General features: G+C 40.8%; 8 protein-coding genes and 1 long non-coding RNA gene across 10 annotated transcripts; 7 read left to right on the top strand and 2 right to left on the bottom strand.

The window, feature by feature from the left end:
- Positions 1-14,138: 14,138 nt before the first annotated feature.
- Positions 14,139-18,623, top strand: LOC130745871 (receptor-like protein EIX2). The gene is made up of 4 exons (XM_057598279.1): positions 14,139-14,522; positions 15,145-15,730; positions 17,017-17,625; positions 17,695-18,623. The coding sequence occupies exons 1-4, from the start codon at positions 14,139-14,141 to the stop codon at positions 18,621-18,623; spliced, it is 2,508 nt and encodes an 835-aa protein (XP_057454262.1).
- Positions 18,624-20,631: 2,008 nt separating this feature from the next.
- LOC130745841 (uncharacterized) lies at positions 20,632-21,507 on the bottom strand. Its single transcript, XM_057598250.1, has one exon. The coding sequence runs from the start codon at positions 21,505-21,507 to the stop codon at positions 20,632-20,634; it is 876 nt and encodes a 291-aa protein (XP_057454233.1).
- A 4,420-nt stretch (positions 21,508-25,927) lies between these two features.
- LOC130749361 (receptor-like protein EIX2) lies at positions 25,928-33,091 on the top strand. Of its 2 annotated transcripts, XM_057602712.1 has the most exons (4): positions 25,928-28,973; positions 29,105-29,160; positions 30,020-30,080; positions 32,608-33,091. In XM_057602712.1, exon 1 carries the CDS (start codon positions 25,997-25,999, stop codon positions 28,955-28,957), a length of 2,961 nt encoding a protein of 986 aa, XP_057458695.1. In that variant the 5' UTR covers positions 25,928-25,996; the 3' UTR covers positions 28,958-28,973; positions 29,105-29,160; positions 30,020-30,080; positions 32,608-33,091. The 2 variants fall into 2 exon arrangements, with proteins under 2 accessions (XP_057458695.1, XP_057458688.1); XM_057602705.1 differs by lacking the exon at positions 30,020-30,080.
- Positions 33,092-34,385: 1,294 nt separating this feature from the next.
- LOC130749315 (uncharacterized) lies at positions 34,386-42,277 on the top strand. The gene is made up of 8 exons (XM_057602655.1): positions 34,386-35,469; positions 36,519-36,595; positions 36,727-36,895; positions 38,283-38,371; positions 38,466-38,630; positions 38,716-38,793; positions 40,813-40,916; positions 41,982-42,277. The coding sequence occupies exons 1-8, from the start codon at positions 34,881-34,883 to the stop codon at positions 42,085-42,087; spliced, it is 1,377 nt and encodes a 458-aa protein (XP_057458638.1). The 5' UTR covers positions 34,386-34,880; the 3' UTR covers positions 42,088-42,277.
- Positions 42,278-46,667: 4,390 nt separating this feature from the next.
- Positions 46,668-48,722, top strand: LOC130749347 (uncharacterized). Its single transcript, XR_009022896.1, has 2 exons — positions 46,668-48,371; positions 48,472-48,722. It is a non-coding gene; the product is annotated as an uncharacterized LOC130749347 (long non-coding RNA).
- A 1,383-nt stretch (positions 48,723-50,105) lies between these two features.
- On the top strand, positions 50,106-51,757 carry LOC130749342 (uncharacterized). Its single transcript, XM_057602686.1, has 2 exons — positions 50,106-50,419; positions 50,952-51,757. Exon 2 carries the CDS (start codon positions 50,957-50,959, stop codon positions 51,407-51,409), a length of 453 nt encoding a protein of 150 aa, XP_057458669.1. The 5' UTR covers positions 50,106-50,419; positions 50,952-50,956; the 3' UTR covers positions 51,410-51,757.
- A 26-nt stretch (positions 51,758-51,783) lies between these two features.
- On the top strand, positions 51,784-53,338 carry LOC130749334 (protein MAINTENANCE OF MERISTEMS-like). The gene is made up of 3 exons (XM_057602674.1): positions 51,784-51,961; positions 52,047-52,807; positions 52,896-53,338. The coding sequence occupies exons 1-3, from the start codon at positions 51,859-51,861 to the stop codon at positions 53,235-53,237; spliced, it is 1,206 nt and encodes a 401-aa protein (XP_057458657.1). The 5' UTR covers positions 51,784-51,858; the 3' UTR covers positions 53,238-53,338.
- Positions 53,339-53,757: 419 nt separating this feature from the next.
- On the bottom strand, positions 53,758-56,049 carry LOC130745836 (protein FAR-RED IMPAIRED RESPONSE 1-like). Its single transcript, XM_057598242.1, has 4 exons — positions 55,104-56,049; positions 54,710-55,017; positions 54,080-54,637; positions 53,758-53,768 (listed from the first exon to the last, which is right to left on the bottom strand). Exons 1-4 carry the CDS (start codon positions 56,015-56,017, stop codon positions 53,758-53,760), a joined length of 1,791 nt encoding a protein of 596 aa, XP_057454225.1. The 5' UTR covers positions 56,018-56,049.
- A 1,109-nt stretch (positions 56,050-57,158) lies between these two features.
- On the top strand, positions 57,159-61,891 carry LOC130749324 (autophagy-related protein 18d). The gene is made up of 6 exons (XM_057602664.1): positions 57,159-57,317; positions 57,561-57,657; positions 58,402-59,248; positions 59,792-60,050; positions 60,726-60,849; positions 61,527-61,891. The coding sequence occupies exons 3-6, from the start codon at positions 58,454-58,456 to the stop codon at positions 61,615-61,617; spliced, it is 1,269 nt and encodes a 422-aa protein (XP_057458647.1). The 5' UTR covers positions 57,159-57,317; positions 57,561-57,657; positions 58,402-58,453; the 3' UTR covers positions 61,618-61,891.
- Positions 61,892-69,865: the final 7,974 nt, after the last annotated feature.

The raw sequence follows: 69,865 nt of genomic DNA, 5'->3' as shown, positions 1-69,865 counted from the left end.
ATATGAAATTTCTAACCTGCCTAATTTAAATCTCATTGGTCCACTTAGAATTAAAGTTATTAAACCCAAAGTTTATCTACTCGTTTAAACAATTAAAAAATTGCTAGTCTAGAGATCCAAAATGCTATATGCATGCTGTTCATTAATTCCTTTTTCCAGTAATATTATACTTTTATTAATAAACAAGTACATAATGTGCTTTATTGTCGCAACCGGGGGTCGCAGCGGGACGGGGCGCAAAAACTTAATCGAGTATCAAAAGAGTCGCCACTAATGTTTTTAGGGAGAACATCAGAGAACCCAAATAATAAAAGAAACCAAATCTAGATTCGGAAGTCGGTTACGCATAGGGAGGTGTTAGCGCCCTACAACGTCCGTCATAAAACAGTTACCTATGATTAATTATGCAAAATTTCTTAGCTTTCTAAATCATTTATTTCGTCCTTGAAAATATGTCTTGTATTTTATTTAAAAAAAGGAATATTTACAAGTTGCTAGTGTGATGAAAAGATTATTCTACAAAGAAGAACAAAATTTAGATTTTTGTGTTTGGAGTGCCTGGCGGGAGTGACCCCGGACCTACGTATTCTCTATCAACAGAGAAAATCAAGGCTACGTAGTTCTTGGGTAGAAAAACATGAGTTGGTTGTGATGTTTTTTAGTTTTCAAAAGATTAATTCATTTGAGAAAAGATAATGGTTTGTTTTATTTATTTATTTTTATTTGCAAAAGGGGTTTCATTCTATCATTTTATGACAGATTTATAATAACATTGAAGAAAGATACATTTTTTAATTTTCTTTAGAAAAACAATTAGTTAGGACAAATAATAATTTTAACTCTAAGTATTCACATACTACTAGCAATTAGATCACACTATGGTACCAAAAGGATTAATTAGAAAAAACGGCCCATCAGATATGGTTCATGGTGCTATGAAGGAACCAACAAAACAAATGGCAGATCCAACAAAAAAGATTTATAAAAAAAAATAAGGGAGAAAAGAAGTTAGAAACAAACTAGAGAAAGAAAAGAACGGGCCTTTGGCCAATGATGCAATCAGATGGGTTCTGTTTGGTAAAAAAAAAACAAAAGAAAGTAAGAAAACCGATTGAGAGATAAAAGGGAATAAATCCCATGCCTTTCCAAACGGTTCCTTTTTCATCCTTTTTTTAGTTTTTACGTTATCTCTCTCTTTCTCTGCTACTGTCTCTTTTTTACTTCTTCCTCTGTTTCTGGTTCCTCAAACCCTAGCCACCTCCTTTCCATGCGCGTGGCTGTGATGGTACAGGACCAGGACGACGCCACAACGCCAAACCCGCTGCCGTGGCCGCGGTTTAACGGGGGCTCGTCGGAATCGTGGAGAGAGCAGCCACAACACCAAATAAACGCCGCCTTTCGGCGGCGGTCCGGTGGGGGCGACTCGGATCTAACAAGGGAGGGACCACCATGCTTGAGTCTGTTATATGTTGAAGGAGATTCCGGTGGGAAAGAAGTGGATTGGAGCAACGACACAACCACAACGTCGAAGCCACCACCTTTCGGCGATGCTCCGGCGAGGGTTAGTGAGGGTGGCCCGAAAACATGCTGCCACGACACCAAGCCACCATTCTCGGCGGTGACTCGACGAGGGCGTCATCCTCTTTCTGCAGTCATCACTGTTATTGTTGTTTTAGTTGTTTTTAGCTTAACTTAGTTTCTCAGAGTCTTCTTGAGATAATTGATTTTTTTACTCTACTGTACATATGTAATCTTTCCTTTCTTTTTATTATTCTAAGAATGGAAAATGATAGCAAATAGGCGTGAAAAGGAAAGAACAAAACATGTACAGAAAGGAAAATTTACATGTTTATGTGGAGCAGATTAATAGCCTGGTAGAGTGATGAGTGAAAGGAAAATACCTTGACAAAAGCCACAAACACTACCCACAGTTCTAGACCAATCACGCTCCTCTCTCTCTTTTTCTTTTATTAGACCAAGCTTATATTTTTTAACAATGTTTTGTGTATTTCATCTTAGGTCCCCTGGAAAGTAAAAAAAAAACTTTCTATTTATAGGGGATGGCTATACTTACTTCAGAAGGATCTGGAACCCACTTGCGGTGCTGATCATCTTTATCCCATTATTTTTCTTTTCTTTTTGTTTTTATATCAATTTTATCATTTTCTTCTTATGAGCATTTTTTGGTCGAAAATGGGCCAAAGGCCCACTAACCACACACTCTTTTTTTAATTGGCAAAGCATTTCTGGTAAAAAAAAATATGGGTCAAAGACCCACTAACCAGACATTCTCTTTTTTTTTAATTATTGCTACATGGTTAAGAAATCAAAAATAAATTAACTCACTTGATCACTAATACTAAAGAGTTCACTCTAACTTTATATCCCTAATTAAGTTATTAATAATTTTTAAATTCAAACTATTAACCCGGACAAAAATGGGTATCCACAGCTGCCCCTCTTTACTTGTCTCTTACCATGGTAAGAACTAAGTAAAGACGTGGATACAAGGCGCGAGGACTTTACTTACACTGATATAAAGTCGGGTAACCCGCAGTAGGTTAGAGAGCAAACCTAGAGCGCGCAAACAACCTCGAGCGTCGGACTAAGCACCAACTCGAGTTAAACAAAGACAACATAGGCATCGACATTCATATACCCGCCTATGTCAAACAAAATTTAAACAGGCATCGGCAAATAACACACCCGCCTGAGGCTAACAGAAACTAAACAGGCATTGACAATAATGTACCCGCCTGAGGCCAACAGATATTGACAAGAACATACCCACCTGAAGCCAACGAAAAGAATAAACAGGCATCGACAAAAACATACCCGCCTGGGACCAACATAAACTAAACAGGCCTTGACAATAATGTACCCGCCTGAGGCCAACAGATATCGACAAAAGCATACCCATCTGAAGCCAACGAAAAGATTAAACAGGCATCGACAAAAACATACCAGCCTGGGACCAACAGGTATCGACAAAAACATACCCACCTGAGGCCAACGAAAAAATTAAACAGGCATCGACAAAAACATACCCGCCTGGGACCAGCATAAACTAAACAGGTCTTGACAATAATGTACCCGCCTGAGGCCAACAGATATCGACAAAAGCATACCCATCTGAAGCCAACGAAAAGATTAAACAGGCATCGACAAAAACATACCAGCTTGGGACCAACAGGTATCGACAAAAACATACCCACCTGAGGCCAATGATAAAATTAAACAGGCATTGACAAAAACATACCAGCCTGGGGCCAACAGGTGTCGACAGAAACATACCAGCCTGGGGACATTTCATTTTGTTTTATTTCACCAAAGTCTTGCCACTAACTCACGTTTTGGGGAATTCAAATTAGCTATCACACTCACACCACTGTATTTTTTCACAAAGTCTTGCTCCTTGCGCAAGTTCACTTAACTTGAACTATTGAGCACTATTGATTAGAAGACATCTCATCACAAAGAACGATCATCAATTAAACTTCAAGTCAACCGAGTTTTTATTTTCAATATTGAGCAATGGATAATTTTCCATGGACTTGGTCAAGGACTTGGCTTCTATTACTGTCCATTTATAAATGGCCCCGGCTAGATATAACTTCATCATTCTGCTCACACATTCTTCACTTTCAATATCAAAACACATATTTTCTGAGGGATTTGAGGGTATCACCATGTTCCAGTACTGCAGGTTCAGTCTACTTTAGGTGGTGGGCATTCTATCCATCTCTTTCTTTGCTGGAAGTTCTCATTCAAAGAAATGCGTGGAGACAGAGAGGCGAGCTCTTCTCAGGTTAAAAACTGGTTTCCTTCATGGAAGGGAAGTTCTTTCCTCTTGGAAAGGTGAAAATTGTTGCAAATGGCAAGGAATTTCATGTGACAATTTAACTGGGCATATAACCACGCTGGATCTCAAAGGTTCAGATTTTGTTGATCCATTGGAAGGTAAGTTAGATTCTTCTATATGTGAACTGCAATATCTGACTTCCTTAAATCTCACTAATAATCAATTAGAAGGAAAGATCCCAAAGTGCATTGGTTCACTTGGTCAGTTGATAGAGTTGCAACTCGGATATAATCATTTTGTTGGTGTCATTCCTCCCAATCTGGGGAACCTTTCCCATTTGCAAACTCTAGTACTTCAACAAAATTACAATCATGATTTGAATGTGTTCCGGGAACCCTGACCGGGGACGGTCAGGGGACCTAGGACAGGGCCGGACCCACCCAAAAGACCCATATAAGGGGCCGTTTGGGGGAAGCCAAGAGCCCCCTACTCCCGAGCCTCACCACTAAGGGTGAGGACAAGGAACCCGGGGCCCACTACATAGGAGTTGACCTAGGCCAACTACCCTAGGGGTAGGTTGGCTGGTGCAGGTCCGTAGGGCCCCCTAGACCGTTGGATCACTGTTCCTCTGCAGGGGATCCAACGGTGATCCATGCCCCCATGTACGAGCCATGCATGACGTTACATGGCTCCAACCCTAATCCTGCCTCTCCTATATAAAGGGAACATTCCTTCCATCTAAAGGTAACGTATTCTCTGCAACTTCACCATTCTTACAACTCCCTTCACTGACTTTAGCATCGGAGTGTCTTGCAGGAGCCCCTCCCGGGACCTTGCCTACTTGGAGCGTCTTCAACACGTCCAGATCCCTCTTCTCCTACCCCTTGCCAACGGGTAGCTTGGTCTCTCCCAGATCAATTGGCGCCGTCTTTGGGGATCTGGTAAAACTCTTCCCAGCGTCGCGTGCCGTCGCCTCAAGTCATCACCCAGCAAGCTATGGTAGAGACACGTCAGACTTCACGCCGTCCTGTTCCAACTCCTGAAGGCCATGTGGAGACTGTCAACGAAACTACGGATCGCAGAACCCCTCCTCCTCCACTACACCCTCCTCCCCCGACTCCTCAACCACAACCCCCTCGCTCGCCGGAACCCGCGGCCATTACCCTACATGCGGCCCATGAGGCACTCTGCCGCTTGGAAGCACGCATCCGGGCAATGGAAGAGGACAATGGGGCGGGGCGAGAGCAGGCCCATAGTATGAGGATTCGTGACGCTCAAGAGGAGATTCACATGCTCCGAGCGCGCCTGCGACAACTTGAAGAGCAGAAAACTCAATCGCGCCCCCCGCCCGCGTTTTCCCAGGAAGAGGAGACGAACGGGGGCCCGATCCCACCCCCTTACTACCGGGAAGCACGCCACCGGGCGCCCGCGGCCGAGCGGGTGGCCAGCCATACACCACGGAGACGCTACTCCCCCCGCCGGAGCCCATCCAGGCGCCGGAGCCCAACTCCGACTCGGGATAGGACGTACAACCGCCCCAGGTCCAACAACGCGCTTGTCACCTACCCAGCGACGATCGGAGGTCCTCTTTCCCCGGAGATCATGGCGTTTCCTTTCCCTCAGGGGTGGGCACGACCCAAAGTGAAACTCTACGAGGGAGACTCCGACCCGCAGGAACACGTGAACTTCTTCGTGGGCGCGATGCAGTATGCTGGGGCCAGCGACCCTTTATACTGTCGATGCTTCCCCATGAGCCTGGGAAAAGGACCCATGAACTGGTTCCAGAATTTACCGAGCAACTCCTTGCACGACTGGAACGGGGTCGTGACCTGCTTTTTAGCCCAGTACTCCTCAGTGCGCAGCATACCGAAGACCGCGCAGACTCTAGCTTTGGTTAAGCAAAAAGAGAAAGAATCTCTGAAAGCATTTCTCAATCGGTTCAACAAAGAGGCCGGCGATATCACCGGTCTCCTCCCCGACACTAGATTGGTCCTGGCTACTGCAACCCTTGCACCAGGACCGTTCCTGACCTCGCTGGACGGCAAGCCAGCCAACACTCTAGAGGAATTTCTAGCTCAAGCAGAGAAATTCATAAATATGGAAGATGCCGCGACCCTAAGAGCCGCGAGTCAGACACTAGCGATCAAAGGACCGCAGAAGATGAAGGAACATATGGACCAACCTTCGACCCGGGAGTCCCGACGGAAGGGTAAGGACGAACGGAAGCCGAAACGGTAGAAATATGATAGTTATACCCCACTGAACTCCTCCCTCTCACGTATCCTGAGGGAGAAAGCCTCCACCGACCTCAGAGACCGCCCACCCCCACTCCTGACGAGGGGGGACAAGCTAGATTCCAAGAGATTCTGTGAGTTCCACGACAGCCCGGGCCACAACACTGACGAGTGCCTAAACCTCAAGGACAAGGTGGAGGAACTGATCAGAGCAGGAAGGCTGTCCAGGTATGTAGCTGTGTCAACGGGGGCCCTCCCGCGCCCGCGCTCGCCACCCCCGAGGCGGACCCCGACCCCCCGAGGCATCGAGACCGGACTCCTCCCAAGCGCCGATCGGCAGAACGACGAGATAGAACTCCACCGCGTCGCCGGAGTCCCGAGCGTCGCGGACGAAGCCGAGAACGGAGAAGAAGCCCCGACCGCCACGACCGGGATGAAGTCAGAAGACAACATGGAAGCAATTTGGTCGACGTCGGTTCAATAGCAGGAGGATGGGCCGCAGGCGGGCCCACCAACAACAGCCGGAAGAGGAGTACCCGCGTCATCATGTCCGCGGCTGGACGGCCTCGACCAGGGTCCCTCCACCCCCCAAGGCAGAAGGTGGCCATAACCTTCACGGAGGACGATTACGGCGAGGACACCGGCGAAGAAGATGACCCTATCGTCATTGAAGCCCTGATCGGCAACGGTAAGATCCGAAGGACACTCATCGATACAGGTAGTTCTGCTGACATTATGTTTTATGATGCTTACAAGAGCTTAGGACTATCTGTGAAGGATCTACTCCCCTACGACCATGATTTGGTCGGGTTCACAGGGGACAGAGTCCTACCCTTAGGATATTTTGATACTTGTCTTTCCTTGGGAGATCACAGAATTTGCAGGACTATAAAGGCCCGCTTTCTGGTGGTGGAGTGTCCAACAGCGTACAACGCCATTCTTGGCCGTCCAAGCCTCAACACCTTCAGGGCTATCATATCCACCCACCACGTGATGCCTAAGTACCCCTGGGCAGGAAGGGCGGTACCCGTACGCGGCAACCTGGAAATGGCGAGGAGCTGCTACAACTCCAGCTGCAGACTGGCCAGGGAGGAAAGAAAGAGAAAGAAGTCCAAGGCGCACGACCAGCACGGCAACTATCACGTTCAGCACACCAATCTCCTGACCGACCTCGACCCCCGCGTGGACCCGTCCAGAGACGATCATCGCCTCAAACCCGACGGGGAGTCCCACCCCATCCAGGTCGGTCCCCTTCCAGAGAACACCACCAACCTCGCTCGGGGTCTTCCCAGAGACCTCTCCAAACGGATGGAAAAATTACTACTTTCCAATGGGAAGCTGTTTGCCTGGTCGTCAGCAGATATGCCTGGCATCGACCCCGCGTTCTGCAGCCACAGGCTTTCGGTCGACCGGAAGTACAAACCAGTCGCTCAGAAGAAAAGGCAAATGAGCGCCGAGAAGCAGTAGGTTATCCAACAACAGACCACAGAATTGCTTCGGGCCGGGATCATTCGGGAGGTCAAGTATACAACCTGGCTCTCCAATGTGGTCTTGGTCAAGAAGGCAAACGGGAAGTGGCGCATGTGCGTCGACTACACTGACCTCAACAAGGCTTGCCCCAAGGACCCGTTTCCCCTACCGAGCATTGATGCGCTGGTCGACAACTCCTCGGGGTACGAATACCTCTCTCTTATGGATGCCTATTCAGGCTACAACCAGATTCCCATGCATAGGGACGACGAAGAGAAAACCGCCTTCATCACCGACCGGGGCACCTACTGTTACACTATGCTGCCGTTCGGCCTCAAGAACGCAGTGGCAACCTACCAAAGGATGATGACCCGAATCTTCGGGGACCTAATGGGAAAATCGGTCGAAGTCTACATCGATGATATCATTGTCAAGACCCCAAAGGGAGGAGACCACGCAGCTGACCTCGCAGTCGTTTTCGAACAGCTAAAGAAGCACAACATGCGCCTGAACCCTGACAAGTGCACTTTTGGCGTTCGAAGCGGGAAGTTTCTGGGGTATATGCTCACCAACCGCGGCATTGAGTTGAACCCTGATAAATGTCAGGCGATCATGAATATGAAGAGCCCGCGCACGGTCAAAGAAGTCCAGCAACTGGCTGGTCGAATGGCTGCGATCGGCCGATTTTTGCCAAAGGCTGCTCTCCGGGCCCTACCTCTTTACACCCTCCTGAAAAAAGGAGCAACTTTTGAGTGGTCGGCAGAGGCCGACGCAGCATTCACTCAGCTGAAAGAGATCCTCTCTTCCCCCCTATTCTGGCTAGCCCTAAACCAGGGGAGACTCTGTACCTATACCTAGCCGTGCGAGAAAAAGCAGTAAGCTCTGTCCTGGTCAGAGAAGAAGAGGGAATCCAACTACCGGTCTATTTTGTTAGTCGTTCATTGAAGGGTGCGGAGCTCAGATATAAGATGCTGGAGAAGGTGGCGCTGACCCTACTGACCACGGCGCGACGACTAAGGAGGTACTTTCAAGCTCTTCGCATCGTGGTACGAACCGACCAGCCGGTCCGTCAGGTCCTTCATAAGCCCGACCTAGCCGGTCGGATGGTTAGCTGGTCCATCGAGCTCTCCGAGCATGACATCCGCTACGAACCCAGAAGAGCCATTAAAGCACAAGTCCTAGCAGACTTCTTGGTCGAACTCACCGATGAGGAAGAGCCCCCTGCTGAGATCACCTGGGTGGTCAACGTCGATGGCTCGAGCAACAAGGAAGGTGGCGGGGCTGGGATCGTATTACAGAGTAGCACCGGGATGGTGGTCGAGCAATCCCTCCGCTTTAACTTCCCAACTACGAACAACCAGGCCGAGTATGAGGCCTGCATTGCGGGACTGGTCACAGCTCGAGACCTGGGGGCTAAAGAGATACTGGTCTGCTGCGATTCTCTTCTAGTCGTCTCACAAGCGAACGGAGAAGCCCAAGCAAAAGACCCCGTCCTAGAGCAGTACTTGGCCCATTTGAAGCGACTGGCTTCAACCTTCTCCAAAGTGGAGTTCCGCCACGTCCCCAGAGCCCAGAATGATCGTGCAGATACCCTGGCCAAACTGGCCAGCACTGGAAAACCTGGCCTAAATGGAACCGTCATTCAGGGGACCTTAGCCCTCCCTTATGTGGCTGACCCCGAACGACCGGTGGGACAAGCTATGATGCCGATCGGTACCGAAGAAGATTGGAGGACCCCGATCATCAAGTATCTCAGATCCGACTGGCTACCCGAAGAGAGGGCTGAAGCCAAAAAGTTGGTAAGGCGCGCCTCCTGGTACACTATCGTTAACGATGACCTCTTCAAGCGGGGGTTCTCCACCCCCCTTCTGAAGTGCCTGGCTAAAGACAGAGCAGCCTATGTCTTAGCAGAAGTCCACGAAGGCAGCTGCGGCCACCATCTAGGTGGACGTTCCCTGGCCTGGAAAGTGCTCCGAGCCGGCTATTACTGGCCAACCCTAGAGAAAGACGCGACAGATCATGTTAAGCAATGTGACCCCTGCCAGAGGCATGCTGATCTGCACAACGCTCCCCCTGCCCGTCTTTCATCTCTGGTCAGTCCTTGGCCTTTCCATCAGTGGGGTATGGATCTACTGGGCCCGTTCGACACCGCACCCGGCCAACTCAAGTACCTGGTGGTCGCGTTGGATTACTACACCAAGTGGATTGAGGCCGAGCCACTAGCAACGATTACCTCTGCTCGAATACAACGCTTCTTCTACAAGAACGTCATCAGCAGGTTCGGAGTCCCCGGAGTCCTGATCACAGACAATGGGACCCAGTTTACCTCTAAGGGGTTCAGAGACCTCTTGGATGGGCTGCACATCAAACAGCGTTTCACCTCCGTCGAGCACCCCCAGACGAACGGACAGGCAGAGTCAGCCAACCGGGTCATTCTCAGGGGCCTCCGGAAAAGATTGGGGAGCGCCAAGGGCGACTGGGCCGAACAGCTCGATCACGTCCTCTGGGCATACCGCACCACTCCGCACTCGACTACGGGGGAGAGCCCTTACCGCCTCACCTTTGGCACAGAAGCTGTGATTCCGGCTGAAATAGGAGAACCGAGCGCTCGAACAGCGGGTTTCGACCCCAACCAGAACGATCAACTCATAGGGGAAGACCTCGACCTCCTGGCAGAAAGGAGAGCGGTAGCCAACTGCAGAGAGCTAATCGCAAAGCAGCAGGCAGCCATTCGCTACAACAAGAAAGCAGTTCTCCGCTCCTTTACCGCAGGGGACTTGGTTCTCCGGAAGGCCAGCGTCGGAGCACGATCAACCGAACGGGGAAAGCTAGCGGCCAACTGGGAAGGCCCTTACAGGGTAGTCGAAGCAACCGGCACGGGAGCTTATAAACTGGAAACTCTAGCAGGAAAGGAAGTCCCTCGTACATGGAACGCAGCCAACCTGAGAAGATACTATAGCTAAGCCACGACCGACCAGGCACCCGCTATCTGTTCCAGCTTTTTCTTTTAATCTAGTCTTTTGTAATCAAGGGTACACACCCACCTCGTCCAAGTTTGTAGACGACTAGAGCCACGAGCTCCAAGCGCAGAAATGAAGCAGTTTCTTATGTTGAATTTGAATTAATTGAACTAGCAATATAGTCGACCGCATCAACAAACTATTAAAGACCCATAGGGCACTAAGACCCACCGGGCACGAAATTATTTAAGACCCTCAGGGCACCAAGACCCATAGGGCACTAAGACCCACCGGGCACGAAATTATTTAAGACCCTCAGGGCACCAAGACCCATAGGGCACTAAGACCCACCGGGCACAAAATTATTAAAGACCCCTAGGGCACCCGGACCCATCGGACACAAAGACATTAAAGACCGTTCAGGCACTAAATATCTCTAAGACGAGTAAAGAAAGAAGAATACAACCCAAAAAGAAAATATAATAATAAGTTCTTACAAACACCGGAACAACGAGTCTTTACAAAGACGGAACAATAATTAAAAAACAACAAGTTTAAACAAGCACAGGACGACCATTAAACACATCAAAATATAATAAAGAGACAAGAACTTCAAGGAGCTGGCTCGGCTGGGAAGGTCGGGGTAAACTGCTTCTGGTCGTCCAGGGTCCCGATCTTTCCCCCCAACACAACCTTCCGGTAGTGAAGAGGGCCCACATCCAGTCCCGGATGGACCACCTCAAGCTGAGCCAAAGCATTGTCGAAAGAAGCCTTGTGAATCTCCTTCAGATTCGACCTCAGCTTCTTTCTCTCAGCCCCCAGATCGGCGACTTTCTTCTTGAGCTCAACATTACTCGCTTTCAAGGCTTCCATCTCCTTGACTTCACTCTCTCGAGCAGCCTTCTCGTCTTTCAGGGCCTGCTCGGCTTTCTCTGCCCGGGAGCGCAACCACTCGTTATCTTTCTCGCTCAGCTCCTGCTTCTCCGCAAACTTCTTGGCCGCAGCCGTCACCTCGTGCACCTCCCCTTGTAACTTCGCCTTAGCAGCGGTCAGCTCTTGAACGGATTTCTTGGAATCAGCCAACTCTTTGTCCGCCTTAGCGAACTTACCCTCGGCGGCGTTCAACTGCTCCTTGACCTCTTCCACGTCGAGCACCGGCCCCTGCTACACATGCCGAATGACGGAGGCAGTCTGAAGCAGTGCTTTCAGAGCAAAGTTCAAGAGATTGTAAGGTTCCTTTGTGCTCAGGAACGACTGGTCAAGCTCATTGTACACCAGATCATCGATTTGGTTGTTGTGCTCGTCCGTGTCCACCGCATCTCGACCCCACACAGAAATTGGCTCCGAGGGACCCACTTGAGCAATCGGAGTCGCTCGTTCAGGGGAACGGACCCCCTCGCCTGAGGAGCGGCGTGTCCTCTTGGCCAGGCGCTCTGAGTCGGCCCTATTCCCGTCAAGGGAACCCTCCTGCCGACGCTCAGGATTCCCTGAGCCCGACCCAGGGTCAACGTTTTCTTCGCCACCGACTGGGCCACCATGACCGGCCCCTACGGGGTTAGCCTCGGCTAAAGGCTGCTCCTGGTTGCCAAGTCCATCACCCTCGTCTCGCGGCACCTCCTGCTCCCCCTCACTGTCAGTCTCGACCTCGTCAACTGGAACCTGTAGAGCAGCGACCAAAGCAGCGTTGACCTCCATCTTAGCTCCTGCATGAACATCACAAGAAGAAAGTTAGTCAGACAAAGAAACATGCATCGCTTTAGACATAGTAATAAAAAAAAAACCCTACCCCTCTCGCGCAACAAGCAAGCGTTCCTACGAACGCTATAAGTACAAAGGTCGTAACAGCGCAACGGCCGAATGCAGAATTCTTTGGGTGGATTACCCCTCATTTCCTTCCGTATGGCAGCCACCAAGAGGTTTTTGAAGGCCAGGTCCACTTCCGACAAGGCCCCGGCCTCGTAACCAAAAGCACTGATCTTCACGTCGTAGTGCTTGGCGTTCCAAGTCAGCGGGAACCGGGCGCGACTGCCACCGTTCGGGGCCCTCTCGAACCACCAGTGAGGGGGCGGAGTAGTAGGCGCCACCCGAAAGAATTGATCTTTAAAGTCCCGGTAAGACTCTGCGAACGGGTGAAAGATCTGGAGATCTTTACCCGACCTCAGGGTCACGATACCGTGCCCGTCATATCCTTGAGTGTGGGTCACCTCGAATAAATGGAAAAAGAGCGGAATCGACGGCTTCTGGCCGAACAAGACGCAAGCCACCTCGTACGCTCGTACGAAACCCCAAGCGCCGGGATGGAGCTGCGACGGCGCGACCCCCATATGGCGAAGAACGTCACATTGAAAGTCCGTGAGCGGCATCCTCACCCTCACCTTCTTCATGGTGTAGATATGCATATACACCCCGAATGGCGGGGTGTGAGGTAGCCGCTCCTCCTTGCCCGGCGAATACACCATGTGACCGGGGCCGATCTGAGTCTGCGACATAAAACGCTGACTCCAGAAATAATCCTCCTTCTCGTTCGCGTACTCCGACGGGAGAGCGAGAATGGTGCGGCACCACTTGTCATACACGGCCAAGTCCCCCTTCAGATGCGGGTACTTCTCCCGGTCGATCTTCTTATTCTTGGGGGCCCCCGACCGGGGCCTAGAAGTCAAGGCCCCGCCCGAAGCCTCGTCTACGGTCTTGCCTTTCTTCTTCTGGGTAGGCTTCCCCATAATGACACCTGCACAAGGGAAAACGCCGTATCAACACCTAGGTCGTTGGAATCGGCTCAAAGAAGGACCCACCCGGAGTCCATCTTTGCCCTAGGCAGGAAAACGCGACCGTGCGGCGGCGCAGATCCTCAGAGAGAATCTCCCCCGCCGCAAGAGGGGGCCACCGGGGGAGGGGAAACTCCCAACTCCCCCAGGAGCAAGCTACCCTCTATGCTAGAAGAAAGAAAAAATTAAAACCTTAAGAAGGAGAGTCAAGTGAAGCGAGGACTTACAAGAAGAAACTGGGAAAACTTCCAAACGACCACCGTGCGAAAGAAGACGCCGCCGTGAAACGCCGGAACTTTGAAGAAGAAAAGGGAGAGGGCTTAGAGAATTCAGAGATGCAAAAGTGCAAATGAATCCCCCCCCCTCTCTTTTATAGAAGATGAGGAGGGGGACGTGACGTGTCGACAGCCCTAGGTTCCCTAATCATGACGCTTGGGGAAACCAAGGGGCATCGTCCAATCAAACCCTGCCACGTCAGAAAGGGAGCAGTGACGGCGAAGCGACACACGCCTCCAAAAGCACGTGGGAGAGGACTAGCGAAGCGACGCGACCCACCCGGAAACGACACGTACCATCCCAAGAGTCAGGTGCATTAAATGCAGTGGGCCCGAAACCTCACACCGTTCCATCCTCCCGCGTCTTTTTGACTTCTCAGATTCAAACCATGCAACAACCCACTCGGTACTAGACCCGGTCGTCCTAACACCGAGCCCCACCCGGTCGGTCGAGGCTGTGTATACAACCTAAGGGGGGCACGCCTTGACCACCGACCTCAGCATTTAATGCCCCTCTCATTTCCCAAGAGAAACGCATGGGAAAACGCTAAGGGGCGTTACCTCCCACGAACGTTTCGTTTATAAATAGTAACCACCCTCCTTGCAGGCTTCACACTCACCCCAAAGACAAAATGGTCTCCACGGAGACTTACCTGAAGGCACTCAGGGCCGAGGCTCTGGATTGCGACCTATACTACTCCTACCAAACGCAGGTCACCACCCCTGATAGGATCAGATCCCTGGTCAGCAGGCTTCTGACAGGAGATCTGGACCCCCAACTGAAGGCGAGTTTGCTGACCTTCTTGGAGCGGACAGAGGAGATGTGGGAATTGCACCGACGCCGCCTGGAGGTTAACATGCTAATTTGGGGCCTCGAGGTGTCCGCCGCAGAACACAGGGACGCAGAGACGGGAACGATGGACGAGATCGAAGCCGAGCTGGCCTCCCTTCTGGCCATACGAGAAGGTCTCGACAGGGACCTAAGGGCCGTCCACCTCCGCTACAACGCCATGCGAGTAACACCCCCTTTCTAGGGGCACTAAATGTAATGGCCAAACGGCCCCACCATTAATGAATAAATTAATGAATAAAAGTTTAAATGTTTGACCTCTACGTAACGACCCCGAGCACCTCCAGGACACCACCAGCCCAGGACACGATTAGCCCACGCTCCGCTGGAACAGCCGACCAGGGCTAGGGGGCTACTGTTCCGGGAACCCTGACCGGGGACGGTCAGGGGACCTAGGACAGGGCCGGACCACCCAAAAGACCCATATAAGGGGCCGTTTGGGGGAAGCCAAGAGCCCCATACTCCCGAGCCTCACCACTAAGGGTGAGGACAAGGAACCCGGGGCCCACTACATAGGAGTTGACCTAGGCCAACTACCCTAGGGGTAGGTTGGCTGGTGCAGGTCCGTAGGGCCCCCCAGACCGTTGGATCACTGTTCCTCTGCAGGGGATCCAACGGTGATCCATGCCCCCATGTACGAGCCATGCATGACGTTGCATGGCTCCAACCCTAATCCTGCCTCTCCTATATAAAGGGAACATTCCTTCCATCTAAAGGTAACGTATTCTCTGCAACTTCACCATTCTTACAACTCCTTTCACTGACTTTAGCATCGGAGTGTCTTGCAGGAGCCCCTCCCGGGACCTTGCCTACTTGGAGCGTCTTCAACACGTCCAGATCCCTCTTCTCCTACCCCTTGCCAACGGGTAGCTTGGTCTCTCCCAGATCAGAATGCAAATGATCTTGAATGGGTTTCTCACCTTTCTAATTTGAGATTCCTTGATATGTCATTTGTGAATCTTAGTCAAGTTGTTGATTGGCTATCATCAATAAACAAAATCTCTTCTCTATCAGAGCTTTATTTATATGATTGTGGGCTTCCTCAAGTCAATCCTAAAACTATCCCCAACCTGAATTCTTCCACTTCTCTCAAGAAGCTCGATCTTTCAGGAAATAATTTAAACACTTTGACTCTATCATTAGTACTTAATGTCAGCAAAGTCCTCACACATCTTAATCTCTGGGGTAATGAACTTGAGGGTAGCTTACCAGAATCATTTCAGAGTTTGTGTCAACTTAAAGAGTTACGACTAGCTGGCAACAACTTGTCTGGCCAGTTAAATGACAACATACAACAACTGCGTTGTGCACAAAATGGTTTAGAGTTGTTGCTCCTCGACAATAACCCATTTAGGAAGGTGTCATCTACCGTGGGTCAGTTAGAAACTGACCCACGGTGCCTCAGTTCACTAACATCCGTTGATTTAATTGTTTTTATGTTTTAACGGTTCATATTAATTAGATTTTTAAAAAATCATTTATTAAATATATATTACTTTACTAAAAAACCCTTCTCCTTTCTCATGCTTCCTCCACCCCACCACCGTGCCCTCCCTTTGCAGCCTCCACCCAAAGCCAACCCTCCACCCAAAGCCAACCCTCCAAAAACCCAGATCCAATATAGCATCTCTTCAATAGCAAAACCCAGACCCAAAATTGCATGGCTTCAACAACAAAACTCAGATCCATAACAAATCTCTGGTACCAAACACTCATCCCCTGTGATTACAATTTGCGGAAAAAACAGATGTGGTGAAGAAAGGCAGTGGTGTGGGAGAGAAGAGGGGCTGTAGAGGGTGGCGGTGGCGGTTGTGGTTGGGAATGAACGGTCGCAGATGCTATCGGCGCCATGGTGGTCGAGAGGCAAGGGTGGTGGAGCGGTGGCTCAAACCGACGGTGTGCGATCTTGAGTGGTGAAGGCGGAGGAGGGTGGCAGCACTGGCGGGTGGAGGTTGCGGCGGCGGAGGAGCTGGGGTGGAAAGGGAGGAACAGCAATAACTGTGTGTGAGACAGGGAGGAAGAAAGTGAGTGAAGGGGATGATGTTGTTGGTTTGTTGAAATCCAGCTTCAACTTTGGTGGCCACCGACAGTGAGAGATACAAAACTGGAAAAGTGCTAGAACACAGTGAAGGAGAAGTATGGAATTGTTTTAGTAATGGAGGGTATTTGTGTCTACTCACACAAAAATAAAAACTGAAGTACCGTGTGTCAGTTTGAAACTGACACACGGTAGATGCAGCCCCCATTTAGTATCGGGTCACTCCCTGATTTTTCATGGCTTTCATCTTTGAGGACATTATCTCTTCGAAATACCAATATTATTGGGCCATTTCCGCAATTATTAGGCCACATGCCATATCTTGAATTTTTGGATCTATCCTCTAATCGATTGAGTGGCGTGGATGTCATTAATGAAGCACATCTACCAAATCTCTCAATTCTGTATGTCAGAAAAAATGAATTGAGCGGATCACATCCATTATTTGAGGTTACTAAACTTGCATCATTAGAAGTTTTGGATTTCTCATACAATCAGTTGAACGGATCACTTCCATTTGATTTTGGACAACTCTCCAATCTCGATGTAGTGCATCTCTCTTCAAATAAGTTGAATGGTTCTATCACTGCAGCACATTTATCAAACCTATCTTGATTGACAGGACTGGATGTCTCTAAAAATTCACTTTCATTCAACTTGAGTTCAAATTGGGTTCCACCTTTCCAACTACAAACTTTATATGCATCATCGTGCATTTTGGGTCCAAAATTTCCAACATGGATCAAACATCAAAGGGAACTCATGGCCTTGGACATCTCTAATGCTAGTATTTCAGATTCGCTTCCTAAATGGTTTTGGGACCAAATTTCAAGTTTTTATCATTTGAATGTTTCACATAACAAGCTTAGTGGAACCTTACCACCAAAACCAAGGCAAAGGATGAAATTAGAATACTATGGAATGTGGGATTTTAGTTTCAACAACTTGTATGGTCCATTACCTCCTTTTCCAGGATTGCGAAATCTAGTACTCTCAAATAATAGGTTCTCAGGGTCTCTATCTTCTTTTTGTGCATCATATCCTTTGGAACTTACTTATCTTGATCTGTCAAGTAACTTGTTAGAAGGACCACTTTCGAACTGTTGGGGAAAATTTCAAAATATTGAATATCTGAATTTGGCCAAAAATAAATTATCAGGAAGAATATCCAAGTCATTTGGCACTTTACAACAAATGATGTCACTACATTTAAACAACAACAACTTTTCTGGTGAAATCCCATCTCTGGCCCTTTGTACCAACTTGACTGTCTTGGATCTAGGGCATAACAATCTCCAAGGAACATTACCTGAATGGTTAGGCCATCACATGCATCATTTGATTGTTTTGAGTCTACGAGCAAACAAATTCCAAGGAAAATTACCTATAAATTTGTGTAATTTACCATTTGTTCAAGTTTTAGATCTTTCTCAAAACAACATTACAGGAGAAATCTCTCCATGCCTCAACCAAATAAATACTTTCTCAGATATTCAATTTTTAAGAAAACGAATTTCCCAAAATTCACCTATATTGGAAGAAATAGTTGATTATGGCTTATTTTTTGAGAAAGCAACATTGGCATGGAAAGGAGAAGATATGGAATATGGCAAAAATCTCGGGCTCATGACAACCATTGATCTTTCTTGCAACCACTTAACAGGAGATATACCACAAAGTATAACGAAACTTGTGGCACTAGCTGGCTTAAATCTTTCAAGGAATAAGCTCACAGGATTCATTCCAAGCAAGATTGGTCAAATGGAAAGATTGGAATCACTACACTTGTCAAGAAACTATCTTTATGGTAGAATGCCGGAAAGCTTTCCAAATTTGAGTTTTCTTAGCTACATGGATTTGTCTTTCAACAACTTATCAGGGAAAATTCCACTTGGCACTCAACTACAATCCTTTGATGCCTCTACATATATAGGGAATAATGGGCTTTGTGGCCCACCACTCACAAACCATTGTCCAGGGGATGCGACTTCATCAGCTAAAATACCTGACAAACATGCTACTGATGAAGACAAAGATAAAGATGAACTCCTAACCTTTGGATTCTACGTCAGCCTAGGGCTTGGATTTTGTGTTGGATTTTGGGGAGTTTTTGGAACTTTAGTTATGAAAGCTTCTTGGAGACATGCCTATTTCCAGTTCTTCAACAACATGAAAGATCAGATACATGTGAAAATAGTGGTTTTTACAGCTAGAATGAAAGGGGGTTAAAAGTCAAGCCTATAAGGTAAGGTATTTGATACCTCCTATTTTTCCATCACATGGAATGATTAACTGCTTATAATGCACCGATTATTATGATTGCACACATTCAATACTAATTGAGATGATGTCTTTTATTCCCAATGTTTTTGCAGATCAAGCTTCATTTGAGATATGATATGTTGGGATGTCTTCATTTAATATGATAGAGGCATCTTTCTTTTGTGGGTGATTTTTAGGTTATATTTTTTTTTTGAATTTTCCACTTAATATATTGCAGACTACAATAGTAGTCAATCTTGGTGTAATTTTCAAGCTTCTTTTAAACTACTTAGTTTTGTATCGTTGTTTAGTCAAGTATGTGTGATAAAAATAAGGATGTGTAAGACCATATGTATGTACGATTTTTGAAGTATTGAATAAGAAATCCTTTACAGTATACCCTTGTGAACAACAACTAAAGTTGTAGAAGGCAGTTAATGAAATAAATAGCAAAAGAAAGTGAAAAGGAGAACCAAGAAGAAAGGCTGTTGCACACATACCATGGGACCTCTCCAGACTTTGGGGCATCAAGGGAATTAATTGGCATACACTTGATGCCGTAGTTTTCAATGGGAATCTTTTTCTCATGTTTATCAATAGTGTCTTCCTTAAAGCAACACCAACATTTTCAATTGAGTAAGGAAATGTAACTAACAATGGGCAAAACAAGCATCAAAATAGATCAATTAAATTTTCCCAAGAGCAGATCAAAGAAATTCGCTAACAAATAAACCAAAGTTGTTAACAAACTGTCGTTGACTTGGTCTCGCTGTGATGTGGAAGAAGGAACCAATCAGTCAATGAGTGAATTAGATAAATAGAGAGACGAAGATGGGAATACGGTTACCAGAAAGTCGAGGGTGCAGCAGCCAACACCAACGGTGAGCGGTGGAGGAACGACAAAGCTTCGCGCCTTGGGGTACAGGAACGGTTGGCGACTGTGAGCGCACAGGAGAGTTTTACTAGTCATATATTTTGGGATAAATATGAAAATGGTCCCTGAACTATGACCGTGGGCTGGTTTTGGTCCATCGCCTGCACAAGTCTTGGAAATGATCCTCCGGTTAGGGAAATCGTCGTGCTTGGTCCTCGCAGGAGAGTTGCTCCGGCCATCATGCATATAGGGCTATGTCACGTCAATTAATGAGCTGATGTGAATTTTTTTTAATTCAAATCCTAAAACAAAAAATTAATAAACAAAATGTTTTTTTGTAATAAATAAACAAAAAATTATTAATTACACCTAAATCCTAAAACACTAACTGTTAATTATCCATCTTTAGATCAAATCAACATCCATTTTCAGATCAAACAATAATCCCTTCTTATTCTTCTTCTACTACTTCCATCAACCAAAACCTCATAGAGAAGGACTCATCAAGAGCTGCCATGGATGTAAATCAGAGAAGAACACGAAATTTCAATCAGAGAAGAACCATGCAATTTGATCGATCAATTGCTTGTTCTTCGATTAAGGTCTCGATTGGAAAAACAACTTAATTAAGTGTTTATGGTCATAAGCACTTATTATAAGCTATTTTAAAAAATTTATTGAAATAAATTAAAAATAAGCTATTATGAGTAGCTTAAGAAAATAAGCGCAAAACAGCTTATGGAATGCATAAGTTGTTTGCATAAGCTCTCCCAAACACTAACATAAGCTCTTATGCTATCAGATAAGCTCTTCCAAGCATGGCATAAAGGCATCATGTCATGTTCTTAATCTCCTCTTCTTCTTCTTCTTTGGGGATTCTTGCTTGTCTACTCTGATGCAGGTTTGGGGTTTTTTTTTTTGAAAAAGCAAATTTGTATTAGAATAGAGTACTAGGGGTACTCTAACCCAAAAAGATACAAGAAAATATATACAAAGGAGAGACAGGGAAAACCAACACCAGTTGACAAAAACCAGTGTTGGTATAGCAGTCCAAACCCAGTGTCATTTACAGAACAAAGCAACCCTCACAAAGGTCCCTAATCAGCCAGCACCCTCAAGACACACCTTTGGATTTGTTGACCACTCATAGAATGAGTAAGAGAAGCCTTTTAGCTTGCCTCTCAACCAGATCCAAGATTTCAATTTAATCACCTCTGTTAGTCTTTCTTTATCAGCAACATTAACAGCATGTTTAAACACCATTTGGTTCCTAGCTAACCATATTGCCCAGATACATGAACACCATACCACTAACCAGCCAATTCCCACGCTCCTCCTACCTACAGACACGTGCTGTTCGAAGTGCCCTTTACAGTCATGTGGTAGTGCTGTTTGAATCCCCCACCAATTGTAGCACCACATCCAAACTTCCCAAGATCGTTTACATGAAAATAACACATGACCTGTACTCTCTTCATCCTCTTGACATAATAAGCACAAGCTAACCTGGCCCACAGCAATTATATTTCGCTTCCTCAAGTTTTCGCGGGACTGAATTCTATCAAGTAACGCTTTCCAGGCAAACGCCAAAACGTTCGATGGAGCTGGAATTTTCCACAATGCCTCAAATGCCTTGCTTACCTCGACCAGCCCTTGATCTTGCAAATATTTATAGGCCGATGCAACCGAAAAACCTCCACCCTCAGAAACCACCCAAACCCATTTATCCTCTTCCGACACTACAGGTTTAAAGTTCTGTAAGGAAGTAGTCAGCTCATCCAGAAGCTTCACCTCCCAAACAAACAAAGCTCGTCTCCAATTAAACCGCCACACCCAGCCTCCATCCACCCATAGTCCCATATCAGATATGGGATTCTGTTGTTGGTTAGAAACGTCAAACATTCTCTTGTACTTCAGGTTCAGCTTAGTCCCTTCTCCCCCCCTAAGGATCATTCCAGAAAGAGGTATTCCTACCATTCCCCACTTTTCTAACCACACATTCTTCAAACTAGTTATCCTCCTCCGCACAACTCCTCCACATGTCCCTCCACCACCCTGAAATTGCAGCTGGTCTTTGTACTGACCATTCAGATTGGGAAGCACTGTACTTTGCTCTCACAACCTTACACCAGAAATTGTCCTCGTTATTCAGTAAACGCCACCTCCATTTGGCCAGTAGGGACCTATTGAACGTTCTCAAATCCTTTATCCCCAACCCCCCTTCCTCCTTAGGCTTGCACACAACCTCCCACTTTACCCAAGCAACTTTACTCGCACCTTCCTCACCACCCCACAAAAACTGCCTCATGATTTTATTACACCTAGACAACACACCTGCTGGAATTTTAAAGAATGACATATAGAACAAGGGTAGAAAGGAAAGAACACTTCGGATAAGACATATTCGCCCACCAAGCGAGAGAGCTTTATGTTTCCAAGTTGATAGCCTCCTCTTCAATTTCTTGATCACCGGCTCCCACGTTACCACCTTCTTCGAATTTCTTGATGCAGGTTTGGGGTTGAGAGATTGGTTGAGATTTTTTGGTTTGGATGGGGTTGCGAGTGGTGGGAGTGGGGTGGGGGTTGCAGTGGAGTGGTGTGAAGCATGCCAGCTTGCCGAGAGGCCATGAAGATGTTGCCTCCTTCACGATTTGGGTTCTGAGGGTGGGGGTTCTTGGTTCGATCTGTGTTCTGGATTTTTGGAAGTTGTTGTTGCTCTTCTTCTTCGTCCATGGTTGGTTGGCGGAGGGGAACGAGTAAACAAACGATGGGAGACGACGGGACATGATTGTGAAGTACTTAGTTCCCTTGTCTAAATGCATGTAGTGTAGACTAGTTCCTTTATTGGTTGACGATGATGGGATTGTGATGAGTGAGGATGATGAGGAAGAGGAGAGTATTTTTTTCAACATCCAAGAAAATAAAAAGGCAGATGATCTATCTGGGTTTGAGATATTGTTTTGGGTTTGCAAATTTTTTTCTGGGTTTAAGATTTTTATGCTTTTGGCTTGAAGAGTTTTAAATTTTGGGAGTGAGATGATGAAGTTGAAGGAGTTAGATTAAAAGAGTTCTTTTGTTCTTTTTTTATGTTATATTTTAATTAATAATTTTTATTTTATTTTAAATGATGTGGAATGGTTTATAATAAATGAAAAAATAAAATAAAATTACATATCACTTAATTAAATGACGTGGTAGTGCCAAATAGGCACGGTGGTGACAAATAAGCATGTTGGGCGGAGCCACCACTTTAGAGGGATCATTTTCGAAAGTTACGACAGTGAGGGGCCAAAACCAACCCTCACACTCATAGTTCAGGGACAATTTTCATATTTATCCCTTATTTTAAACTAAAGTAACTGCTGAAAAGCTAGCTTTTTTGTTACAAATGGAAGATAAAAAAGAACATAACAACTAAGCTAAAACATCCTGGCAAAGCAGAGGTACCACACTAGTTGGCGACGGTTTCCATACACCCTAGTTCTAGTTGCAAATTCCGCTCATGTGGGATGTGACACACCGAGATTTGTCAATCTTGATTAAGCATGTTCCGAACCTACAAAATTACATCTCTATGCCCGAACTGACAGAATTTATGCACACTTGTTACCACATCAACTAACTCGACACAATCGGAGAAGAAAACCACCTTGCGGTAGCCCAAACATGCTGAAAAGCTAGCTGATTAGTATTTGGTAAAATTAGTAGTTGAACAAGTTGAAATTATAAAATGACATAAAAGTACATCTTGTACAATTCTTTATATTTATTTACACATTAGAATGATATTAAAATAATTACCACTTTAAAAAGTTTAATTTAATTCAAATTATTTATTTATTTTCATATTATTCTTAATTTAAATAGAATAAAACAAATATATTTATATTTATAATTTAATTTAATAAAGTAAGTTTATATTTCCCTAAATTAACAAAATATTTTTTAAATTTTAATATTAACAATTGAATAGTAATTATTTCAAAATAAAAATAATTTAAGATTAGTACGTATTTTTATAAATATAAAAACGAGGATATAATTTTATTAAAATGATAAGGATAAAAAAGGGAACAAATTGAATAAGTTTTAAGCTACCTCAAGTAGCCTATTGAAAAAGCATTAAGCTACTAAAATAAGCCCATTTGCCTAACACTTTTAAAGAGCTTTTAAGTTAGTCAAAATAAGCTTAAAGCTAACTGAAATGACATATTAACCATAGCCGATCGATGTGAGAAAAGTATTATGTTAATATAATAATATTATTATTGTTTTATGAAGCACAAAAAACAATATAATAATAATAGTCTACAAGTTTGTTAAAAGAAAAGTATATATTTAAATAATAGTAATTAAAATGTAAAAAAAACTTATTTAATATATATAAATTCTTAGATTTATGTAAATATTTTAGCAACGGGAAGTTCCCTCTCTATTAGAGATGGGTCCGTGGAAATGTTTTCCCTCACTAGGTAGCCACGGAAAAGTCAGTGACAAATTTTGCAAGAGTACCGGAGAGGGATATAATCTGTCACTAATCCGTCGCCGGGTTTGTTCCGTGTCTGAGGTTCGTCACTGGATGATGTTTTTTTAAGTATTTGGATGTGTTTTTCTCCACTTATCTCAACAAAAACAAACAGGACACCAAACGGTATTAAATCAGATAAAGTTGTGTGTGTATTTTTGTTTCCGAAGTCATTACCTCTTAATAGAGGTGCGCGCGTGGCAGTTTTTCAAGGAACCAAACCAACACAGCCATATTGAACTTGTTTCTAGCGTCTTGTTCAGTTTTGTCTACTCAAAATCAAACTGAACTAAGAACCAAGGATCATGTGTATTTCGTTGTAATTTGATATCATTATTATATGACAAGGATCATATATGCTGGTGGAAATGAAAAGATAAGAAAACATATACTAAAAATATATTTTGAAAGGTACTTGTATTTTTTTTTTTGGGTTAATAGTGAAGTTAGTCCCCTGAAGTTGAAAGCGAGTTTGCTTTTAGTCTCTGAGGAAAAATGACATTTAGTGGCGGTTATTTTTACAATTACTGGCCTTTTTTACCGCCACTAAACGTCATTTTTCCCACAAACTCAGGACTAATTTGACCATTAACCCTATTTTTTTATCAGCTAAATTTGTCCTGCAGTTTCCCAACCCATATATCGATCCCTCAACTCTTACCACTTGAGCTATCAAGTGGGGACATGAAACCTACTTGTATATATGTGCATGAATTCTGAAAAGGGCTTACTTTTAATTTGAATCTCAGTATTTATTTTGATATTACTAATTTTATACATGCAGACTGCAGTTTATTGCTGGTTGTGGGAATTTTTTTAAGGAACTGCAGAACAGATGTATCATTCGCACTCTGTAACAAAAATTATATATAATTGGAAATGCTATTGATCTTATGTAGATATGGATGCTGGAAGGGATTGAACCACCAAGTTCTTTCAACAGTTAGTTTATGCATGACATGATATAAAGGGAATGATTTTTTGTGAAGAATTTTGAGATGATGACAAGAATTGAATATTTTTGCTGAGAAATCTCTTCCTGACTTTAGAAATTTGGAACAGATCGAAGTATTTGATTTATCTAGTTTTAACAGAAAAGAGAATAAAAAAATTTGAAATATTGGTTCACTACTTATGTAATTTTGTTGTGCCTCTCCTTTATCCTTTTACATTATCGATCAACTGTAAAAGTTTGAAGAACTTGCAATTTACTATGAGCTAGACAATTTGAAGATACAGCAGAAGCTAACATCGGCTCAGATCTAGAAGCTAGCCGGCCAACCCACAATTTGCATGTTGTTATTAATTCATTACTTCCTTCTCCAAGAAAATTATTTTCCATTTTTTTATAAAATAAAAAAGAAGAGAGATAATCTGATATTGTACTTTATTTGCTCCAAGAAGTAGAATGATGCATTACATAATGTTTTATTACACCAAAGTCTTGCCAGTTGCCACGGTCTCAAGTTTTGTTGAATTCAAACTAGCTGGAATAGCTATCACGCACACTCTAGCTATGATTTCACAAAGTCTTGCCCCTTACGCAAGTTCATTTGAGGAGCCAAATATTAATCCAGTTCATTTGACTTGAACTATTGAGCTCCATTGTTAAGAAGACATCTCTTTACAAGGAACCATCATCAATTTCATACACGATAGTTGATATTGTAAGACCACAATAAATTATTTATGTAAGAGTATATTATATATTATCTCAATTGCCTAGAAGTCTACCGAGAAATTGAGAAATAATGGAATAAACAGTATATGACACAATCAATCATTTTCCATGGACTTGGTCAGGTGGGACGTTGGACTTGGCCTTTAGTTGGGTTACATAAATGGCCCTGGCTAGATTAATTCACTTCACCATTCAGCTCACACATTCTTCACTTTCAATATCAAAAAACATTTTCCGACGGATTTTTGGAGGGGATCACCATGTTCTGCTGTAGGTTAAGTCTATTTTGTGTTCTAGGCATTCTATGCATCTGTTTCTTTGCTGGAAGTTCTCATTCAAAGAAATGTGTGGAACCAGAGAGGCAAGCTCTCCTCAGGTTAAAAGCTGGTTTCGTTCGTGGAAGGGAAGTTCTTTCTTCATGGAAAGGTGAAGATTGTTGCAAATGGCAAGGAATTTTATGTGATGACTTAACTTGTCATGTAACCGGTTTGGATCTTGATTCAGACTTGGGTGATCAATTGGAAGGTAAGTTAGATTCCTCCATATGTGAACTGCAACATCTGACTTCCTTAAATCTCAATAGTAATTTCTTAGAAGGAAAGATCCCAAAGTGCATTGGCTCACTTGGTCAGTTGATAGAGTTGGAACTTAAAGAGAATGAATTTGTTGGTGTCATTCCATCCACTTTGGGTAACCTTTCCCATTTGCAAACTCTCCAACTTGGGTACAATTTTCATTTGAATACAAATGACCTTGAATGGGTGTCTCACCTGTCTAATTTGAGATTCCTTAATCTAGAACTTGTGAATCTTAGTCAAGCTATTGATTGGCTGTCATCAATAAACAAAATCCCTTCTCTATCAGAGCTTTATTTATGTGAATGTGGGCTCCCTCAAGTTAATCCTAAATCTATCCCCCACTTGAATTCTTCAACTTCTCTAAAGAAACTTGATCTTTCATATAATAATTTAAACACTTTGACTCTCTTATTGGTGCTTAATGTTAGCAAAGTCCTCACCAATCTTGATCTCAGTGGTAATGAACTTGAGGGTGGCTTACCAGAATCCTTTCAGAGTTTATGTCAACTTAAAGAGTTACAACTAACTGACAACAACTTATCTGGCCAGCTTAATGACAACATACAACAATTGCGTTGTGCACAAAATGGCTTAGAGGTGTTGCAACTCGACCATAACCCATTTAGTAGTGGGCAACTCCCTGATTTTTCATGGCTTTCGTCCTTAAGAAAATTATCTCTTCAAAATACTAGTATTATTGGGTCTTTTCCACAATTATCTGGCCACATGCCTCATCTTGATTTTTTGGATCTTTCTTATAATCGGTTGAATGGTGTGGGTAGCATAAATGAAGCACATTTGTCCAATCTCTCAACTCTACGTGTCAGTTTCAATGAGTTAAGCGGATCACTTCCATTATTTGAGATTTCTAAACTTGCATCGTTAGAAGTATTGGATCTCTCCAATAATCACTTGAATGGATCACTTCCACTTTCTATTGGACAACTCTCCAATCTTGATGGATTATATCTCTTTTCAAATAAGTTGAATGGTTTCATCACTGAAGCACATCTATCAAACCTATCTAGATTGACAAAACTGGGGGTGTCTCAAAATTCACTTTCATTCAACTTGAGTTCAAATTGGGTTCCACCTTTTCAACTACAAGGTTTATATGCATCATCGTGCATTTTGGGTCCAAAATTTCCAACTTGGCTCAAACATCAAAGAAACCTTACAGAATTGGACATCTCTTACGCTGGCATTTCAGATTTGCTTCCTAAATGGGTTTGGGACCAATATTCCAGTTTATGGTATTTGAATGCTTCATATAACAAACTTAGTGGAGCTATATCAAAATCAGTGCAGAGTCTGAAACCAGTACACTCTGGAACATGGGATTTTAGTTTCAACAACTTGAATGGTCCATTGCCTCCTTTTCCAAAAGTGGGAGCTCTATTTCTCTCAAATAATAGGTTCTCGGGGTCTCTATCTTCTTTTTGTGCATCCTCACCATGGGAATTAACCTATCTTGACCTGTCTAGAAACTTGCTAGAAGGGCCAATACCGAATTGTTGGGGGAAATTTCAAAATTTGGAATATCTGAATTTGGCCAAAAACAAATTATCAGGGAGAATACCCAATTCATTTGGCACTTTACGACAAATGGTGTCACTCCATTTAAACAACAACAACTTGTCTGGTGAAATCCCATCTCTGGCCCTTTGTACCAACTTGGGTATCTTGGATCTAGGAGATAACAATCTCCAAGGAACATTACCTGCATGGGTAGGCTATCACTTGCATCATTTGATTGTTTTGAGTCTACGAGCAAATAAGCTCGAAGGAAGATTGCCTGAAAGTTTGTGTAATCTACCATTTCTTCAAGTTTTAGATATTTCTCGAAACAATATCACAGGAGAAATATCTCAATGTCTCAATCATATTATTTCTTTATCAAATATTCAGTTTCCAAGAAAACGTATTTCTCAATATTTACCTCTATTTACACTTGAATCTATTGGAACTGGCTCATTCGATGAGAAAGCAACATTGGCATGGAAAGGAGAAGATAGGGAATATGGAAAAAATCTCGGACTCATGACAATCATTGATCTTTCTTCCAACCACTTAACAGGAGATATACCACAAAGTATAACAAAACTTGTGGCACTAGCTGGCTTAAATCTTTCAAGGAATAATCTCACGGGATTCATTCCCAAAAACATTGGTCAAATGGAAAGATTGGAATCACTTGATTTGTCCAAAAACTATCTTTATGGTAGAATGCCGGAAAGCTTTTCAAATTTGAGTTTTCTTAGCTACATGGACTTATCTTTCAATAACTTATCGGGGACAATTCCACGTGGCACTCAACTACAATCCTTTAATGCCTCTACATATGTAGGGAATAATGGGCTTTGTGGTCTGCCACTCACAAACCATTGTCCAGGGGATGTGACTTCATCAGCTAAAATACCTGACAAACATGCTACTGATGAAGACAAAGATGCAGATGAACTCATAACCTTTGGATTTTACATCAGCTTAGGGCTTGGATTTTTTGTTGGATTTTGGGGAATTTTTGGAACTTTAGTTATGAAAGCTTCTTGGAGACATGCCTATTTCCAGTTCTTCAACAACATGAAAGATCACATACATGTCAAAATAGTGGTTTTCACAGCTAGAATGAGAGGGGGTTAAAAATTAAGCTTTTAAGGTAAAGTATTTAATACCTCCAGTTTTTCTATCGCATGGAATGATTCGCTTCTATTGCACCAATTATATATTATGATTTCACACATACAATACTAATTGAGATGATGTTTTTTGTTCTCAATGTTTCTGCAGGTCAAGCTTTATTTGAGATATGATATGTTGCAGTGTCTTCATTTCATATGATAGAGGTATCTCTCTTTTGTGGGTGATTTTTGTGCAATTTATATATCGCATACTACAATAGTAATCAATCTTAATGTAATTTTCAAGGTAATGTCTAGCGTGGGTCAGTCCGTGCTGCAGTTTCATTTTACACCAATAGATATAATATTTTTTTAATTCAATGGCCAAGATTAATTAACATTAAAAGAATTTATTTGTTAAATATATATTAATTTACTAAAACACCCCTACTTCTTTCTATTCACCCACACCATTATTTCCGGTAACATGTTAACTCCGACCACCCACCACTTCTTCTTCCTTCACTGCTACCCTTTCTTCTCCTTCCCACCGCTCTTCATGTTGAATATATTTTGATGCAAGATCTGGAAATTTTGAAGCAAAACAGAAAGAAACAGAGATATGGAAAGTTTTAATTTGCAAAATTAGAAGTAGATTTCAGAAGCCCCTTCTCCCTCCCTCACCACCCACCCGTTCTCATTCGTGAACTGCCATGTAGCGTAAAATGCAATTTCTGAGTTTGTCAGATCTGAGAAAAAGTTTGCGTTTTGTTTTAGAAATTGGTCTCATCCAGTTAATTCATTGTATTTGGAAGCTTGCATCCTCAAATCGTTGTTAAATTTGCGGCGTGATAATTAAAAGGGATGCTATTTTACCTGGACTCAATCTCCCATCTAGATGGATCTGAAATTTGTGGATTTAAGATTTTTTTACAGATAGGGTGAAGCCCCATTTTCTTCCTTCAGATCTCACTCACTTTCAAATCACCAATTTTTTCATGCAAATCTCAACCAAGACATAATAAAATAGAGACATTTGATTTTAGCAGAACCCCCTCTCTCTCTCTGATTCGTTGTTTTCTAGGTTCATTGCATTGGAGAGAGACGGTGGGAAAAAAGGAGAAGAAAGGAAGTAAAAAGAAAAGGTGGGGGTATTTTTATAATTTAAGTGTAAAACAGTAACTGTAGTACCGTGGATCAGTTACGAAATAACCCACGGTAGACGCAGCCAATTTTCAAGCTTTTTATAAACTACTATCTTTTGTATTGTTGCTTAGCTCCTTATAGTCAAGAATGTGTCATAAAAATAAGGACGTGTTAGACTATATGTGTGTTGGGTTTTCGTTAAATTCAACGCACATTCATGTCAATGTGGCTAAATCTTGTTTCACGGTTTATAATGTTGGGATATGTGTTTTTTTCAATTTGCACTGAGGCAAACAAGAAACCAAACACACTGACCTGCGAATTGTTAAATTCTTCCTTTCTTTCATTTTTATAAGAAACTTAAGAGAAGAAATTAGAAGCTTGAAATATCGGTTCAATTATGTAATTTTGCTGTGCCTCCCTTTTACCTTTATATTATTGATCAACTGTAGAAGTTTGAATTTGTTGTGTTTCCATTACACCGTGAAGAGCTTGCAATATGCTCGGACAATTGAGTTTGGCAATTTAAAGATTCAACAAAAGCTAACATGCATGGGCTCTGACTCTGAGCCCGAAGCAAGGTGGCCGACCCACAATTCCTTAAACAATTGAGGAAGAGATGGAGACCAAGCCGTTTATGAGGGTTGATCTACATGAGCTTCTGGTTTGTCACCACACCACCCACTTATTTGAGGAAAAGACTTTATAAGAGATGTGACTCATAAACCTAATGTCTTAAAGTTTTTGGTTAAGATGTGGCGTCGATATCTCTTAGTGTCTTGCTCCTCAGCCCATGGGCTCCCTGTCTCCCCAAACAAGTGGTATCAGAGCCGATGGTTCGTGAGACCATGGTAACGACTTCTTGTGTCGAAAGTCTTCCTAGCAGTGTGTTAGGTGACGGGTTCCGTTGAGCAGCGAACGACGGTACAAGGGTGGATATGCTTCCGCGGAGGGGGGCCATGATAATGTGGTGGTTACTCGCACTTGAGGGGGAGATTGTTGAGAATTCAAGTGCGGAGTTTGAGTCTCACATTGGTTAAGTTTGGGTGAGGAGAAGACTTTATAAGAGATGTGACCCATAAACCTAATGCCTTAAGGTTTTGGGTTAAGATGTGGCGTCGAGATCTCTTGGTGTCTTGCTCCTCGGCCCATGGGCTCCCCTGTCTCCCCCAACAAAAATGAATGATTCCATGATTGAAATTGTGCTTGCACTCATTGATTCCATGACTTGATATGATTGCATGATTCACTTGGAATTCTTGAAGCATAACATGAAAATTACTTGAAAATCAGGGTTATTTGAAACTTTTTAGCCTGTGAGGGAGTGTTCCTATACACTGTGAGTTGAGAGAGCATCACTTCTTTGCATGGTTGATTTTGTTTGAGTCTCTGATATCATTGGCTGCATGGAATTGATAGGAAAGGATCAAGGCATATTTTGTTATGTATATATAGCTACTTAGCTAAATAGCCTTCCTATTTCAATAGAAGTCCATTTGTTACCCCTTTGAGCCTGAAAGTTGAATGTTTTGTGTATTTTTCTTCACTATAACCCTAAGCCTAAAAGAAAAACAACGACTTTCCTAAGCTCGATAGGCTAAGAGAGCATTCACTAGTGTGAGTTGTATGCAAGTTGGGGGGAGAAGGCTCTTGAGCTGAATTTTTTGTGCAATTTCAGATTCAATGTATTTGTAAATATTTTCAAATGTGAGTATGCTTGAAAAGAAAAAAAAAAGGCAAAAATAGAAAGAAAGAAAAAAGAAAAAAAATGCAAAAAGAACAAAAAGAGAATAAAGAAGAGATTGATGAGAAAACAAAGGGTTGAGTTGAATTGAACATGGTGAATGGGAGTTGGTTTAAAGCAAGTTGAGAGGAGTGAATATAATGAAAGTGAAGTGTGATTGCTCTCTTACCTTGTTGAGTTTCTTTGCATATCTTGAAAAACCAAGTTCTTTGTAGCCAAGCCTCATTACAACCTTTAAAAGTCCTTAGTGATCCTTGATTGCACATGTGACTTTGATGATTGAGGAGACAAGTAACAATCTTGACTTTTGTGATTCAGTGATGTACATGAGCGAAACACAGACCTTGCCTGATTTACATGCTATATCCTGACTCGATTGAGTGGTTCCCTGATCAAGAGTAATTGACTGCATGCCTATTGAGTTTCAGGTTGCATAAGTAGTTGTATCATTGTTATGCATTCTCTTGTGGGCATCATGTTTCTATTATGGATCATCGATTCAATCCTTGTGAGATCTTGCAAATTTAGCTTTGAAAAAGTTTAAGTCATGTTTGTTTGATTTAAGTCATTACCTTTTGTTTGAGGACACACAAAGTGCTAAGTTGGGGGGAGTTGATAAGTGCCAATTTTACCTAATTTCGATTAGTAACTTAGGCATTAATCCTTATGAATTCATGATAAATCTTGATCAAATCCTACTTCTTTTGATTAGAACTTATTGATAGGTGAACTTTAGGCTAAGATGTGCTTAAGTTTGATTTTAATCTCAACTTGTATTGTAGGATTGAAGATTCAAGGAAGAGGACATGTTTTGGCAAGAAAAATGGATTTTGAAGATGTACTGGGCGCCCAGCGGCCTGCAGAGGCCGCCCTGCGCCCAAGGCGGTGCCAGAAACCTTCCCCTGAAGTTATCTGGCCGCCCAGCACCCAAAACAGGCCGCTCAGCGCCCTGTACTGCGTTTTTTCAATATAAAAAGCTTCTCTTAAGAATCTGGTGAAGAGAACTTGAGGAGAATAGAACCCTAACAGGGGGAAACACTTGAGAGACAAGGAGAGAGGTTTAGGAGGCTAGAGAAGAGGCTTGGGTATCGAATTCGGCGGCGAGACATCGCGACGGTTTCTGTTCTTCTAATTCTTCTTCTTTATTTGTAAAGCTATCCATTCATGGATAGCTAATCTCTCTTTTGTTGGGATTTGATGTAGTTGTATGATACTTATGCTCTCTATGTGATTCTCCTCAATATAAAGCATGTTTCTAGTTGTTGATTTAGTGGCTTTCTCTTGATCTTCATGCTATATCTTAGATTGATCACCTATGGTATTTTGTTTGATTCGAGTTGTGAGCGGAAGCTACAACGTTTGAGTCCGAACTAGAGTCAATCACCTAATAATCCTAATTGCTAGACATAGAGTTAGGTTTGTTAGTCACAAAACACCCAAACTTCATGATAACTTTCTTTCTTAATCATGTGAGACATCAATGTTTAGGATTAGAGAGTTATTGATATCCACTCATGCGAGACATCGATGACGTAGGGTGGAATTGGTGTAGATGAATCATATGCTTGAACATGTTATGTATTTGAATCACTAGAATGCAAAAAGGTCAAACAATGAAGTCTAATCCCAACAATTCCTCATATCTGTTGTTTCTCTGTCATTTTATCTGTTTTCCTATTTACTTTCATGCATAAACAATCAAACTATTGTGAATCCATCATTTAAGTTTGTGAACTATTGAACGGCGTAAGTATTACACCTCCTTGTGGATACGACAAAACCCTTTACTATACTACAATTGAGTCTTGAGAGATTCAAACGTAGAGTGGTAAAAAAATCTTTCAACACCACACCCGGCCCGAAATTGTAAAAGCAATTTCACAAAAAAAAATATAATTAAAATCATTTCCTCTTATCTTCCCTCTCATTTATCATAATAGATTTTCCTGATTAGTTAATTAAAGTAGTTATTAAAGTTATCTGATTTCATATTTTTTTGAATATTTTTTTAAAAAGCTAAAACAAATATTTTAAATTGTTTAAAAAAAGTGATTTTATAAAAAAAGTGATTTTTAAATAAGTTGAAAGAAATGCACGCAGACAATCCGACGTTTTTCGAATGGAGCTCTGTGTTGCCTAGGACCTCGAGTTTCGCCACGTTATGTGTTCGCCATACTCTTTACTTGCTATCTCTTTGGTTGAAAGTCCCAACGAGATACCATGTGCATATCTACTGATTTGGAAGATTAAAGACACACTTGTTCAAGCTTGGGAGGTGCGTTTTGGTCATTCCCTACGACTGCGAGGGTAATGTTTGTGCCGACTTCTTGACCAAAGCTGAAGCTCGCTCGTCAACTGTCAAACATTTTTCTAGTCCAGGACCCTCCTCCTGGATGGAACCCTCTCCTTCTAACCGATGTGATATAGGAACTAGCTTTGTTAGAGCCTGTCTTTGAGGGGCTTTTTCTTTTTTTTCTGTTTGCTATTTGTTGTTTCTTCTTCTTTTTCCAAAAGCTTCGTATAAAACTAAAATAAAAACTAGATTAAAGCACTCAATATCGGTTACTATTCAGTTTAAGACTTGAAGCGCGTTTCTTTGTCAACAAAAAACATTACATTGATTAACCTCGTTTCCTTCTTTCTTCTTCTGTCACGCGATCAGACACACACAGAGCCAAGGTTTCAGCTTCATTCATGACTTGTTGCACTCACCTCGTTCTTCTTCTACCACCATCACTAGCTTGAACCTCATCTCAATTAATCCCAAAACCCTATTTCTATTCTCACAAGGTAATTAACAAACAACATGCATCTTCCTTTTGTTCATTCATTCAACTTCATTCCATCACCGACTCAATTTTCCCCTTTTGCGGCAATTAATTCCATGGTCAAAATCCAAAATCTTGTTCTCCAAGACAAAGGAATGGTTTTTCCTTTTCTGTGATGCCTTGGGATCAAAACCCATATTTCCAAAACTGCAAACACAAACCGGAAAACATGGTAGATGGAGCCAAAACAGATTAGGGTTTCTTTTTAAGCTTTCGTGTGCAACACGATGGAATCATCATCATCATCATTATCATCACCTTCGTTGTCGTCTAATGGAAGTGGAGTTGTAAATAGTAGCAGTAGTGATAATAATAATAATAGCACTGTAAATTGGTTTGGGGTGAGTTTGCCTTTTCGTTCTCCGGTTTCTTTTGTGATTGATTACTGGAACAGTAGTAGTGATTCTGCTGAGCCGGTTGTTGTGATTCCTAATCCGCGCCCTCGGTCTCGGATTCAATCTGATTCTGGTTCTGGTGGTGGTGGTGGTGGTGCTGTGGAAGTGGCTATAAGCATTGTTGGGAGAGGAGATCAATTGGGAACTTCATCATCAGAGAATCAGGTAGGGGAACTAGGGTGTGAGGAAGAGATCATGAGTGGTGAGCGTGTGCGTGTGGCCATGTCTGCAGAGGACCGGCGTGCATTTGCTGCTGACAATGTTCCTCTGGTGGCTCTGCCTAATGCTATTAGCGGTATCCCTCGGGATTCCTCTTCTCCGTACGGGAGATTGGATGTACAGCAGATTGCAAAATGGAGTGAACAGATACTCCCTTTCGCCCTCTTGTTGTTGATTGTTTTCGTCCGCCAGCACTGGCAAGGTAATGCTGTTTTGGGATTTTTTTTTCACTGATTCTCATTTTAGTTTTGGCTTCAAATGGTTCTGCTTATTGGATTGGGTTAGATTGGGTTGTTTCTGATATATGATAGTTTAGTCTTTGATGATATGGCTGAATCATGTTTTGTTGCCAAATATTAGAAAAATTGCGTTTGCTTGACTTGTTGGCCTGGATGAACCAAGTGAAGTCTGCAGCTTACTAGCTTTTATTTTTAGTTTGGTATTGAGCCTTGTTGGGGTTTTGCTTTGCTTTTATGGTGCTCTTTGATATTGAATGAGTGATAGTTTTGCTTTCATATAACTTTGTTGCATGTTGTGTTTGGAGGTCTAAAAGTTTGTTTTTCTCAAGGAATATGTGCAATGGCCGAACAAAGAAAGGTTGCCTTGCTTGTCTTTCGGAGTGAAGGAAAATGTGAAATTAGCAATAACTAACTCATGTGCTGTCCATTTTATTTAAATTGATTTTGAGTTTGCTACTTTGTTAAATCTTTTCTATTTATTCTGACCGAATTATTGCTGGTGTGAGTTGTGTGGCATTCAACACTGTGTTATCCCTGATGAAGGGGTTTGAGCATAAGAAAATTTTATGTGAAATGGTTTCCGAGGATCATCTAGGGCTGTGTCTGTCTTTTGTTTACTGTTTCTCTTACTTGTCCTTTGTGAGGAAATTGGATTTTTCCTGATTAGAAATGTAAAGATGAATTTGTAGAGTTGATTAAGAGATCATGTGATACCTTGTGTTTCTTGAATGATACTTACTTGATAGTAACTAAGATTTACTGAATAAAGAGGAGTATATTGCTTGCTGTCTATCTTCCCTATGAGTGTATATTTTCTTCTGAGCAATCTTTTCATCCCTTCTGAATAGGGAAAGAAACAATATGGTTAGTTTACCCCCTGTTATTTATATGAAACTGATTGATTCTGCAGTCTAGGGGTGTGGTGAACTGCTTTGCACATTTAGTTAGATTCAATTTCTCACCTTTGGCTCTTTCCACATAACTTTGTGATATTCATTATGAAAACTTGCAGGTTTCTTTGTCACCATCTGTGTATCAGCTGTGATGTTCAAATCAAATGAAATTGTTAAGAAACAGACAGCTCTAAAGGTGCTATACCCAGATTTTTTTCAGTCCTTTAGAATTTCCACTCCAAAAGGAATTATCAACTTGTTAACTCCCATCCCCCTCATAAAATGAAAATAAAATTAGAGATGCTCAATTCAGGTTCTATTTTGCAGGGAGATCGGAAAGTCTCTGTACTTCTCAGCATCGCTTTTGCCTTCATGTTTTATGTGATGTGCATTTATTGGTGGCATTGTAATGATGATCTTCTGTCCCCACTGGCAATGGTTCCGCCAAAAGCAACACCACCATTTTGGCACACAATATTCATTGTTTTGGTTAATGGTATGGATTTATTTTGTGTATGCACTAAATGCAGTAATTACATTGTTAGAAATTGTTTAAGCCAAGCAATTTTTTTGCTTTATCATAGTGACATAAAATGCATGTTAATAGTTTGTCATTTAAATCGAATATTGGCTGCTTAGGAAATAAGATGCAGTTTGTGTCAAATGTTGAATGCTTGATTTACCTACAAGGTACTTTTTTAGTTTCAACAGAATAGTGGGATTATTTGCTTGATTAATGATGGAATTGAATCTTTCCTTTTCTTCCTTCATAACTATTTCTAGTTTGAAATGTATCATTTTTAAAAATATAGCTTGTATGTGGAAGGAGTACAATAAAATGGGTTCTCTGTATTTGAGCAACAGGCCTGGATATAATTTGAATAAGATTGTTTTTCGGATAAAATTAACAGTTCTTTGCCAATGGGGGTGCGCTAACCTGGTCAACCTTCCTTAGCTTTGAATGCTGAGGTCCCTTGTTGGTAGATGATCTATAATTGCATTGTGAATCTTCACCAGGTTTGTGATGTTCCATAACCAGGATGGTGATGCGGAGAGCCTCCGTCACCCTAAAATTTTATTGACAGAAGTGTTTTAGATGTAAAGACAAAGCCTCCTTTTTCTCTCATGAGTCTTTATTGGTTGATCACTTGTTGCCCACATATCAGTGTATTTTAGGGGAAAAAAAGGAATATTACTGCTGGAAATCTGTAATGGATCCAGAATTGCCATAGGGAGACAGATTTGAACTCATTTTCTATGTCCACTCACTTCAACCCATTTGGATACTGTTGAAATAAGTGCTTATATATAAGCAAGTCTTAGATTGGCAGTTGCACAAATTTGTAATAGCTTTAGAACTGCTTATTCTGACCACTTAAATGTCTTTTATCTGGTGTCAAGCATGAGCTGAGCCTTACCCCTATCTCATTTGAATTGGTATTGTCACATGAATGTTGGAATTAGTATCAATTGTTTTGCTACTATCAGTAATGTGGATGTATTCAGTGTTTATGCCGACTCCTGTATGTCATGCAGCAAACCTTGGTGGAATCTAAATGATTTGATTAAAATGTTAAATGTGTTTTAGATGTTGACAATGTTTTGTGGTCATCCAGTATGTGCCCATTTCAAGCCTTCTCTATGTTCTATAAAGAAAAATCAGCATTTACTGAATTCAGCTATTCGTATAATATTTCACTTATTTTCTTTCATTTAATACTGTTTCAGCCACTTCTTTCATTTAATACTCTTTAAATTAATATGCTTTGGGTCTTGTCTTTTCATTGATTCTGGTGTTTCGCTGGCATTATCCATTCAAATTCTGTTGGTAGCAAAAAATATTTTGGTTGGTATTCATGGTCATAATATTGATTGACTTTCAGATACATTGGTGAGGCAAGCAACAATGGCTTTCAAGTGTTTGTTGCTTATCTACTACAAAGATAGCAGAGGCCATAATTTCCGTCGGCAGGTTATTAGTAACTTCCCCACTTCTCTGACAAGCGTGTATTTTTCAAGTATAATTTCCTCCTACAACCATCTAAAAGTATTTAACTTATTTCTAGGCTCAAATGTTAACTCTGGTTGAGTACACACTGCTGTTGTATCGGGCTTTGTTGCCAACGCCAGTTTGGTACCGATTTTTCTTGAACAAGGAATATGGAAGTCTCTTTTCATCACTGACCACAGGATTGTATCTAACTTTCAAACTAACATCTGTAGTTGAGAAGGTATGTTTTCATTCTGGAAAAATTGGCAATCCTAATTCCTAGTGCTGTATGTAATATTTTCTTTAACCTTATTTGTGCATATTAGGTCCGGTGTTTCTTTAGTGCTTTAAAAGCATTATCAAAACATGAAGTTCATTATGGGGCTTATGCAACAATGGAACAGGTAATAATTCTTTAAAATGTTCTAATTATGTTATGTCTGAATCTTGATAGTTGCTTATAATTAAATAATACTTCTCTCTTATGTTTGATGTTCTGATACTGTTATATGCTGTTATGTTGTTTAAATGCATACAAAATATGTAGAATATGTTTAAATTTGTATATGCAAATTTTAGATGCATTAAAAAGGAACTGTGCCCCCCTCATTTAGTTATAAACCCCCTTTTTTGAGAATGAAATAAATGAATTATATATTTCAGCAGAGTAAACTTCTATATTTTCTCCCACAATACATTGCATCAATCTGAAAATTAAGATATATAAATTAATGTACTTGCTTTCTATCATATTACTTGCGATATAATTACTAACTATCAGTAGGAATTATGCCTTTTGATGAATAAATGCACATTAACCATGTATATTGGAACTGATAGTATTACGTAAGATTTGAATGCATTATTAAACAAGTGTGACTTGTTAATTTTTAACCGAATAGTTATGTTGTGGGTTACAGAGCCCTCCACTCTTTTGAAAATATGAAGTTGAACTAACTATAAGCTCGGTCATGGAGACAATTTTATTTTTTTTGATAAGCAGTCATGGAGACAATGACCTGAGTAAACATGTTAAATCTATATTTTTTACTATACCGCAATTGTCCAAAACATTATGCTATCTAAATCTTCATGCCTTAATTTGAATAACAATAATAAAATGAATTTATATTGTTTTCCTAATTTCTCTCCTTGAATTCCTACAACGCAATGGTTTGGTCTACAGCTAGTTTACCATCATATTAGAATAGCTGTTGGTATTGTTCCAGATGAATTGATTTATGCAGCTTGATAAAATAATATGTAAAACATACCCAAACTAACTTTGTACTAAAAACAATGTGCCTATTTTTTATGCTTAAAAAGATGTCTTTGGTTACATGTATGCTTCATTGAATGGTTAGCCGGTGATAATGTACCTTTTCCAACAAAACGTAGGTTCCTCACATCTGAATAAGACTCATTCTATGGCAATAGGATAGAGTAAATGCAATAGGGACATATAACCACAAATGTCAGATGGAAATCCCTATTAAATAGTAAAAAGATGTTGAATATGTTTGCATTCAACATCTTTTTCTGTAGTTGTTCCTTAGATGTGGTAGTTGTGTACTAGACCATAACATTGCTTTTATGGATGACTTAGAGCCCGTTTTGATGCAGACCAAAGAACACTCATTGGAGCTTATCTAGTGCAATTTTGAGTAGAAAACCTCCAATAAATGCTCTTTGGTCTATATCCTCACGGGTTCCTAGGGAGGGATCCTTGGAAATCAAATCTATGATAATATATTCTTCTGCCCTCATATTTTATTCAGAAAGAATTCAGAGTGTTAAACGCTTCTTCAACAAGGGTTAAGATTTTTTAAACTTTTTTTGCAGATGCTCTTACTTCTTTATAATTTTCCACTTGTGCTTCTACTGTTCATAGTTTTTACCTGTTGGTTTGATGAACTACTTCTACATTTGTTCATATATGTTCACCCTTCAACCTTTAATATATCAATGTATCTTTAGATTAGGCTTTTTGTTTTTGGTATCTTTGAGAATCTTAAGTCTGTCTAAAATTTGGACCAAACTTTGCCAGGTTAGCATAGAGGATTTAGGAGTGAGGGGTAAATTCTTTGTGGCATCCTTTGTTTGCAGTTTTATTTTGTTTTTGAATAAAGAGAAAAATTAAAATTTTCAAGGATAAATTCCTGCTTTTGCATTGGTTTGTTGGACAGTGGTTTTCTTATCTTTTCTTTATACAATTACGCAGTACACCTATGTGGTTTTATACTGCATTATGTTTGTTATTGACCTTTCTGTTATTTAGTGCTGTTTTCATTCATTTGTATTTTTCAGTTATTAACTTATAAGGGGATTTTCTGCATTGAAGGAGAAAAACTTCATATTTACCAATAATGGTTTTATCTATTACTCTTTTCGGTAGCCTTTTAAAGTTGAGTATATAAATGCAGGTAAATGCTGCTGGTAACCTTTGCGCTATATGCCAGGAGAAGATGCATTCTCCTATCTTGTTGTGCTGTAAACACATGTTCTGCGAAGAGTGTGTATCCGAATGGTCAGTTCATAGTTTTCTGCCTTGTACCTTTCAAATTGAATGCTCACTACATATTAGAGAGAAATAAACTATAGGATTTAAAAGTAGTTGATAATAATTTTCAGTTTGACAAACTATCAGTCTAGACTCTAGAGTGCATCTCCCATAAGCTGCTGCTATTAATTCTCAGAATTTGTCTTCGAGATGCTTTTATTGGAAGTTCTTTATAATTTGTTGATTTTTAGATCTCTTTTACCCCTAAATTCATAAAATGGAAATGGTCCATATGAATAATTTGTGCTACTTAATAATACTGAATAGGCTTAATTGCATATTTGGTCCCTCATCTATCACGGTTTTGTGATTTGACTCTCATGTTTAAAATGAGTGATTTTGGTCCCTAAGTTATAATTTGTGAAAATTGGGTCCATCCGTCAAGTTGCCGTCCAAATTTAGACGAAAGTTACTTAGCTGGCCTTCATTAATGACATGGCTCTGTTTTTTTTTTCTATATATAAACCAGGGACCAAAAGTGCAATCAAGCTTACTAAATTAAAGTTGAAACCTTTGTTATGCATCCTCAGACTAAATATTAGGCTTTGATCCTGGCCTAAAACTCTAGATAGTTTTCAATTTCTTTCTTTATGCTTCTCCTTATCATCTTTCATGGGTATGTTTAGCTGATAATTGCGGGGACCATTAGAATAGGGTATTTAGGAGAGGGTGGGGTGGGGAGAGGGGGGGGGGGGGGGTGGGGGAAGATGAGTGATAAGTTGTCATTTGCCCTCTTCTGCATTAAAATAGTTGGGAAGAAATTGTTCTGTTAATGGAAGTGGAAAATTTCTGAAAAGAACTATCTGCTACTGCTTTGCACCTAATGGCCAGAAGCACTGATTTCCTCAAATCTCAACTTTGATTTTCTATAACAAATTTTTGTTCTCACCACGTTTATAATCATCAAGTAAGTATACTAAAGATGCCTTTATATTGTACAAGAATCTTTACAATTGTATTCAAATAGAGTTCATAATCATATTTATCACTTATCTCTGTTGACTAACAAAGATACTTTCTTTCTTTCTTCAGGTTTGAGAGAGAACGGACTTGCCCATTATGCAGGGCATCGGTAAAACCCGCTGATCTGCGGACCTTTGGAGACGGATCAACAAGTCTGTTTTTTCAGTTGTTTTAACACCTTGTTTGGCTTGTATCATGTTTTTGAGCCAAAATCTTCCTGAATAATTTCATATTTAGAACTGTGATTTGGTAATATTTTCCATCAATGGATGCTATGAATTTAAGATGGAAGGAAAGACTAAAGTAACATTGCATCTATGGCAAAGTTCTTTTGTAGCTTAAATGAAAAGTTATTTATAGCTTAATGAGACCAGGTGTATGAAGAGCTTCGTGTGGATTGACTAAGTGCATGTTTGGAAAAGATAGCTAAATTGACGTATGCACCGTAATCACGTGATATTATGATTCTTTAACGTGAAAATTCTCTCATGCTCCCCCAGGTTCTTATTTTGTGTCTATTTCTCTCTTCATAAACATATAAAGGGTATAACCTAAACCTATTTAATGCATACATTTGAAGAAAGAGATAAGCACACATGAGAGAATTTTCTCATCAGAGATCTTGATCCATTGCAACCTGATATTCATCATGTTCATGTTGCCATTATGGACAGGTATTCATAAGTTTACATTTTAACTTCATTTACCTCTTCCCCTGGGCCATATGTAGGTACTCTTCACCTATGACATATGGTAGGGATTCGCTTCCATCAGGTAAGTGCAGGCATGCTTTAGAAGCAAGTTATGGCCTTCTTAATTTAGTAACCTCTTATTAACAATGAGTTTGTTAGAAAGAGGAGAGAAAAAAAAAGAGATTTTATGATGTGCAATGTGATAGGAAAGAAGAAATTGATAAGAGAAAGTGAGTGAAAATAAGATGAAAGAGAAAGTGAATGATTGTGAAATAGACAATTGTGCAAACATGGTTATTCAGAAGTCATCATTATCTTGGAATTAAATCTAAATCGAATCCACCTAAGGTTAAAATAAACGCACCTTGATGGTCCATTGATGGTCTGGTCTGGCTGCTGCTCCCCACTGTGACATTGTGGAAGATTGCATTATTCACTGTTTCTTTCCTTTCTGCATCACTCAAACTTTTGACTCCCCCGCCCATCAATAGTGCCAACATTCTTGCCTGTGTAATGACTTTGATCATCAATTCTTTTCTTTTTTTATAGAAGTTCTTTTGTTCTTTTTCAAAACTAGCTATAAAGTATAATGAGTGACAAAAAGATAGACATTTTTTTTTATAAATTAACTATTGTTAAGGTTATGATGAAGATAAAAATTAGTTACACTGTTTGTGCTGTTGTCCAATTAAAAAATCCGTAATTGGAAAACACAGTAAAAACAACATATATAAAAAAAATAAAGGGCGAGGGGATATTTAGCAGTAAATAATTTGGCATGTACTAAGGTATTTTCAGAAAAATCTTATTTGAGTTTATGTTAGTGTAATCATTTATGCAAGTGTTTAAAAGAACTTATATAAATAATTTATGGCTCACTTATACGTTGTCTTAAGCTTAGATTAACTTGTGAATTAAAACTTATGGTCACGTATAACATATTTTTAACTTATTTCACTAAGTTTCTCAAATTAGCTTATAAATAAGTGCTTATCTCATAAGCGCTTAGTTAAGTTATTTAATCAAACACGTCATAAATGTTAATATAAAAACATAACTTATATGTGCGCCAATTATAACACGGTCCACCCACCGTATAATTGCCCAAAATGTTACATGAAATTTGATATTACCAAGATATCTCCGCAATCGATAGTCCTGAGATTAATCCTCTCGAACTTCAAATATCACATTAAGTAGGAAGTCATCTCCCAACAAATTCTTTCTCATACATACCGTTCATAAATCAAACTCTTCAATAATTATTTGGACCCCTTTAACTTTTTCCTCTTTCTTCTTCAAAAGTACCTCTCTCTCTCTCTCTACTGATTTCTTTTGAGCACAACACAAACCCTTTGGTTATGCTACACTTATACTGTTGTGCTAGTTACAGGGAAATGGGAATGATGAAGAAATATATATACTTGTAGTCCACAAGCATACTTTCTTTAACTAAACATTAGATCCCAATGGGAAAGTGAGAAATTGAATTTGCTTAGAAAATGGGCTGCAAGCCTGTCCTGGATCCAGCACAATGCACGTGGGTTGATAATGTACTGACAGGTTATGGAATTTTGATGATGAGGAATAAGACTAGGCAACAAGGCACAGCTAAATAATGCCATGAAATGAATATATGGGCTGTGAAAGGATGGACAGTAATGAATCAACTTCTTCTGATGAAATTTGTGTAAGCCCCTCTGTGAAAAAATGGATTTTAATTTTTAACCATTGTAGTTAAAAAAGGGGAAGAATGAAGTTAAAGGAGAAGTATACCCTAGGAGAAAATATTCTAAGAAGTGAAATGGAAGTTGAATGATCAACCAAGGGCTCACTCTCACACAGAGAATTGAAACTAATAAAGACTCAGTGTGTGTTTGGTTTCAAATCTGGAGAGGCCAAACGTGGATCCAGAAATCCAAAAGCAACTATTTCTTACTTCTGTAAACGTGGATCGGGGCCAAACGTGGATCCTGAATGAGTTTTCCAAACACACACTCAGTGTGAAAAATACTAGGTTCAAACGTTTGTCTTTACGGGAACAGTTGGGAAAACACCCTATTAAAAGTTAAAAAAGAAATATAAAAGAGTTTTAAACCCAATGATATCTCAACGGGTAATAGCTAGATGACATATGAGTTGGGTGAGGGAGGTTCAGATACCAATCCCTAAAGGATACAATTCATATTTCTAATGTACCAAACAAAAAAACCCAAATGAGATGTTAAATTGAAGAGTGACTATGCTTAACGACACGACATCATGACTCGTTGTTAATTATGACTTGGAAATAAATATCAAATCATAGTTGTAGAGATGATTATTTTTTAATCAACCCAAATGACCACTTTGCCTACCATATCCTGATATGCCCAAGTGATTAAACAGCCGGTGTTCATCAAGCTAGTCAGTCAGGACGACTAAGCACAACATTTTCATTCGTTTAGCAAGCTACATATCAAGTTAAGGTATTAGAATTAGAGTCAAGTCAACTTTTACAAGGTTGAATCCTCAATGCTACTCACATACTGAGAGAAAGTAAATGATATTCACAATTGATAAGACGATGTTTTATTGCATTGCATGTAAGCTTTTCAAACAACTCATTTACTCACTTATTACTCTTCTAGACTTTAAGATTTTCTCTGTGATCTTGAGATGACTTCGGCATCATAGTGTCATGTGCAGATACATCTCTATTATGGACATTCACTACACCACCGCATTCAGTGTCTTCTCTTCACCCCAACACCACACGCTTATTCATATATTTGTCCTGCTCAAGCTCTGAAAGATCAACATTGTACTCAATTAAAATCTAAACACACACGAATTCGTCATTGAAAGTTTCATGTTATATTTTAACCTCAACATATTCATGAAGTGAGCAATATAAACATATCCCACTTTAGTCTCTCCCCTTCCTTAATTTCTAAAAAGTGTGTTTAGTTTCCAGCTAAAATCACATTCATTTGATATATTTAGCTTTTCATTATCATTTTTCCAACTGATTAAAATTGTTGGGTTGAAATAAAACACATTCACATCCAATCAAATGTATAAACAAACATACACTTCATTCAATTCTTCTTTTGGTCTAATAAATGTATAATTCATGAAAACAATTATATATGCTCAAACCGATAACTTTTACATCATGGTTAAACGTTAAGCTTTCCCAACAAGAGTGTTTTTCTGTATTTAAATCTTACTTGAAATTAAGCATTTACCATTTAAACAATTATATCTGTATTAATTTCTTATTCTGGTAAAGAAGTTTGACATTCTATAGTATAAACAAAATTAAAAGCTGTCGGCACATATATATACATAAATAATTGTCATTTTCGTGAGGGGAGGCTAATTATTGTTTTGGTTAAGAAGTATAAAATCTAAAAAATGGTTCAAGAAAAATACTATATAGTGCCTGCAACCTTCAGTAAACATACTTTAAAAAAAAACCTTCAATAAAGAAATCCCTTACACTTTTTTTTTATTGAAGTTTACTCTTTCCGTCAAAAAATAAAATTGTGAAATCTATGCTGACAAACGTAAATAAATTAGGAGAGGCATCAAAATTATGTGGAACACAAGTTTCTTAATTTTTTGTATTAAAAAAAGTGCCAGTGTAAAACTATGTATGAAGATCTGTTAGCCCATGCAAAGATGACAATCTATTCACATTAAACTCAACTATTACATAATGTCTGAAAACACATTTGTAACATTATTCGGAGTGAAATTTACAAATTTATGCAGACAAACATGAACTAAAATTAAGGACAACAAAATTTTTCTTTTTTTCTTTTTATAATAAAAGAGAGAATATATGTTACTGTTACATTACTCTGAGTGAAATTTAATTATCCCCTAACCCACCACACCAGTCATCCATCCTCCATTACCACTTCTGCCACTAAATTCCACACTTTCCCATCTCTCTGACTCTCATGGGGACAGTGACCCATCATGTCTTTTATGAATTTTGCTATTCTGAAAAGAAAGAAAAAAAGTAGAATAAATCAAATTAATCATTTATATTCATTATGACCTGTTCGTCTTTACAGTTTTCACTTCTTTATAACTCTTCTTTCATCTGCTCAGCGCAGATTTCCATTAAAAAACATAACAGCTTTAGGGTTTCTGGCAGCATCTGCATTTGATATATATTCTCATCTCATTCCTAGTTGCTCCAACTTCATCCAAGCTTAGCATCATAACCAGGCCACATTTTATTTTATACATATATCATCTTTCAAAATATTTTTGGTTTCAATAATTTGCCTGTTTGGTTTTTATCTTTATTCTTCATCTTCTTCATGGATACTGCTGATCTGAAAATTAGGGCTTCCTGCACTCATTGTTCCATGCCAGCAATTTTTTGTATTGGATAGTTATATATGGTATATTAATTAACCAAACATATTGGTAATAATTTTCAGAACTTTGTTTGAAACTTTGAGTTTGTAAATTAACTTGCATGAAGTCATGAATATAGAACCTAATTCCCGCACTAGCTTGTTTAATTATCAAGAATCTGGTTTTTGCTGCTAGCTATGGTGGAATAATTCAGATCTTCTCCTTTTATTTTTGGGGTTCTTAGCTTTCCTTTATTTGAAACAAGCCTTATTTTGCCATCTGATATTCTTTCATTACATAATTTTATAAGATTTTAGTTCTAATATAGATAGATGGTGATCCATCAAATATATGGTTTATTTCTTAATTTTCTGCTATATATGAGGTATATTAATGAATTCTCAATATATTGACCCAATTATCATTCTTTAGTTATATACATGGCATTTAAACTTTTGACCTATATAATTACCTTAAAATCTCACTATAGTAGCCTAATCATACTGACTTGACACTCAATTACTAATACAAAATTCATAGATAGTTTTAATCAGATTGATTGATCATCATACTTTCCGACTTTATGTCTTGAAGTGCATGTTAACGCCTGTTTGCAATGCTGGTACTAATACCGAGATATAAGTATCATTTGTTTGGGAGGAAAAATGTACATTGGGAGAGAAAGAGAATGAAGGAGCTTCCTTCAGCCCACGCATGGATATTGAGGATAAAAAATGTTGCTCAAGTATATGCAGACTCATATTCACTCATGCTTCAGTAGGGTTAAATGAAGTTGTTTGCATTATCTTTATCTATGCTTGGACTGAAGGGGAGCTCCTTCTTTCTATTGCCTCCATTATTCATTTGTTGGTATCTGACTCAATCAGCTTTATTATGTCTACTGGCACAAATCACTACTGTAGCTGATGTCTACCAGCTCTTTGTATTGTAAGTATTAAATCTTCAACTCAACACTGCCCCATCATGAAAGCCAAAAATATCTGAGCACCAACCAGCATATGAATTTTATAGCTGGATGACCCACTTGCTTGTACTTTTTTTTTCACTTGACAGGAAAATCATCATGTGTGTCCAAGTAGCTAGATCCATAGCATGTTCTGATTATCAACTTTTCTTTCACCAGAATCAATTTTGAAATACAGAAACTATTCACAGCAGATTTTCTTCAGAATTGATTCTGATTCAAAATTGATTGTAAAAAAAAAATTCAGACATTCACTGATAGAATGTTTTAATTGGCAGTTTGCAGGTAATTCAAAACACGGTAGTTTTAGAAGCTACATTTTATAGCTTCTCCTATGAGTGACGCGGAACCAAACATGCTATGATGATCTATAATTAACAGTTTAACACAAGCAGTGATCTCATATTATCTCTGATGAACACGGTAATTTGCCTTTGGTTGAACTTTAGTTACATTAATTATGGACCTTATTATGGGCTACTTATAACTTTGTGTGATTACTATTGCATAACATCTTTTTCAGGAAGCAGATTATCATAACACTGTGCTACTTGTACTTTCCTTTCCGGTTCCTGTACAAGCATATCTTCTCTCTCTCTCTCCATGCTTTTCTTTCCTCTTTTGGGGCATGGAAAAGCAAATGTTAGGTCATACTATATAGTGTGTGTTTAGATTTCAGTTTTACTAACATGGTTTGGGTGAATGTGAATTTGTAAAATAGAGTTTGAGTCAAAGTAGGTTGGTTGTAATCTGATTTATGTTTAGATACTTTTATTTCAAAATGGTTGAAAGTGGGTTGCATGGATGTAGAAGTGACAAATTAGTGAGTTGAGATGAAATTTGGTTTGGACTTGAAAGTTGGTTGGGTAAATGTGATTTAGAACTCGTCAAACATAATGGCACAAAATTACATAGCACCACCCGAAAGTACTTTCAGAAGTTCAAACTGAAAAACAAACATACCCATAATACTTTAACAGTTCTCTTGTTTATACTTGTACAAAATTACTACTTGATGGTATTAATCTAAACATCTACATATGATTGTAACTTGTATGCATATCTTTGGTTTTATGTTGAGACAAATTCAGACGTGATTTTACGTATTTTAAAGTATCTACAAATAAATTAGAATTTATCACTTTGAGTTTAACATGGATAGTAAAAACTATAAATTTTGCCACCTTAAGTTAAGTTCAACGTGCGTGTAAATGCAGACGGAACATATACTCACCACAAATTAAAAAGGGTCATTTAAATTTCTCTTAATATGATATTAGAGCAGGTTAGATCCTTGACACAAGTTTCCACAATCGTGTTTCTTTTTCCAACGACCACCACTTCTACCCACCCCAACCAACCCCACGATAGTGTTTGCACGCCTCCATCTCCTCTATGTGCATTAATCACATACGTTAAGGCGTCCTCTGCACGTCACGATGCACTCAACTCTATTTCGACCGCCACTTGGTTTTCGTGCTTGCCCTCCTCTCGCCTTTCTAGATCAAGCCTTACTTCATCGTTTTCTGCTTTGTGGTGTTGCAGATCTAACCTTTTATATCTCGATTTTACACGTTTGTGGTTTCATCTATCACTTAATTTCTTGCGACCCATGGCTGCCATTGACCGTGCTCGATGGAAGAAGATCTATACTCAACTTTGAAGCCTTATTAAGTCCACTATTTCTCCTTCCTTGATACATATTTTTCGCTCTCATGAGACTTGTGAATCTATTTGGGAGAATTCCAAGGCCCTCCGATGTGACGATTTAGCCGGAGGAATATAATTTGTTTGCTTGTTCCTCTTCTTTTCACTTTGATTGTTTTTCTCTCTTCTTTTCTCCTTAATATAAGAACTAAATGAGAGGTGCAGTTTAATTATCTTTTCACACTATTATCCGGCCTTATTTAATTTTGAATATGTAAATACGTCACATTATTTCAAATACTCTTCTTCCCACTCTTTTCATTTTCTTTTCATGAGTTTAGGACAATTTTAAAAATTCAACAGTATATGATAACAAATTTGATATAATAATTAACTAAATTAATCAACTTTCTTAAGAGATGTCAAGTAGTTGATTGGTTCTTATACTAAAGAAATAATATAAAAATAAGTAAAAAGACGTTTGAAAGAAACAAAGAAAGGGGAGTTGGGTTTGGGGCCCCCCCTATGGGGCTCCCCGCCCCACTTAAAGTGGGGAAATTACTGGAACGCCCCCCTTTAATAGAATACGGAAGCAACATTTCCGTATTCAATACGGAAGTCTTATATCCGTATTATATTAGTATGTAAACCGGCAAGGGTTTATTCAAACCCATTTCAAACTTCATTCCGTATTTTGCCAAGCTCTTCTCCCCTCTTCAACCTTCGATCTCTGTCGCTCCCCTTGCTTGAACCGTGTACTTGAAAGGTTCCATCATCTCCATCAAAGCTCTTCACAACCCCATTCTCAGAATTGAAACCTAGAGGTAAGGATTTTTGGATTTTCCCCATTTAACTTGAAATTATGTTAATCATTGAACCCTAGGGTAGTCGATTGTTGCTTGTGTAGAGGTATTGTTGGCTGAAATGTCTTGAATGTGGTTTGGGTTTAGGGCCGATAGCTCATTGTCGTTAATGGCGTTTCTGGGTAAATACGGATCACAGGTTTCCGTATTGAATATGGAAAATGGTTTTCCGTATTCAGTATGGAACATGGTTTTCCGTATTGAATACGGAAAAACGTTTTCCGTATTCATCTCAGAACCAAACCCAACACTTATAATTGATTCTGGGTTCAGAATCAATTATAGAAGGTTTCCAAAGCATTTGTGAGTAGTTTCTAGATGCCATAATTGATTATTAGGAAAATAAAAGTTGATCCAAGCATGCATAATCCACAGAAGATCCGATTATCATCTATGTACTTATAAAATTCTAGGAATTTTCCATTTGCTTGCATCATGTTTCTGTCTATGGCTGAAATGGTATATATAGTGAATGTTTGCTCTGAATATATAGTGAGAATGAAGAACAGAAAGAGGTCTCATGCTTCTAGTGAGGATGTCGGGGCTACTGAGGATAGACACCGGCGGTTACATGCTTCTAGCCGGCGCGGCGATCATGCTGCAACCTCTCAGGCGGTGGAGGCTTCAGCTCCAGTTGTTTCTCCGCCGTCTCCCATGATTGAGGTTCCTCTGGTTGATTATCCGCCGTCTCCCACGGTTGAGATACCTACAGTTGTTTCTCCGCCCTCTCCCATGGTTGAGTCATCAGGCGAGGAGTCCTCAGGCGAGGAGTCCTCAGGCGAGGAGTCCTCAGGCGAGGAGTCTTCCGGCGAGGAGTCATCAGGCGAGGCCTCATCCGGCATGGGAGGATCTGACGAGGATAGTATTCCTCCGCCTACTGTTGATGCTGATGTCCTGCCGCCAGAGCAGGGGGAGCAGGGGGCACAGGGTGGCGAGGAGGACCTGATCTAGAGGTTGCCGCCGTTTCCGGGGGGGCCTGTTGAGCTATCGCTCCTCACCCATTATGCTGATCACAAGGCTCCCTGGGCGTGGCATGCACTCCTACGCACAGACGAGCGGTATGTGGACCGTCGACAGTTGAAGGTGGCCACAGCTAGGGGGAAGGTTTGGAACCTTGCTTGTGATGGTGATTCAGACAGTCACAGGCGGGTTCGAGAGTTGATTGAGCAGACGGGTCTTCATCAGCTACCCTATTGCAGCTACCCGGTGACAGATGCAGGCCTTATTTTGGCCCTTGTGGAGCGATGGCATGAGGAGACTAGTAGCTTCCACATGCCGTTCGGGGAGATGACTATCACCTTGGACAACATGTCGGCTCTTCTCCATCTCCCCATGGGTCGAGGTTCTATACGCCTGGGAGGGGGGAGAGGGACGAGTGTGCAGCGCTCTGTGCTCAGTTGATGGGAGGATCTGTTGGTATTTATGAGGCTGAGTTTGATACGAATAGGTCCCAGACTATTCGCTTTGGGGTCTTGCAGACCCGGTATGAGGCTGCGTTGGCGGGTATGTCTTAATTATTATTGTATTGTCTTTGTATCTATTATTATTGTATTGTTATAAACTATTAACTTAATTCACTTCATTGTAGAGCACCGATATGAGGACGCTGCACGGATTTGGCTGGTGAACCAGCTAGGCGCCACGCTCTTTGCTAGCAAGAGCGGAGGCTACCATACGACCGTCTACTGGATAGGGATGTTGGAGGATCTTGGTCGAGTGTGCGAGTACGCGTGGGGCGCGATTGCGCTCGCTACGCTATACGACCAGCTTAGTCGAGCGTCCAGGAGGGGGACGGCCCAGATGGGAGGTTTTAGCTCGCTCCTGCTAGGATGGGTCTACGAGTACCTTTCTGACCGCGTCATTATCCGTAGGGCGGATCCGGAGTACTCGCAGGACCAGCCTAGGGCGCGGCGGTGGGCTATGTCCCGGGTCGGGCATGCAGGCCTTGATGAGAGGCGAGTCATGCTCGATGAGCTGACGGTGGATGACGTTATATGGACCCCATTTGAGGACCATCGGGCTCATCGACCACGGGATCCGAGGGCCATGTATTCTGGCTACATCCGGTCGCCATTTGGCCGTGTTGTTCGACGGCATCTACCAGAGAGGGTTCTGCGCCAGTTTGGCTTCATACAGGATGCCCCTCGACACCCCTCTGAGATCCAGACGTCTGGGTCCCTTGCTGAGACCGCAGATGCTGCCTTTGCTGAGTTTGCGCCGCACCTCCGCCCTCAGGGGATCCCCGCTACATATCCGGGAGAGGCTGTGGAGGATTACATGAGGTGGTACAGCGCTGTGTCCCATCGGTTCATCATCCCTGATGATAGGAGGGAGGAGTTCAGTGCAGTGGTAAGTTTGAATTTTATTTTCCATTCAATTGTGATTTTTTGTTCATGATATTTTATTTGTATCTAATGTATCTACATTATTTTTGCAGACTGTTATGCGTCGGGCCGTGGACTTGTTGGAGCAGTCACTCGAGGTGCCAGATGCTCCTGCAGAGGGCACGCATTCCCGATCCCTCACTGAGAGGGCGCTGGATCTTATTAGATCCAATGCCTTCATTGGTACCCAGGGGGTAGCCTTTGCTGCTGTCCGAGGAGCTAGAGCTGCAGGAGGCAGAGGTCGTGGAGACAGAGCGCGTGGAGGCAGAGGCCGTGGAGGCAGAGCCCGTGGAGAGGGTGCTCCTGCAGAGGGTGCTCCTGCAGAGGGTGCGCGTGGAGGCAGAGCCCGTGGACCTAGAGGTCGTAGAGGGGCCGGTAGGGGTCGGGGCGAGTGATTGACTGTATATTTGTATATTTTTTTTGTATTTTTATATTATGACATGTGACTCTTTGTATTAGGACTCTCTTTATATTAATCATGCTTTCTATTTTCACTCATTATATGCCGACTCTTGTATTGAAAAAAACCCGTATAACTACACCGTATTAAAAGCAACAAATGAACATCATAAAGGCAAGGCCCATCAGATTAATATTACAGAGCGTTTACAAATGAATATCACACAAAAGTGTGGTGTCAATCTGAGGTGATGTCTACATAGCTTTGGTGAATAAGAGGAACACCAAAAGTAACAAGCCAAGCTTCGTATTCTGATGTGAATCTTCCTAAACGTGTACCATATGGGGCGCACCAGCTTACTGATGTAGGATCAACATACCGTTCCCACTGGAGAGCAATTGGCGGCATAGAATGTCCAGGAGTTAGATGGAGCTACATTATAGAGAATAACAATAAAATTAGATAACTTGCAAATACAACAAATCAATTCACCAATTGGATATTAGTGTACTCAATCAAAAAATACCTGTACAAAGTGATTAATCACATGACCAACAGCTATAACAGGATGTACATCCGGTGGACCTTCTCCTCTTAGTGGAAGGTATGACCAACAACCCGTAGAGGAGATGGATATGAAAACCACTTGGAACCTGGTTGCTACAAGGTATCCCATCTCTGGCAGTTGCATCCATTTATCCTCGGTAGCCGGATCACCAGGAGGAAGAGTGAGTCGGGAATGTAAGGCATTAACCACATGTCTGGACCACATTTCATCATACAACCCTCTGTGTCGTTCAAGTTCTTCTATCAACGCTGCCCTAACCCATGACCAACTTTCCTCACTTGATGGTAGTCCGAGTAATGCAGCAACGGCTCTATAGCCACAGTTACCATCATCCTCAACATTCTGAACTGTTTGTATATATGGGTGGAAAAAGGCTGGAAAATGACCCATGAAATAGCTTGTATCAGACTTCTTCACACGCTTCTTCTTCTTTGGTGGTTGTGAAACCTTCTTTGCCTCTCTGATCTCCCTATCAACATGTTCAAAACCTGAAAGATCACGAGTCAAGGATCCTATTGCTTTATTCTTAGGTGGTATTTTCTCATTCGCCTTAAGAGTGCGCTTGGACTTTATCTTAACCGCAGGAGTACAAAGTGAACTGCTTTCAGGACAATAGATCGCTTGAAGCTTCCTCCTTACCATACTCTGCCCTCCAGTATCCAAAGAACTGAAATAATGTGTCAATGCCTCAACTTCTGGTTGCATATCTCCATGGTTCATGCCGCAAATATGGTTGCTGGTAGTATCTGCAACAGGTTCAGGTACATGCTCCCAACTCAGTCTCTTCCAGAATGGATGAATTGACTCATATGGAATTCTTTCATAACCTGCAAGTTCACAAAAGTGTCACTTTCAATAACAAATAGAATTAATTGACAAGAGAGTGGTTGACCGGTGACCTGCAAGTTCACAACCGCAAGGTAGTCCATGAGTCTCTCTCAACAAGCAATCGCATCCGCCGTAGGACTTCATTCTTATATGTTCATCGTCGATGAGCTGCAGGCATTTGTTTGACACAAATCCTCTAATATTTGTGTAAAATGGGAACATGAAAATGTGATCAATTCTGTGAATACTGCGCTCAAACGATGCTAATATTTCAGTATGTCGATTACATGTCAAACTATGCGACGCATCCCATGAAGTGGCCAGGTCACCCTTGCAATCCCGTAACATCTTCTTCAAACTGGCATGTGCACCCTCAGCCCTGCAAACAACAAATAGATATCTTATTAACAACAATCTATCAAATGAACAAACAACGCATAAATTAAGCTCATGTAATTTTTTTACCTGTTACTTGTTGTTGTTCCAAAGTGCATCACATGATTTGTCCATGCCTTGGCGAATTTCTCCTTGTGAACCAACCATGTAGTAGAACAATAGGAGGTAAAGTTGCTGTATTTTGCCTTGCACATATTAAACAATTGCATCCATTTCACTTCAAATTCTTCAACTGTTGCAGCATCCACCACCTCTGCCCACTTCATCATAACCAACTCAGCAAAATCATCTGTGCCAACATAGAGTTTGCACTTTGCCAAAACACACTTGTTGATGTGCCACAAGCATAATAAATGTGTAGTGTTAGGAAGGCTTTGCTTAGCAGCACTCAATAAGGCAAGATCCCTGTCAGTAACAATCACCTTAGGCAACATGGCTTGATCAGCTAATAGAGACTTCATACACTCCAGTGCCCAAACGTAGTCATCTGTGCCCTCATTAACAATGTAGCAAAAGGCTATGGAGTATGTCTTATCTGTGGAAGTCAGTCCAACAATCTCAAGCAAGGGAATTGCATATTTGTTTGTCTTGTATGTGCAATCCATAATCACTACATATGGAAATGTGTTGAACAGTTTGATAGCATTTGGATGAGCCCAAAATACATCCCTAATGACTTCCGATCCAGGCTCATGTCTTTCAAAGTGGACATACTTGTCACCGTCCAACTTCTTCAACAAGTGTTGCATTTCTGTCAATCCCCCGCGGAGGGATTTTCTTAACCTCTTGCAAACACCATAAATCTGAGATATGGTAGTCAAGTTTGAAGGATTGTTTTCCTTCAAAGTCAACAACATCTTTCTCGGTGGAACCCAACTCCTTGTCATTTTTCCCACTTGCTCCTTCTCTCCGGGTTTTAGACGACCAACAAAATTGTGCCCAAGTAGTGACCTAGCTGGTTCATGGTTGTGTATACCTTCCATCACCTTTAGCCGCCAATCTCTATCTATGCCATTTTTCCTAGGTCGTCCTTTTAGTCTAAAAGGACAACCTGTCTTTTGTGATCTCGTCCCTTCAACAAGGTCAGGGTCTCTATAAGGAACATATTTACCATGCTTCTCGCACCCCAACATGACATAAGCTTTTCTGCTTCCATTCCCACCATAATCTGACTTTGTGATCAACGTAACATATCCATTTTCAATCGCAATTCCATGAACCCAATTGATAAGATCATCACGGGTAGGGAAAATCTGTTATAATAATAAGAATTGATTACAAGGGTGATCAAGACATAATAAGAATTGATATATTACACTCTCAAAACAATGCAAAAATATGTTCAAAGAATACCTGATCAGTTGCAAATAAATGCGAGACATCTATACTTATACACGGGGGCACAAATGCTGGTGGTGGCACCTCTGTAGTGGCCTCTTCAGGTTGACCATTGTGAAATCCAGCTTCAATCAATTGTGACTCACCAAAGAAAAATGAATCTGTCATCCCTGGAAGAGAATACGGAAAGTTACATTCCATACTCAATACGGAAATATACTTTCCATACCGAATACTGAATACGGAAAGTACCTTTCCATATTCAATACAGAAGATAACAATCCGTATTATATCACGACTCAGAATTCAAAAACCCATCCTTCTAACTACTTAAACTACTTAATCTAACTACTTAAACTACTTAATCTAACTACTTCCACTACTTAATCCTACAAAATAACAACAAATAAACACATAGACTTACCTCTACTACAACACTTGTTGTAGTGGTGGAGAGCTTGGGAAATGAAGGAGTGGATGGTGGTGGAGAGCTTGGGAATGAAAGTGAGGTAGGAGAGGGTGAGAGAGAGGGTGGTCTGGAGGCATTGAGGAGGTTCAGGGGGGCTGGTGAGGGGTTGGTGAAGGTTGGTGAGGGAGGAGTAATGGTGGAAAAAGGGGGAATCCTGTCAGAGTTAAATACGAAAAATACCTTTCCGTAGTCATCAAAATATAATACGGAAAGTACCTTTCCGTATTCAGTTAAATTGAATACGGAAAGTACCTTTCCGTAGGGCACTTTTGGGTTTAAAAAAAAAAGGGTGGGGCGCGCAGCCCCATAGGGGAGGCCCCAAACCCAACTCCCCAAAGAAAGCCAGCGAACACAAAGAGGAAAGCAAAGGGTACAAATTGAAATCAGAAACAAAGAAACAGTGAGTGATCGATCTCATCATACGAATTCGGAAGAGCGCACGCTCTTGGCATTCTGATCCCGAAAACCTCTTCGCCGTTCGTAACATTTCCATTCCTCCATTTTTATGCAATTTATTTTCCCTTTTTTTATTATTTCTTGCCTTGATCATGCCCATTTTCTTGGTCTTCAATTTGATTTTCCCCAAACCCAAATTACCCTTTTTCCGGTTCATAATTCGCAATTCTTAAATTATTATCTTTATATTCTTGCTTGGATTCTCCGTTTTTGTTGTTAAAAATGTTTGTTTTATATTCTGAAACTGAAACTTACGATTGCAGGGCAGGCACGATGAACTGAAAAGTGAAAAGTCGTTGCTGGGAAGAGTGAGAATTTTCTGGTTTTGGTCAGAGTGGCTCTGAGTGGTTGCTTCCCCTGGTACCCTCTTCCTTCAATCACATTTTTACCCTTCTTTACAGACATGTAAAATTTGATGTTTTTTGTTGATTATTCACCTGAAAATTACTTTGTCTATATCACTTAAATGATTAATCTGTTTAAACTATGAAGGGCATCAAAGACATAGTTTATGTGATATGTGTTGGATGGGATTTTTGATGGTGCTGGGACTTATGTATGAAAACAGAAAACTTACAATTAGTAGGAGTAACAATTCTAAGTTACATTAGGTTTATGTAAGATGCTAATAATGACCTAACTTCTAGGCAATGGTTTTAGCTGCATTAAAATTCTGATTGAGGTGTAGATGCTGAAAGACTCTGATGTTTACTACATAATGTACGATATAACCAAGAGACTGAGAAGGAAAGGACTGAGCTGCAGAACGGGTAAAGGGCATACGGTTCTTGTCACTTGAGTTAAAGAATTACTCTTTTTAATGAATTACTGTTGAGGCTCGAGGATGGGTTCAGCTGTTTAGGAGTAGCGTTAACATGTATATCTAAATCATGGAAACGATCTATGTCTTCAGTTTGTCACTTCATGACTGTTGAATAGCATTTGATTCTCAAACCAATGACTCTAACAAGATAATATGTTTCATTTAATAGTATCTGTTCAATTCCCTCCCCCATTATTTTCATCCCCCAGGTTGTAACCTGCAACTATTTGAGAGTTTGTTCCAAAGTAATATCAATGAAAGTTTCTTTTATATTACGACAGAAATCACCTTGTGGGCCTCACCTTCTATACCTTGGTCAACCGCGGTTATTGAATGCAGCAAATGATGGCAAGTACCCCCTCGTCCAAAGTGAGTTCGCCTGATTCAACATCTCAAGGAATATTTTCTACTTCAAGGATCAGAAACAGTGAAACCCCCAATGTTGGGGCTTCTCCTTCGGTTGGCCAGCTCAATGCAGATATGAATGGAAACGATGAAACAGACTTGCTGTCAATATCATGGAATCAGGACTATGGTTGCTTTGCTGCTGGAACAAGTCGTGGTTTTCATATATATAACTGTGAACCTTTCAAAGAAACTTTCAGACGTGATTTAAAAAGTGGCGGCTTTAAAATTGTCGAGATGCTGTTCCGCTGCAATATTCTAGCCCTTGTTGGTGCTGTAGCTAATTCCCATTATCCTCCCAATAAAGTTTTGATTTGGGATGATCATCAGAGCAGGTGCATTGGTGAATTCACATTTAAGTCTGAAGTTCGTGGCGTAAAATTAAGACGTGATCGAATTGTAGTTGTTCTTGAGCACAAGATATATGTTTATAACTTCATGGATTTGCAGCTTCTTCATCAGATTGAGACTCTCGCGAATCCTAAAGGCTTGTGCTGTCTTTCATACCAGTCAAATACATTTGTTTTGGCTTGCCCAGGCCGCCAAAAAGGGCAGGTCCGAGTTGAACACTTTGGACTGAATATGAAAAAATTCATCAATGCTCATGATTCCCAACTTGCATGCTTCACTTTAACAATGGATGGGCTCCTTCTTGCAACTGCTAGTTTAAAGGGCACTTTGATTAGAATCTTCAATACAATGGATGGGTCACTTTTACAAGAAGTAGGTTACTACACCATGGATTTAATTATTGTGATAAACCATTCTTATTTCTTCCTGCTTTTGTAGTTTCCATTTTCAGGAACTTTTATTTTCACATCTGCATAGTGTAAGATGAATTGATTAGAAAGTGATATTTGAAACACTCATTTTATTAAAAGGTTCTCCATATTCCTCTTATAATGGATTTGAAGTGGGAGAACATAAACTTTATCCAATAGAATTGAATAACATCTTGTATATAAGGTACATTCATTATTATAAGTTGTTTATCATATTGCATACCCTCTCTTCTTGATCATTTTCATATACACATAGGATGTGACAATTTCCTTCACAACTTTTAAAAATTTCCTTACAGTAATAATGTTTTAGCATGTCTTATATTTTTATTCTTTGTACTACTTGTAAAAAGAAGCTTTTACACCTCAATTTGGGTGGTCCAGGAAAATTCTGAAAGTAGAACCTATTTTCAGGAGTAATTGGTTTTATCTTTACAGATTTTGCTGCTTCATTTTCATGTTTTATCATCCTTTTCTCTTGTAGGTAAGAAGAGGGGTGGATAGAGCTGAAATCAACAGTATAGCGCTGTCTCCAGATGTCCAATGGTTGGCAGCTTCAAGTGACAAAGGAACTGTTCATATTTTCAGCTTGAGAGTGAGAGTGTCTGGGGAGGATAGTTTAACACATCCAAACGCTGCTCAAGGCCCTGCACTGTTTCATCAGAATTCTTCAACTTCGTTAGATCCCTTGATTTCTCCAAATACTGGTGCCAACCCCAATTCATCATTATCTTTCATGAGAGGTAATTAGATTTTCTAATGTAATGCTTAACACTTGAGAAATTATCACAATTTTGAGTTTCAACTTCCAATATTTTTGTCCAGTATGCCCAAATACTTATCCAGGGAGCGGCATTGTGTGTGTGGTTTTTAAAGGATAAAAGTTGATGGAATCACTTGATTCACATTTCAGCTATCTAAAGCCTCGTGCGTTTATGTAAGAGTTCTAGGTTTAAAATGTGATGATATGTGAGTGAAAAAAGATCATCCCCCTCCCCAGTCCTGATGATGAGGCTATGTGTGTGCCTGCTTGCCCATTTCCGATTGTTAATTCTTTTTTGGAAGGCAACTCTAGATATATGACACATGATAAGACAATTTCTTGTGCTCCATAGAATTTACCTATAGATTTGTGAAGGGTAAATCTACGCTTTTTTCCACAAATATATATTAATCAATGGATTTGTGCATTAGTTGTGTTTTTTTGTATGAGTTGTGCACTTAGCATTACCCTTTTCAAAATCAAGTCCTTTTAAAGAATTTCTGTATGAATCTTCTCAGACAGAAACCCAAATATTTCAAGGGTGTTCTATAAATCTACTCATGGTTTAGAAACTTGCTTTTAAGATGGAAATTGCACAATATTTATGCTTATCCTTTCTCTTTTGTGCTTACCACTTTCCTTGATGACATTACAGGGATTTTACCGAAATACTTTAGCTCAGAATGGTCATTTTCACAGTTCCACTTGCCTGAAAAAACTCATTTCATTGTGGCATTCGGATCTCAGAACTCTGTCATAATTGTTGGCATGGATGGGAGGTATGTGTTTCTATCAACAACTTAAAAGTTATTATGGACTTGTCATTTGGGTTCTTGGTTTTTAAAAATTGAATCCTTATTCCTTAATCTTTAAAATTGAAGTAAGCATAATATCTGAGAGTGATGCATGCTGTTGAAATTAATGGCTAATTTAGAATTTATCTAGTGGTGACTGGTGATCCAGGAAATACTTTGTGCGCTTTTATGATTGAATATGTTTGTGTAGAATACAAAGTTTACAATCCTAAATTGAATCACATTATTGTGATTTTTATGCATACTAGACTTTAAGATAAAGCAGATAAATAAGTTATAATCTAACTGTTGAGATTTATTTATATCTTGAAAGTTGAACGTATATTTTCATTAAAATAAATTAGATTAATGAAGTACCAATCGATTTATAAATACATGGAAGTTTATAAAAAAAATATAACGGAGTTGGTCGGTTCGAACGCATGAAAACATATAACTGAGAAAGTTGCAGCATCTTCTTCTTTACAGTTATTGTTTTCGTACAGTCCCCTCTCCATTCCTCTGTAGTTGATCCCACGTAGTATTCATTAGCCTCAAAAGAAACTAATACTTCTTTTTAGTCTCTTTAAGAAACTTGGTTTTATGGTCATGCTTCTCACTATTGCTTACAATCTCCACCCTCTTTTTTTCCATGTTTTCAGTTTTTACAGATGCAGCTTTGATACAATACATGGGGGAGAGATGTTGCAGCAGGAATATGTTCGTTTCCTTAGATGTGAAACTAGGATTTGAGAGATGTTGCTGCAACATAGTTCACCAAACAGTAAGCTCCCCTCAAGCCATGTAAATATGATGTCTCCAACACCAGCAAATAAACTTCCGTAGTTCGTATGTAAATATGATGGCTATATTGGAGTAACTTGGGATACATTGTTGTATACCTATTACTATCACATTCCCTATGGAATTTTTCTGTTGTGTACAGTCACATAGCATGGGTACATACATGCTATTTTGCTTATACATACAAATGGATAAACTTAGTTTGTGTTTAGGGCGCCTAAAAGGGTTTGATTTGATACTATAAACTAGTAGGATAAGACTTTCATACAATTAAGTGTCAAGTTCTTACACTAAAATGCATCCGGTACAATCAGTATTTGCAATATGATATGATAACCTTAAAAATACCACCCTTTAACATAAAAATTGTAAGTCATGGCTAGTCTTGGTCAAGGTGGCAAAAACTAGGACCTACCATGCAGAGAGTTAGAGCTTAATCAATAATGCAATGGATCCAAAAATAGAAGGGAAATAAAGAATGTTGTAACTTCCATTGGTTTTGAAAATGAAGTCATAAGGAAGAATTGACTAAAACTTTAAGATTTTATACCATTTCCATGTTAAGATGAGATGTCGTCATGATCACTTTTGTGTGAGTCTCGTTCTTCAAACTTCAAAGCCTCTCCGCTAGCTTCTAAAAATGTCTTTTTTTTTAGTCCACGTCTTCCTTGTTCACTTTCGTTTGGTGACAGTGGCGGAGCCAGAAATTTTGTGAAGCCTGGACAAAATTAAGTCTAAACCTAACTGTCCGCACCTGACGTTTGACTCAGTATTTTAAATTGCAGTTACGGTTGCAGCCACGGTAGTGTTTGCAGCATGATTTTTTTTATTTGCATAGTGCAGTGTGTTAAAATGTCAATAATTATCATGATATTATCATGCCTATTACTAATTACTAATACATATTTAAAATGAGACCCAAAATTTCAATTAAATACAATAATAATTCCAAAATCTCAATATTAAATTGCATTCTAATTTCATTTAAAAAACAAACAAACTTTTCTAAGAGATTCACGGTCCCAAAGAGGAGGAAAACAGTAAGTAGCAGGGGAGAACAAAACAATAACAGGATCAAAGCAAGAGAAAAACAATAGAGCTTTTCCTCTCACTCTCTGTAACAGAGACAAAAAATCAAACTTTTTTTCTCTCCTCTGTTCACCCTCCTATTGCCCCACCGACCCAAAATAGTAAAAAATAAAAACAGAACAGATCAGCAAAACAGAAACTTCAGGGAAAGGATAAATGAAAATTGGAGATGGAAACCTCTCACTCTCCACCCACCGCCTTTCTGCCTTTCAAGCTTTCACCTCTCACTCTCTATCTCTCTCACTGGCTCACCTTGATCTCCTCACCCACATCTCTCGACAGGCACAGCGCCTCACCCACCGCCCAATTTTGCCCACTTTTTTCTTTTTATTTTGGGACCAAAAGAGAAGCTTGTCCAAAGAATTTCATTTTTCTTTCCCCTAGAGCCTGGGCATAGGCCCGAGCTCGCCAGGCGGTGAATCCGCCCCTGTTTGGTGATGCTCTCAATTGAGGGTTCTCTGGTCGCCCTTCTCATCTATTTCGGTGATTGAGTGCAACTGCCCTAGCATTTAAAATTTTGTTTGGATTAGAATGTGGCGTATGAAATTGAAAAAAATGAAATCAAATTGAAATTGAAAATAAACTTCTTTTCAGCTAAAAAATGGGCATTGCGTAAAAAAAATTGTTCAGTGTATATTTTTCTATAAATAAATTAACAATGAATACACCTGAAATCGTCCCAACAACTTGTATTGGAAAACAACAATGGTAAAGGTTCATAGTGGACATCTTCTATGGTTATGTGAAATCCATGGTGAGGCCAAAATCACTCGAAACAATACTTCTGAATGAGATTGTTCTTCCTTGCAAGAACGAGATGAAAGCATCCCAATGCCATGTCTTCAATAAAAGATTTTTGGCGATTTATGCGAGTGAGTCTCTTATTTGACTGTGTCTAAAATTTATGTTTGACTATGCATGTGTGTGGGTTTGTGCAAAGCTTGTGATTTGACTATTACTGCTGGAAAATTAGGGCAAGAATTCATATATTTTAGGTTTTTTTTTTCAAATATTGTAAAGATTTGAGCTACAACTCATTTACTATACCGCTTTATGGCAGTTTTTATTATCTACTTTATTTTACATTAGTAATATGATTTTATTATAAAAAAGTATAACGAATGAAAGAGTTTAATTGAGGTACATTGACAGTGTAAAACCTTGTCTTTCTTCTTTTAACACGTCAGACCCAATTTAGAGAATGTGTTTGCACATAAAAAATATAGCACCTAAGATTTGTACTTTTCAACCTTGTCACGTTTGTGCTCCATCTGCGATTCCAATGCCACCACTGACCTTGCGAAGAACAAGTTTGGGAAGTTTAAGAGGGCAGGCGAGGACTGAGTTTGGGAAGAATATGGCAAAATAAATCCTCATCCGCCTTCTCAAAACTCAACGCAAGTGAAGGTAAAAACCGTTGTTTTTCGTAAGGTTGGTGGAGATAATGGAATCACAAATGGAGCACGAAAAATGTGACAAGGTTGGAGAGTGCAGGTCTTACATGCTCTGGTTCTTTAAGTGCAAAGGCTATAGATTGTGTGTATAATCAGAGTTTTCACTATCAGTGTACCTCCTTTAAACTCCAAAAAGAAATTAACAAATGTTGATTTTTTTTAATTTATAACCTAAATAACACAGCAAAATGATAACACATTTTGATAGTCCTCTGAGAATTGATAATTTTCTCAAAAATAGCCATACGTTTCAAAGCAATAAAAATTACTGATATTTCCATTTTTGTTAAGAACACTTTTTTTGTCAAAATTAAAAACATATTTTAATGTTTCTTACCTTCATTTAACAAGCCACCACTGGTGTAGGGGTATATTTTAAGGGAGGCTAATTCAGCTTTTGATGTAGATGTTCCGTCGAGAGTTTTTGATGTTTTGCCTAGCTTCTGTTTAGTTTTTGCTTGATAGTGTTTTCTAGTTTCTATAAACCACTAAAATGAATTATATATATATATATATATATATATATATATATATATATATTTGGTTGGAAGGAGGCTAAGTCCAAAGAGAAAAACTACATGCGGGTAGAGCACGGGAGCGACCCTCCCGATACATCAAAAAGAAGCAGATGAGAACACCTAGGTGGTGGATGGTCCAGAACATGAGACCCTAAGTCTAGATCATGAGCCATATCGGCTAGCTCATCAGCAACCTGGTTAGCTTCCTTACGAGCATGCACAAAGCGAAGCTCCCATTCCTTATCAAGCCAATCTCGGATCTACTGCACTAGACTAGCATACGGGTGCAAATGATCACAGCCAGCATTGATGAGGTTGATAGCCACACCAGAGTCACTCTCCACTAGCACCTTACGAAAGCCTCGCTGCCAAGCTAGAGGAATAACAGTGAAGATTCCCCACAATTCAACCCATAGGACATTGGAAGAACTCAACTTCTTACAAAAACCAAAATGCCATCTGCCATTCTCATCTCTGCAAACTCCACCACAAGATGCAATCGCAATGGATCTTTAACGGAGCTGTCAATGTTGCACTTAATCCACGTTGTAGGTGGCGGAGACCAACCAACCTGGACAATTTGATAGCCCCGACGAGTTGGCAAGGAGGGGATGACGTGAGAACATGATGAAGATCAAACACTTCGTTCTGGAAGACCGCTCGAGTTCTCGCAGTCCAAATTGACCAAAGCAGGAGGGCAAAATCCGGTAACGAGCCACCTCCCATGGCCGCGAGCGATCTCCGGTGCAACTGTCCAAGCACCCAGGTAAGAAGATCAGCGTTGAAAAAAGCTTGATGCTGACTCAGAATAACTAGGTTCAACCATAAAGGCGTTGTACATCGACAATCACGTAGTAGGTGGAGAATGGATTCAGGTTCCTCTTGACAAAGAGGGCATAAAGGATCATCTGTCATGCTCGATTGCCATCTCCTAAAGTTCACCCAAATACCAATGTGGAGGATTCTCCACAGAAAATTCGAAATCTTATATGAGCCATCATACTTCCAGACCCGTTGCCAAGGAACTCTAGAACTCCCGGACTCCAACTGCAGCCTGGCATCGTACGCAGATTTTGATGAAAACACGCCATTATTTGTGAGGTCCCAGATTATACAATCAGGTCCAATATTTGGAGAAGGAGGAGGCATTGACATAATCTCAGCAAAATCATGTGGAGGAAGAAGATGTTGAAACAGAGAGGCACGCCAAAGTATTCTGTCACAGTTCTCACGTTATCAACAAAACTAACTGGAGCCGTGACTACATCTCGCAAAACAATCCCAGAGTGAATCCATTTATCTCCCCAAAAACTTACCTGCGTGCCATCACCCACCCTCAAACGAAGGTTCTGATTGAGCTCGTCCCACGTATTCCGAATGGAGTGCCAAACATGAGACTCTGAATGACTCTTACGAACAGCAGGGAGAGGAGCGTTCCCGCAAGCATATTTGTCACGAATAACCTGAGCCCAAAGAGCGTCATGGTTCGAAACCAACCCCCATCCAAGCTTCATCACGAGTGATCTGTTGAAAGCATGCATTTGACGGAGACCGAGGCCACCCTCCTCCCTAGAACGACAAACCTTGGCCCAAGCAACAGGATGAGTTGCACGATCCCTACTAGTAGATCCCCAAATAAAGTCTCTTTGAATTTTCTCCAACTTGTAACACACCTCCTTGGGCAGTAAATTCGTCTGCATACAGTAGGTTGGGAGGGCTGCAATTACAGATTTAGTGAGAGTCACTCTTCCAGCAAAATTCAACACGTTAGTGCGCCAGGAGGACAATCGATTCATAGTACGATCTAGGATATATTGGTATGAACTAGCCCTCAAGCGTTGATGAGCCAATGGGACACCAAGATATCGACCCAAATCATTGGTCAAAGAAATATCAGCTATATTACATAACTGGTTCGCCATAGGAGCTTCCACATTCGAAGAGACCATCATTTTAGTTTTCGCAACACTGACTTTCATGCCTGAAGCTGAGCAAAAATCATTCAAACACTCCACAATAACCTCTATTTGATCAATAGAGACCTCACCAAATAGGAGGAGGTCATCCGCAAAGAATAAGTGGGATAACGGTGGGCCAGTCCTGGAGAGCTTAATAGGAGTCTAACTACCACTCCTTACCTCATCATTTATTCTATGCGCTAGTCTCTCCATGCATAGGACAAAAATATAAGGAGAAAGCAGATCCCCTTGGCGGAGACCCCTTTGAGGGAGGAAAGACTCTATACGGTCACCATTAAAACACACTTGGTACCTGCAAGAAGACACACACTGCATGATAAGGGAACACATATGATCCCCTAGACCAATCAGCTTCAAGGTGTCAAGAAGGAAGGACCATCTCAAGCGATCATAGGCCTTTTCAAGATCCACTTTAATTGCTAGCCACCCTTTAGCTCTCCTCAAGTTTCTCATGGAGTGAAAACCCTCTTGAGCAATAACAATGTTATCCCAGCTATGTCTACCAGGAACAAAGCTACACTGATTTGGGGAGACCAGATCACTCATAACAAACCTTAATCTATTAGTTATGATCTTGGTCACGGTCTTATAAATCACGTTGCACAAAGAGATTGGACGGAACTGAGTGATCCTCTCCGGACTTTCAATCTTGGGAATCAGGACTATTAAGGTCTCATACACTTGGCCCATAAGAGAAGGATCAGCAAAACACCTCATAACAAAGTCCACAATAGAGGCACCTACATGCATGTTGCCCCTGGGAATGAAAGAAGATTGGTTGTAACCCATCTGAACCTGGAGCTTTCAGGGGGCCCATACTGAAAACAACATCTTTAACCTCTGACTCATGGACCTCATCCTGCAAAAGATTCAAGAGAGCATCAGAGAGAGGAGTGAAGGACGAGTCACACTGCAGGGGAATGTTAACACCGTCCTCCACATAGCTAGATTTATAGAAATCAAGAGTCATCATCTTAAGAGTGTCATAATTAGTTGCAAGGCTACCATCATTATCTTCAATGAGAGCCTCAATCCTATTCCTTCTCCTACGAACCAGTGTTGCAATATGAAAAAAGCTAGTATTACGATCACCAAACTGAAGCCACAAGCATCTAGATTTCTGCATCCAAATGAGTTCCTCCTGAATTAGAACAGAGTTATACTCCTTCCAAAGCTTATATTGGAGTTCATCAAGGCCACGATTAAATGCCATGGAGAGGCGGGCATTGATACCCTCTAGTCGACGAATCAGCCTCCTCTTTCTTTGCATGATATTACCAAAAACCTCACAATTCCAAGTAATAGCAACCTCTCGGAATTCATTAGAAGAAGAAATACAACCATCCCGTCTACTCCAAGCATTTTCAACCAGAGAAGGGAAAACATCATGGGTCAACCAACTAGCCAGAAACTGGAATGGTCTATCTGTTTGTTGGTGATTCATTATGCCCTTAGAAGCCATCAGAATCGGTTTATGGTCCGATTTCAATTGAGGAAGATGGAGAACACAAGAATCTGGGAAGCAATGGAACCAACTCGTGTTACAAATGCCTCGATCAATACTTTCTTTAACTCCCCTACCTTCCCAAGTAAAAGGAGTCCCCTTGAACCCCATATCTGAGAGTCCACAAGAGACTAGGCAATCCTTAAAATGTTGCATACTATACAGATTAGGGCCTCCACCTCCCACTTTATCTTCCACCTGCAAGTAAGCATTAAAATCACCCAAAACAAGCCAAGGAACATTAGGGCTCGGGATGAAAGACACCAAGTTATCCCATAGCACAGTTCGCAGCTGAACTTGGGGACTACCATAGGCAAATGTGACCATAGCCTCCTGAGAAATTCCAATGGCCCTTATTTTAGTGTGCACATACTGTCTATGAGATGCTAAGATCTGAATATCCAGAATCGCAGTATCCCAAAGGACCCATATGCCTCCTGAGAAGCCCACAATGTATTCCACATGAACTCCCTAGAAGCCAATTCTCCAGATGATAGAGAGAGCTCTCGACCCACTGACCCTGGGTTCTAAAATAGCCAGACAAGATACTGAGTGTCTGTGAACAAGGTCTCTAATAAGAAGAGACACACATTTTAATGTCGCACATTCATAGATAACATAAATAACATGAACGTAGAGTGGGCAACAAAACACCAGCACTAAGCTGCTCTAGTAGAGGCCCCAAGGGAGAGACTCCTTTCCGTTTCCCTACGAACCTCCTCATCTGCTCCAGGAGCGTGAACCTTCCTTGGTGAATGAGTCACCTTTTTGCTATTACGTCGCTGACCATGCTGGTCATCAAACTTTAGGTTACTCTGTGAGGGAGAGTTTGATGTTTTTTTGTGAGCAATCTTCCTCACCTCATGTAAATTCTTAGCTTTTTCTGTCGAGGATCCAAGCTGATGTGGTTCACTAATATTAATTGTGGTCCCCGCTGATCTCACACCCTTTGCTGGGGTATCTATTACTATGGTATCCCGTGGGTCCACCTCCACATTAATAATTTATGTTACTTTCCCCATCCCGCAATCATTGGAAGGCTGAGAGGGAATATTCCCTGGTTGATTGATTGTCTCCACAAAGGGCGGTAACAGCTCCACGATAGGCTCCTCAATATGAGGAACTTCCTCAATCATTGGAGATTCTCCCACGTGTCTCCGAGGAAACAATGCTTCTGTCCCCTGTCCAACCGCCCCAGTGGCCAAGACTCCCTCCATGTCAACCTCAGCATTTATTAGCACATTAAACCCTTTGCCTTTCTGCCGGTTAGGGTTAGGGTTGCCCCGTGCTTCCGTTTGCGCCGCCACAACAAGCTTCTTCACCGGCGTTTGGCTAACATCCATTCCCCAAAAGGTTGATTCTCCATAACCGGCGACTGTACATGTGGACCCTCCGCCACATGACGAGAGCTAGACTCCGCTGGGGCCAACATAGGGCAGCCATCTACCTTATGCCCAAACCTTCCACAACGGAAGCAAATTTGGTTGAGACCTTCATATTCCACACCATAGATATGGTCATTGAAGGAGAACTTTGCCACAAGTGCTTTCCTCAAATCCACCTCCACACATAGTCTGGCAAACTGACCCCTCTCGGTACCTTTAGAGGCCAAGAAATCCTCCTTAGAGCGTTTGAGTGTCAGTTCATCAGTCT

Source organism: Lotus japonicus, chromosome 1 (assembly GCF_012489685.1).
Source record: "Lotus japonicus ecotype B-129 chromosome 1, LjGifu_v1.2".
Lineage (NCBI taxonomy): Eukaryota > Viridiplantae > Streptophyta > Magnoliopsida > Fabales > Fabaceae > Lotus > Lotus japonicus.
Note: the sequence above shows the minus strand (reverse complement) of the source record. Positions and strands in the feature narration are given on the sequence as shown.

What these genes read in the sequence shown, in the direction of transcription:
- LOC130745871 (XM_057598279.1), top strand. Translation starts at nt 14,139, where the DNA reads ATGGTCTCCACGGAGACTTACCTGAAGGCACTCAGGGCCGAGGCTCTG. An exon ending in GAAGGTGTCATCTACCGTGG is followed by an intron (nt 15,731 to 17,016) that starts GTCAGTTAGAAA and finishes CTTGATTGACAG; the next exon opens with GACTGGATGTCTCTAAAAAT. An exon ending in AAACAACAACAACTTTTCTG is followed by an intron (nt 17,626 to 17,694) that starts GTGAAATCCCAT and finishes ACAATCTCCAAG; the next exon opens with GAACATTACCTGAATGGTTA.
- LOC130745841 (XM_057598250.1), bottom strand. Translation starts at nt 21,507, where the DNA reads ATGGTAGGAATACCTCTTTCTGGAATGATCCTTAGGGGGGGAGAAGGG.
- LOC130749361 (XM_057602705.1), top strand. Translation starts at nt 25,997, where the DNA reads ATGTTCTGCTGTAGGTTAAGTCTATTTTGTGTTCTAGGCATTCTATGC.
- LOC130749315 (XM_057602655.1), top strand. Translation starts at nt 34,881, where the DNA reads ATGGAATCATCATCATCATCATTATCATCACCTTCGTTGTCGTCTAAT. An exon ending in CGTCCGCCAGCACTGGCAAG is followed by an intron (nt 35,470 to 36,518) that starts GTAATGCTGTTT and finishes GAAAACTTGCAG; the next exon opens with GTTTCTTTGTCACCATCTGT. An exon ending in CTTATGCAACAATGGAACAG is followed by an intron (nt 38,794 to 40,812) that starts GTAATAATTCTT and finishes ATATAAATGCAG; the next exon opens with GTAAATGCTGCTGGTAACCT.
- LOC130749342 (XM_057602686.1), top strand. Translation starts at nt 50,957, where the DNA reads ATGAAGAACAGAAAGAGGTCTCATGCTTCTAGTGAGGATGTCGGGGCT.
- LOC130749334 (XM_057602674.1), top strand. Translation starts at nt 51,859, where the DNA reads ATGGGAGGATCTGTTGGTATTTATGAGGCTGAGTTTGATACGAATAGG. An exon ending in GTATGAGGCTGCGTTGGCGG is followed by an intron (nt 51,962 to 52,046) that starts GTATGTCTTAAT and finishes ACTTCATTGTAG; the next exon opens with AGCACCGATATGAGGACGCT. An exon ending in GGGAGGAGTTCAGTGCAGTG is followed by an intron (nt 52,808 to 52,895) that starts GTAAGTTTGAAT and finishes TTATTTTTGCAG; the next exon opens with ACTGTTATGCGTCGGGCCGT.
- LOC130745836 (XM_057598242.1), bottom strand. Translation starts at nt 56,017, where the DNA reads ATGGAAGGTATACACAACCATGAACCAGCTAGGTCACTACTTGGGCAC. An exon ending in GGAACAACAACAAGTAACAG is followed by an intron (nt 55,018 to 55,103) that starts GTAAAAAAATTA and finishes TGTTGTTTGCAG; the next exon opens with GGCTGAGGGTGCACATGCCA. An exon ending in TTGCGGTTGTGAACTTGCAG is followed by an intron (nt 54,638 to 54,709) that starts GTCACCGGTCAA and finishes GTGAACTTGCAG; the next exon opens with GTTATGAAAGAATTCCATAT.
- LOC130749324 (XM_057602664.1), top strand. Translation starts at nt 58,454, where the DNA reads ATGCAGCAAATGATGGCAAGTACCCCCTCGTCCAAAGTGAGTTCGCCT. An exon ending in ATGGGTCACTTTTACAAGAA is followed by an intron (nt 59,249 to 59,791) that starts GTAGGTTACTAC and finishes TTTCTCTTGTAG; the next exon opens with GTAAGAAGAGGGGTGGATAG. An exon ending in ATCATTATCTTTCATGAGAG is followed by an intron (nt 60,051 to 60,725) that starts GTAATTAGATTT and finishes ATGACATTACAG; the next exon opens with GGATTTTACCGAAATACTTT.